We start from the raw sequence: 72,089 nt of genomic DNA, 5'->3' as shown, positions 1-72,089 counted from the left end.
TTAAAATGATGGTTTTACCAAGAATCAATTACTTATTTTCTATGATCCCAAACAAGCCATCATCTGATTGGTTTAGATCCCTGGACTCCTCCATCACTAAATTCCTTTGGAAGGATAAACCTCCACGAATTAGCTTAAAAACACTACAGAAGACCAAAGATAGAGGAGGGTTGGATCTACCCAACTTCTATCATTATTTCTTAACCAACAGGCTCCAATATATACCAAGATGGTTGCAACATAACCCGCTGGATGAGTCCTGGTTAGATGTAGAACAGACACTTTGCAATACTATAGAGCTTTGGACCTACCGTTTATTAGCTCAAAAATAAGAAAGCATGAAAGCTTTAAAAGTATTAATATCAGTACCTCACTGACAGCATGGTGGGAATATCTAAAAATGACGGAGTCTTCACTAATTCCATGCAGACGCACACCCATCTGGAATAATCCTGACATATTGCAAAACAATAAAATGATGAACCTCCCATACTGGAAAAGTAAAGGAATTCTATACATGGAACACATAGTTGAAGGATTGGATTTCATTCCATTTAACAGAATAGTCTCCCAATTTGGGATAGACAAGAATAGATTTTAGAATATCTCCAAATTAAATCAGTAGTTAAAGAAAAATTTAAGCTTAAAGTAGAATTACAAACACCATCAAGGGTATTAGACTTCTGTAATCTCAAACACCCCAAATTACTGTCTAAAGTATATAAAACATTGACCAAAATAGATGATACAATAGCAATTCCTATAGGCAAATGGGAGGAGGATCTATTAGTTAGCTTTGATCAGACTTTCTGGTCCCAAACCTGTTTAAAAACTTTTAAAACGATCAGAAACCCCAATTTACAACTAATTCAATACAAAATTCTACACAGAGTACACTATACAGGTCATCGGATGTTCAGGATGGGATTTGTGCCATCTGACACCTGCACACACTGCACAGACAACATTCCTGACAGTTATATCCACGCACTGTGGTCATGTCCACCTGTTCAGGATTCTGGTATAGAGTATGTGAAGACCTGTCAAAGTGTCTGAAATGTGATATCCCAACTTCCCCCTCATTTTGCTTGCTGGGGAACCTAGAGGATGTCCCGATTGAAACAAATTTGGTTCACGTGGTTCTCACTGCCATATGCATCGCTAAGAAAACTATCCTCATAAACTGGAAAAACAAAGATAATCTTTGCATTAACCAGTATAGAAATCTTTTATTGGATCATATTACACTTGAGACAGCCTCTGCCTCCACTTCAAATCAATCTCTCTGGGCTCCTTTGATCGGTTCCATCACATAGCGATGATGGAGGGTCATTGATATGGTCCTGCGGGATGCTGTGGTTGATGTGGTGGAGAGTCTGAGCTTGGAGTATCTGGAGGATCCCTGGGGTGGGTTCACTAGGGGGTCTTGGGCTGGGGGCTGCTGCCCGACTCTGGTGGTGCTTGGGTTACCTCCGGGGGTGGGCTTCTGGTGGTTGTGTGTAGGGCCTTAGGGGGGTCTTGACGGTGGCTGCGGGTCGCTGCCTAGTGGCGCAATGCCCCTGGGTTGGTCTGGGTGTGGCCTGGTGGCTTAGGGTTTGGGGCGGCCGTCCCGGATGGGGATATGGGTGGGGCCTTGGGGATTGGGTCCTGGCATGTACGCTGCGGGAAGAGGGCGGAACGTGCGGCAGTTCCACCATGGGGAGGGGATGTCCGGGAGGGAGGATCCAGCTTTATCCTGGGTGTCTTATGTCTTACTTAATCTGAATGTTGAGTAAATGTGGGGATGGGAGTAAATATTCTGCTGGGGTGGTGTGGGTTGGTGGCCTCAGACTCCGTGGGGCTCTGTGATGCTGCTGCTTCGGGCCATGGCTAGATAGGCTGGGGCCTCCGTGCCCGGGTGGATTTTGGGAACGGAGGTGCCTATTGGGGCCAGTAGGGGAGCTGGCTCCCTGGAGGGCTCAGGCCCCTCAGCCGTTCCTCCCCATCCTCAGACATTTCCCTCCTCCTGCTCCTTCACATCATCACACAAACATGCACATAGGGCCTTGGGGTGTGGGTAAGTCAGGGGTGCGGTATGGATCCCGTTTCCGCAGTCCTGTGGCAGCCTACACCCCAATTTTATTTGCACATTAAACACTTCCACAAAAAACATTCCACACAAATGCACACTTAGGGCCTTGGGAGTGGGCACACTCAACGGCATCCGGTGGGGGGAAATTTCAGCCTCACTCCGAGTGCGGTGTCCACTTCCAATTTTAAACTGCACCTAGTCACGGAGAGTTTTGGGGGAGGTGGGGCTGTGTGTTGGCATCAGCTGGTGTAGGCCACATGGTGCCGGCACTGCCTGCGCCCCAACCACAAAATGCACCTTATCAGCACACACCAACACTACATTAGAGCAGGCGGAGGGAGACTAGAGGTCTTATCACACTCTGTTCTCAGTTAGCTGCCGGGGCTGGAGGCTAGGAGTGGGAGCTGGCCGTCTGCCTGTGGTCTGGAGTGGTGGGTTGCTTTGCTCTACGTTGGATGGGGTGCCTGCTCACTATTACCCCTGCGGAACGGGCTAACTCTGACGTCCAGGAATGGCTGTACCTCAGGTACGGCAGCACCGGGACCAGAGTTAGGTAGGGTGTGTGGGGAGTGTGAATGGGTGTCTGGCGTACATCCTTGTAAGTCTTGGGTTGTATGTGTATGTGAGAGCATGAGGGAGGGAGTGTATGACTGTGTTTGTGTGTGACTGTATATGTCAGGTGGGGTTTTGGACTCCTCCCCTCTCCTGGGACATCTGGCAATACTACAACATCTTTGCCTACCCTCCCCTGCCTTAAGCATCTGTCTGGTCGCTCCCGGTGGCTGCCTGGTGGGATCTGGTTCCCTGGGCTCTGTTGGATCCTCGGCGGGTGGGTCGCCTCGGGTCCCGGGCTGCTGGGTTCCGGGCCCGGCCGACTCGGGAGAGCGGCTGCGGCGGCCTGAGGGCTTGCCGTTGATATCTCCGGGACTCTGCCGGCTGCTGGTTGTGACCCCGGGTGATCCTCTGCGCCTCTCGGTGGGGGTTGGGGCTTCTCTGGTGACGGCCTCCCTGGGGTCTCCGCTCTGGGGTGACCTCTGGATCTCTGGGCTTGGAACTCCCTCCATCTTCCGCACGTTTTTGGGGGCAGGTCTGTGGCCCTTCACACTCACTATTGGATGCTCCTATAGAGAAACCTTACACATACAAGCGCGCGTACACACACAGGTGCTCACATGGTGATTTCATAAGTATGACTTGGACATCTTCAGCACATGATCTAAGGTTGTGGTTGCCTTAAATGCCTCAGTAATAATTACTGTATGATTGTCAGCAAACATTTTTACTTTTATATATCTTCATGTAGCTGATGCAGCAATGTTTTTGTCTTGTGGTTTTTTGTTCCCCCTCTTTCTGCAGGTCTAGAAGCGGATTCTGGTTCATTTATTGTTTATTCTATACGAAACCCCCCCTCCCCTTTACCTCCATCTCTTCCTTCTCTCTCTTCTTTTTCTTTCACTTTTGTCTCCGTGTCCGGTTCGAATCTTAAAAACATCTAAAAATATTTTTTAATAAAGTTTTGGTATCAGGCGTGACGTCAGCAGAAGCTGTAACGCTCCACCTGAGAGAAAAACTGTAAGGCTAGTCGCCAGCATTCAGACATCAATTCTGATTGCTTCACAGCCGAACAGGACACGGTAAAAAAAAATATTTTGTCATTAAAGTAGAACATCGTAAACTTCATCTTAAAATCGTTTAATTAACTAGTTTCTCAAATCACATTGTAAGTAAAGTAGCACGTTAAATGCTTTGTTTTGTATTTCATCTTCAATGCGCTCTATGTGTGTGAATCACTACGTGCTTCCATTCTTTCTCTTTCTCCAACAGGACACAGAATCCATTACATTTGTAATATTACAGCTCTCCGAATAATTAAAATACAGAGATGTATACGTGATATCATTTTCATGATGATTGGAATGAAAGCATGTTATTAAACATGAGAACACGGTGGCGCAGTGATTGTTCATGTCTCACACAAGATGTTGCTGCGCCATGCGCAACCTTCGATGAAATAATTTATTGCAGAAGTACTGCCTCTTTCAAACGTACTAACCTTCAATTCCTGTTCTTCCTTTTCTTTCTCCATGTAACCAATCGCCACACAATCAGCTCTGTAATAGACGTTAAGCCATCTGTAAGCTTACAATGACGATTCTTCAAAAATTTTAAGGAACATTGAAATATCTTCATAGTGCGTGTTTAATTATTCTATCCATCTATCCTTCCATGTTTATTTATTAACAATACAGATTATTTAAATGAAGTTAAAATTTTATCTGTATAATATAATCAACATATTTTGCTGCATTTCATCTTAAAAATGATATTGTTATCATATGTAAATACAAACTTTATAAAGTGGCACAGGTTGTGCAATATTATAACTGTAGTGCAAGTTTACAGTGGGGTAATTGTACTTATAAGTACAAACAGTTCTACAAGGAGCAATTGATTGAGTGGGTTTATAGTTCTTGGGATGAAACTGTTTCTGAACCACGAGGTCCATACAGGAAAGGCTTTAAAACGTTTTGCCGTGGCTGAGGTAGTGTGTCCTTGAAGCTGTATACCGATAATTCTCTTTCCGATCAGCTGCTGCTGTGATTCACACTCAGATACAGTGATATAAATACTCCGAGTGGTGCAGTGAGAGTAATATGGAAAAAAATGATCCGCTGTGGCAACTCCTAATGGGAGCAGCTGAAAGAAGAAGAAGGTGCAGTGAGAGTAACAACGCTAAAGCAGTTATGGTATTTGGAATACTATGGCTATTCCCTGGACCATTATATTGTTACATGTTAATTACAATCAGATGCATTACACTAATAAACAATATGCGATTAATTTCAGTATATATATATATATAAATAATATATATATATATTATAAAGCCGCATCAGAAAAAGAAAGGATAACCACACAGGAACAGTAGCACTGCTTTGATGTTGGGTGCCGCCAGTCTGCAAAACCGAGCAGAGAGCTTGCGTACGACAAGGTATGAGGTACCGTGAAAATGTGCGTGGCTTTACACCAAGTGTAGGTTTTATACATCGCGATTTGAATGTGGAAACGTTCTTACATAATATTTGTGTGCATACGCACCGTTTATACATGAGGCCCCAGGACACAATCAAAAAATCTGTGTTTTTTTCATTGGTACATCGAATTTCAAAATATGTCTTATTTTTTTTTAAGTTTTGTTTAGTAAAAGATGCCTTCCTTTAGTTTTTCAAATAAAAATTACATGACCATTAAGATGGTGTTTTTTTTTCCTTTTTTACATCACCACAAGCACCATAAAGTGTCAGGTTAGCCAATAAATTTCAATAGTGTATGTTGCCAACTCTATTAGGGTGAGATAACCAGTTTATATAAATACTTTAATATAAATAAATACTGTATATTTCTCATTGCTCAGAAAGACAAAAGAAAACTTTATTTGCATTTTCGTTATTAACACTTAAAGATTTTTCTTTTTGTTCTTTATTTCGCCTTATACAATTTCTCGCATTAGGAATTTGTTAGTTTTCACATACCCCTTGGGGTCAGAGCGCAGGGTCAGCCATTGCACAGCGCCCCTGGAGCAATTGAAGGTTAAGGGCCTTGCTCAAGTGCCCAGCAGAGTAGGATCTCTTTTGGCAGTGACGGGGATTCAAACTGGCAACCTTCGGGATACCAGCGCAGATCCTTAGCCTCAGAGCCACCACTCTGCCCTAATATTGAGAGCATATCTCAACACCTCACTTGCTTTCTTATACTGCACAATTTTTCTTTACATCATTAACATATCCATGTATCACAACTTTACATTGAAAAACATCAATCTCATAAACTATCTCACCTTAAATTTTGTTGCAGATTTAGTCATAACATTTGTTACCATCTTATCTGTTGGAAAATACTCAAGAACTATTTTACCTTAATTGACGACAGATCGAATGAAGTGATATCTGATATCAACATGTTTACATTTTTGATGGCAAACTGGATTAGCTTGGAGACAGCTATTGCTCATTGATTGTCCACAAAGATTTTTATTGATTCAAATTCACATTCATTGTCCATCACTTTCAGTAACTGCACAAGGTATAGACACTCTGATGTTGTCGCAGCCAGTGCCATGTATTCAGCTTCATATTTTTAGAGATTATACAATGTTGCCATTTGCATTATAATGTGTATTGATGTAATGTTTACAGTTGGAGAAAAAGTTTCCTTGTAATCAGCCTCCTTCACCTGACTGCAACCATTAGCAACATATATGGTTTTGTACATTTCTGACCCATCAACACTGTTTTTTTTTTGCGCAGACCCATCAACCCCCCCACTGAAGTTTTACCTTCTGGTAATGTGGTCAAAGTAAATGTGTCATTTTCTCTTGATGAATCCATTTCATCTTTCATAGTATTCAACCAATTCTGTGACAGGGGTGAGCTTACTGCCTCTATAAAAGTTTAGGGTACATCATACAGTATGTCCTCTAACAATAATCAATGTTTGTTAGTATTTGATCACCATACTCAAAATCTGAAATGTAGTCCTCCAAATAGTGAGGAATTTTCTTTTCTCTTTTGGGGTAACATGGAATATGGCTATTCCCTCTCTAACCATTGTTCCCACCCTCTAGAATTTCTACTTCAGGAATCTGAACATTCTTTGGACACTCATTTACAGTCTGCTAGGTTTTTGGTATAGGGGTGCACACCCCTCCCTATGCAAATCCTCATCATCATTTAACAGATCAGTCTGAGATTGTTTTTCAACAACACTTTTATTAACAAACTTCACAAGCCTGTGTTTAAGGACTGAGTAAAACACCAAGATGGGATATTCTTGTCATATCCAACAAAAATCCCTCTTTCACATTTCGAGTCTAGTTTCTTCTGGTCATATTTGTATGCAAAATATTCTGACCCAAAAACTCTCATCTTAGAAAGATTGGGTTTTCTACCTGTCATTATGTAGTATGGAGTCTGTGCTAAATGATTGTTAAAGCATTTGTTTCAGATCTGAACAGCATTCATTACTGCATATGTCTCTTTTGGTAACTTTCGATCAACCTGAACTGTGCCATTTCATATAGTGTTCTCCAATTTCTCTCATTCTGATGAGGTGGGAAAGGTGTTGAGGTCTCATATCTAATGCCTTCTTAATAAACAATGACTGAAAATTCTTTGTCATAAAGTCAGCACCATTGTTAGATCTTGTACACTTTACATCTCCGTAAGGGGCTGTGTCTGCAATAAACCTTTCAGGTGCTGGACACCGCATCACTTTTATTTTTTAGAAAATACACAAATGCTGCACCAGAGTAATCATCAGTGAATGCCATGGCATATCTGAAACCTTCTTTGGCTTCTGCTTCTAAAGAACCTGCTAAATCTATGTGTACCAGCTCTATTTAGCCATGGCTTGGACAATTACACTGAATACAAACTTCACAGTTTAGGTTAGATTTGTCAACCTTTCTCTGTACTTTTCATCCCGTCTACTACCTCTTGTAGTTTTGAACTATTATCATCATTACAGTGTCCCAGGATTTCATGCCAAGTTTGAATATCATAACACAACTGTCATCATTCTCAGCCAAAGTGTTTAGTTATTGCATTTGTTAATAATGAACTTGTTACCGTTCTTATGAGTGAGTTCATTCTTGCTGTGTTAGAAGTTAATTAGTGTTCAATTGTTTATTGCCACTTTCACAGAGATGTCCAAAAGGTATGAAGGTATGTACAGCGTATTCCTCAGTGTCATCATCACTGTTCTTCAGCACCACGTCGCTCGTCTTTTTTCCATCCATAGGCTCCATAAAATATTTCTCTAGCTTGAATGCATCAGCAAAACTCCTGGGGTGTCACGTATAATGCCATGCGTAGAATTCACACTAAAACATTGTGTACGGACAAAAATGTAAATGTGCGTACGCACAAAAATAAAAATCCAGTTGCATAAATCTGTACGTATGCCAGGTTCCATGCAGTTCCCCTTAACAAAGACTCTTCATTCTTACTTTTGTCTTCGTCTTCATCTGTGTCGTCCGACTGCTCAGACAATGTTTTTTTTTTTTAAATTGATTAACTGCAGATGTCCCAAGAATTTCATCTCCCAAAGTTTGTGTTTCTTTTCACCTCCGTCAAAGCAAAGCCGGGATAATCAGTTTATATAAATACTTTAATATAAATGTAATGGTAGAGAAAAAACAACACATACATGCAGTACTTTTCTTGTTGGTCGAAGAGACAAAAAAATGGTATTTACATTTTCGTTATCAATACTTAAAGATAATGCATCACCATGAGAGCATAGAGTTTTGTTCTTTATTATCAAACAATTTCAACCAATATCTCCACAGTGTACCTATGTTTAGGCTAATCAGATATCACCGGCAATTTAACTTGCAAATCTCTCTTGTGAAAGACATGTTAATAAAGGCTGTCGCAATATAATTTACCTCTCTGCTGTGTACTTTCATATCACAATTTATTCTGTACATTGCAATGGATGACCCAGTGTGACTGATTTACTAGTGATTTGACTATAAGATATTAAAGTTGGATCAGGGAAATGTCAGCTCATTTTAAAAAAAAGGTATGTCTCTTATCACAAAACGAGGATAATTAGTGACCGATGCGATTTCACTCTTCACAGTAACTGCATGTTAAATGCCACAGTCCATTGGTGTAGATCAGGGGTTCTCAAACTCGGTTCTGGGGACCTAATGTGGCTACAGGGTTTTGTTTTGTTCCAGATATTACTGATCTCATTTAATTAGCTGTTATTTTTTTCTCTTATTCTACATTCACAATAGCACAGCAGCATGATTTTTACATTATAAGATACTAGCAAAATACCTGTGCTTCGCAGCGGCGAAGTACTGCATTAAAATTTTTATTAAGAACAAAATTAAACCTTTTTAAACTGAGGGAAAATATTCCAATAATTATTTGTTAAGGATCTCTTTGTATACCATGTTGTCAGTTCGGCCCTCCGGTTGTAACATGACCAAGCTGTGCACTGAGCTTACTCTTAAGGATGCAACGTACAGTTGGCCAGGTAAACAGTAATCTTGTTTCACATCTCACAGCTTGGATTGCTACTGTCATAATCAGTTTGAGTTTCATGGTTTGTTTCAATTACGACAGTATTTGCAGGATTTGTTGTGTTGAAGTGACATTCGGCATCTGTCAAGCGTTGTAAGCACACAACTGGTTTCATCGATAAAATCACATCCAGCGTTTGAGAGCTTAAACATTCATAAACATCCAAGTGTTCACTACTGAAATTGTCACCTGTGAATCTAAGATGTTTAAGAGGCATTGGCAGTTGTCAAAAAGTGTAAAATATTTGGCCATTTCAGTACACTTGAAAGCAACAACCGAACAATTCAGTGGCAGTCATCAACTCACATGCAGAACCATAGGTGAAGGGCTTAAGCATTTCACTCTTATAGTGCTCCTGTGTAGTATAATTATCTCCTGTACCGTCATCAGTCCACACCTTGAACCTGTTCCAATCATTCAATACATAAGACACAATGTTCCTCCGGATATCAAGAGTGAGCCTGATATGGCCGTGCAATATGATCATCTCGATAGACATGGTAATGGGGGTTGGAATGATAAAGGAAATGGGTACCTGAGCAATGTAAAATACCTACACAATAACTATAATTGTAATAAACAAACAATAAAACAGCGGAGAAGCCGTGGATTAAACAAAAAGGCTGTAGTTATCAGTAGGGAGACGTGAATCCTGTGGCGAAGCAAGGAAAAGAATGTAGAGACCGGAGCGACTGACGGTCTTATATAGGCAGGCAACCAACAACGTGGGAGGCGTTGGGATGGGGGACCCAACGCCGCCTCACATGGCAGCTGCAGGCTATGGATGTATATATGTACGTAAGTAAGATTCAGTTAGCGTTGGGAACCCGTGTACCAAATTTCTTGAAGATGGGCCCATAAGAAACAAAGACTGTTGAAAAGTTCAATATGGCGGCCCACAGTGGCATCATACCACCGAAATAAGAACGTACATTGGTTTCGGTTAGCTCAGGGAATCCATCTACCAAATTTGTGAAGATGGGGCCATGAATAAGAAAGTTCAACATTGCTCGATGGCCGTGGGAGGCGGAGTTGCGTCTCATATCATCACACCTCCCACGTAATTGAGTGCCTGCCCATATAAGGTAAAGTAAACACTTTTAATTTATTTCCTCCTTTCCCTGAGCTATAGCCTAGACAACTGCAAACATGAGATCCCATTTCTAGACCGCGGCAAACTAATATTAAGGTGCTTCGCACTTTCTTTTGCACGTATACGATTATGAGGTTGCGGAAGACACGCACAGGAGTGCACGTATACGATTATGAGATCATCAGGTCGGATTATGAAGACACGCACAGGAGTGGAGGACCGACAGTGTCATCCCGGCCAGTTAATAGCAGGGCAGTCTCTCCAGTCTACATGAGACCCGCCGCGACGCTTCCCAAAAGGCACTCATATCGTCAGCAAAGACGTCTCTCTACACTGTATAAAAGAAAAAGGCAAGTTTCTTTTCTTTACACCTTTTTTCCTTTTATCCCAAACCAAAGCCTTTCTCTCTTAACACTGCAGAGGACACAAAACTAATTTTCTTTAATTGCTGGTAATGCCGGTAAGGCACATTACCAGAGGCAGAAATTTGGACATTCACATACAAAATGTAATTTCTATACCACAGCCGTCGTGTGGTGCCTTTCAAAAGGGATCTACTACTGAGAGATGATCCATATACGTTTTAGCTGCTGTTAGTACTACTTACCTGTTGTGTTACACCATCTTTAAAATGTAGTTTACCCGAAACCACTCCAGTAGAGCTCAATGTAGCTTTACTTCTTAAAACGTTAATGTTTTACTGTTTAATAACTTATAGACTACATTTTATTCTTTCCCCTTGCACTCAGTGACCAAAGCCCATGGGCAATCAGCTATATATATACATATACATATATACACACACATATAGACACATACATATATATACACACCTATCTACATTATACATATACATACATACATACACACACACACACATATATATTTGTGTCTGTGTGTATGTATGTGTGTGTATATACAGTATAATGTAGACATGTATATATATATATATATATATATATAATGTAGATAGGTGTGTATATATATGTAGATATGTATGTATATATATATGTATATATATATATATATATATATATATATATATATATATATATATATATAGACTCAAACCGATTATGACAGCAGCAATCCAAGCTGTGAGAAAACACTAAAAAGGAGGTGTGTCAGACGTCGCGGTACATTTTCTGATGCAGCTAGACGAAAACAACTTTGTGATGCTGCCGCCAAATACTCGCAGAAAAATCCACAAGTTAATAGACACACTGTCGCTAAATAGTTGCAGGCAAATCCACAACTTAATGGAGACGCTGCCGCTAAATACAAACATAGCGATTTGGGTAGTGAACACTTCGATGAATAACACCTGTTATCTTTACAACGGTTGACAAACACGGAATGTAACTTGAACACAACATGTCCTCCAAATACGAACTTGATTGAAAGAAATAATGATAATCAAATCCTTGATGACAGCAACACTCATAACAGTGACAAAACAATTACTTTGACAATCATGTTACGTTATTTTTAAAATGTTTCCTTTTCTTTTTCATAACTTCTTTAACACACGACTTCTCCGCTGCGAAGCGCGGGTATTTTGCTAGTCTTCTTATATAATACGTTACCGTGGCTGTTTGTTTGTCTGTCCAGGATTTTAAATCACCTGTAGCTCGCAAACCGTTTCACCTGTTGGCTTGAAATTTGGTACACATATACTACGTGACGTCTACTATCCGCTTTCGGGGTGATGATTTTTATTACTCGTTTTATTTTTGTTTTATTGTAGAATCAACTCTCGGCAGCGCGCAGCAGGGTAGCCGTGCAGAGCATGCGTATGGGCGCCGTTCTCATTCCCTACCACCTTCGCTAATCATTCTTGAGTCAGATTGAAGACTTAAGTGCCAGTTTATGTGAAAAATTAAAGAAAACGTACTAAGTAATTGCAACGCAAAAACTAACTTAATCAGTTTTAACACGAAAAGATGCAGACGAAAGAAGAGAAGGACCGGGCCACTAGGGTGGAGAAAAGAAGAGCTGCTCAGGAAGTGGCAAGCGCATTAAGCTCTAAGCAAACAAAGCAAAACAGAGTCAGAGAAAGAGGAGGAAAAGTAGAAATGCTCAAGTCAAGTATATTCAAGATTACGTGCAGTATGCCGTTACTGGTTATATATAATACGCTACCGTGGCTGTTCGTTTGTCTGTCCGGGACGTTAAATCACCTGTAGCTCACAAATCATTTGACCTATAGACCTGAAATTTGGTACACGTATACTACGTGACATCTATTATCCGCTTCCGGGGTGATGATTGACCTCCAAGGTTATTCCTCTTTTTATTTTTATTTTATTGTAGAATTAACTCTCGGCAGCGGACGGCAGTGCGGCGCATGCATACGGGCGCCGTTCTCATTCTCGACCACCTTCGACATCACCCTACCTCTTCATATCTGAAATAATTCTTGAGGCAGATTTAAGACTTAAGTTCCAGCTTAAGTGAAAACTTAAGAAAAACGTACTAAGTAATTGTAGCACAAACACTGACTTAATCAGTTTTAACATGAAAAGATGCAGACGAAAAAAGAGAAGAAGCGGGTGGAGAAGAGAAGAGCTGCTCAGGAAGCAGCAAGCGCATCAACCTCGGAGCAAACGAATGGTGAACGTACAGAGAAAGAGGATCAAAACTATGAGTCAAGTGTATGTGAATTTCCCTTTGGGATTAATAAAGTATCTATCTATCTATCTATCTATCTATCTATCTATCTATCTATCTATCTATCTATCTATCTATCTATCTATCTATCTATCTATCTATCTATCTATTCACTTGCTGTTACTGGTATATATAAAATAGAAGCTGGTTGAAGCAAAAACCTGCAGCCAAAGTGGATCCCCAGGACCGAATTTGGGAAGCACAGGTGTAGATAAATGAGTGTGCCAAGTTTACCAGATAATTTAGTGTACTGTACTTGCATTAACTTGACAAGGCTTACATGCAATCAAAATGTGTAATATGAATAGCTCTCGTAATTTCTCTGAACAGGAATATGACAGCAAGATAGTAAGTAATTGCTAATAGTTAACCAATTTAATTACCCTTTATTATACAGAAGAGGATCCAAAGACCTGGGTTTGAATGTATATACAGTACTTGTCAGTGTCTATTTTTGTAAAGTGTAACTGTGGCAGTATCTTCTGATAACAGAAAATGATGTATGGGTGCATGCAATATTATTTGGTGCTCTTCTGAAGGTATGTGAAGTGCATGTAACATTATCTGGTGCGACCTTAAGTATCTGGAGTATCACTTTTAAAACCTGAGGACACAAAAAGAAAACTTGAAATCTGCGTTCGCAAACGTTGGGACTTAAAAAAGAAAACTTTAATGGCGGATCGTGCGTATATCTACTGCAACTCTGACCCACGCATATGCAACATTTCGGACAAACTGGGAATGACGAAACTCTCTGTCAAGTAAGGAAGTGCAGCCAAAGCAGTTAAATGACGATTCACATATATAGTTATTCCTATCATTATAATTAATGTGACAGACATATTGCACCTCAAAAATAATTAATGTGATGCAGACTGCATTTCACTTTCCTTTTAAGAGGACCAATGTTACGTACTGTATTTGCACTGATGAACGTCTTTAGTTTTTCGTCAGTTTATATCGACTACCTGTTGTCACTTCTCAGGGAACAGACCGACGGGTCACAAATATCTCAGCCAAGCTTCACTTCGCTATGTCCGCAGTGCTGAAAGCCGTTAATTGAACATGACGGACGCTGTTTTCGGTTTTCGTATAGCGCTTATGAAAATACACAAAACATTTTTTTGTCAACATGAAAGCCTGTTGCAGCAGGGTCTGGTTCTTCTAACGTAATCGAACAATTTACTGCATTCATACTGCAAATAGGGCACCTAGCGAGAATGAAGTTGCTTTTGTTAATCATTAGGAGTTATATTATATTCATCCAAAATGTGACTGTCAAACATTGTGTCTCAGTCGCCTGGGTCAAACCGTGATTCATTCATTTTGAGGCAAAGTAGCTTTGATAGATGTAATGGTGCTGTGCGTTTTGGCTTGTTGGTAATGTAACTGTCTGAACCCTCAGTGTTTCATATGTCTGTACAAATTAATTGAAACAGCAATCGCATCATTAAATGTGTCAGGTGATGGTGTCTTGCACCTTTCTCAGACCCCCAGAACGCAGAGTAGAGGAGCTATTACACCGCGCACGATCTTACATTCTCAGTGCATCAGTTCTTGTGCAGCATCGTGATTGTATATGCATAAGGTCGATTAGCATGTTCCATATATGGATGTTTGAGGGCAGCGCAGGAAGCACACTCATTTACGGATATTTACAATGGACTTGTGATTTATAAACGGTAAATTGCATAGAAACAGGGCCGGATTAAGATTAAATTGGGCCTGATGCTGCAGTGCAAAAAAGGCCTATTTTTTCTCGGTATTGGTTCACGTGCATTCAACACTCACCGTACATGCGCAATCAGACCAACCATGGAGCCTTAATTGCTTGTAACACAACCAGCCAGCCTTTATAGAACATGAATAATAATAACGACGTAGTATAGTAACAACTCGAGATTAACATCAAACTATGTAACATCAACATTCAAAAGCAATTGTCTGAAAAGTGCACTTAATGCAGAAAACCTAACAATGAAATACACAAAATTTCGTAATTTTCATACGAAACAGAGTAAGAAAAAATTAATTTGCAGAGACATTGGGTCAATGTGACTCAGTTCAGGCTCTTGAGGGTAAAAATTTGTCCACGATTTAAATTTCATAATAGACCAGAATCCTGTCGAGGATTTAAAAAATTCTAAACATTAGTTTTACCTTTACAAATAACCATTTAAATAGCCATCGATTTTTACTGTACAGCTAACTTTCAAGGTGAAAAATTTACTACGTGGCACTTACTGAACAATAATAAAGTGTCAAGAATCCCCAAGATATTGCAAAAAACGCAGCTAAATTACTAAGTAAACTGTTTAATGTAAAATTGATAGCATTAACTTGAAATCTTCGGTTAACAATAAACACAACGATGTTATAGTTAAATCACAGCGCAAAGAACAATAGTAACTGTATAATAAGTAACGCTGTGTCTAGGCGTCCGAAAGTCGGACTCCAAATTTCATTCTAAGCATTATTTTGAGGTTAATATAGCAAAGGAAAACTGTTCAGCTTCCGGAAAATTCTCATCTGTTTTCATCTGGGCCTATTTCAGGAATGGGCCTAATGCTGCAGCATCAATAGCACCCAACTTAATCCGGCCCTGCAAGAAATGTTCGTAGTCCACGTTTTTATAAATCTAATTTTTTTGTTGCGTACACATGTTCCTGTTTTTTATGGTGTGCATTTTTTTCATGATCGAATCCACAACCCCACTGGGTGAGGGAGAGGGGGGTTGGAGAAATCTCACTATTAGTTTTGCTTACTAAAAGTTCATTACTCAACATCAAAAATGAAACTACATTTCCATTCCTGAAGGGAATAGGCCAAGAAAAAGGATGAGAACCCTCTGGCTGAGATATTAAACTTGCACCAGCAGTTTGCTGTAGTTAAGCATTTACTTTGATTGGTTTCAAATGATCCAAAATTACGCTGCGTGACTACAGTGAGCAGTGATCAATATCTAAGATCGCGTTCTGCTTCACAGCATTAGGTTTACATTAGAGGTGGGCCTTGACCAGGTGGTACAACATTCTGGGCGGGGGTCCTTAACCTAAAATGGGTTGTGAACCCCCACTCTAATGGATATGCAAAATGAAGATTACAATTGTGTTCTTTCAGTAATCTCCTCTTGGCTTTAAATATTTGATGAATTTAAAGACAATACAGCAAAGACTAATATTTTTATGTTGGCAAAGAAAAATAAAATAATTTTGTATTTTCGTAGTACTTCTTAATTCTGAGTGTTTGGGGGATTGGAGGCTATCTTCGCAGGCCCCTCAGTGTTCATAATAGGCTATCTGTACTATTTGACTTGGGTGAACCATTATTGGTTCTGCCAGCACGATGCCCCCCTGGGCGGTTGCCCATGTCGCTCATGTCTAAATCCAATACTGCCTTGGCTTCATTTCTCATAAGCTAATTTGACAGGAGGGACCTTCTAGAAATAAACTGAACCTAGTGGCCGCATCCTACAAATAATGAAGCAGTGGAACCCTCAGCTTTATTGTGAAATAATAAACCACTGAGCAGGTGAGCAAGACAGCAAGTGGTAAGCAACTGGGATCATCAGGGTCATAACGGCAGATGTCAACTACTGGCCATGTGGGGGTTTATTTTACAACATATTTTAAAAATTCAGAGAAGAGATCGGGTTACTTCAATCTCCAACTGTCTCCATCAAGTCCAGAATATTGTTTTCATAAAACATGTGGAGGGCTTCGTGCTGGACTGTCGTGTTCCTTCTGGCTACTCCACTGCAGTGGGTGAAGGTCAGGCAGTCCAATGGGAAAAAGCCTCCCACCGGAAAGGGGAGCACTTAAAACAAAAGATAACAGGCAAGAGAAAGACAAGAAACAAACAGAATTTGATTGAGAGGGGTTAAAAAAGAATTTGGCAAACAGTGCAGCGAGATTTCACTTCAAGATATTAACAAGTTGACCATCCAGTGATAAGAGTTTCTGGGAACCTTCAAATGAGCGATGAACTGGGCCTGTGCTGACAGACAGACATAGAGACCTTTTATTTTTTTCATTTTGTTATTTTTTCCATGTGCTTTATTGTCTTTTTATTTTCTAATTTATTTTGCGCATACTCTTTTTTGACAGCACGGTACTTAGTGTTGTCTTTGGAATCTAGCAGCCAGTTACTGTCTGTGTAATGCAGGCCTGTTCTCTTTGTGTCTGTGTAGGAGACTCCATTTATCCGGCTACACGCCTGATAATTTAATATTTTATTATTATTAATTATTTTTAATTAATATTATTAATATTAATAATTAGATAGTTAACTGGCTACTCTAAACTGGGTGTAATAAAGGATGAGGGGTCCTTGAGACAAACATACCCCAAACCTATTGCAACCCAGTAAGCATTTGGTTCCAAATGTTTGTTGCAATCACCTATGTTTGTGATTTCCTCCCATATTATAAGTTTATGTATACAGTACAAGTGGAACATCTGTGGAGACCTAAAAGTAGTGGCACTGCTACTAAAGACGCAGCTCAGATATATCAAGTGCTGCGAATGAGACAGCTGAAGGGTTTCATTGTATTAAACACAACTGGCCACTTCATAGGCATTTGGTTCAAGAACAAAATGTAGCAAGTAAACCACTCGTAGATCCAACGATGATATCTTTGCTCCTCTTCATATATAACTTAGACTGAACAAAACCTTCATGAAAATGATGAATAAGGAAGACTTTGATATTTGAGACAGATGTTTCCACAAATAACTGATGCCAAAAATAAGGAAGACCTTCCTGCTGGTCCACAAATCAGACACATCATCAGCGACTACTGGATCGAAGATCTGCTGGTGAGGTTCGAGGAAATCCCATGGAAGACATTTAAGGATGTTTTTGACAATTTTCTTGGTAACTTCAGAGCACCAGCCCATGTGCAGCCAGCTCACATGTTTAGAGCATACAAAACCATAAAGTGCAACATGTCACTAAATATTCATTTTGAATTCATCAGAATTCTTCCCTGTTAATCTCATTACAGTTAGTAATAAATGAGGCAAAGGTTTCACCAATAATGCAAAGATGGAAAAGTGGAGTGAAATCCATCAATCCTGGCTCACTATAGACACTGAAATGAGAAGCATCAGATGCAGGGTAGAAGCGAAAATCAGCAGCAAAATATTTTTAGGTCAGTTGAACTAATGCAATGTATCAGCATCATTAAACAATTACACATGCTAATTTCAATCAAAGATAATTTCAGGTTTCTTAACAAGACAATCTGAAATGATGTTGTGGTGCACTTGTGTTCAGCTTGAAACGGTCTGTTAGTAGCCATGCCACCTGCACTTCACAACTGGAAGGTCTAATTGGGCCTGGCCAGCACTTGGTTGAGAGACCCACCAGGAAGGCTTTGGATGTTGCAGGAGGAGGTATTGGTGAGGCCTGCAGAAAGAACTTGCCCCGAGATCTCACTGTCACTGTGATGAAAAAATGGTGCTGTCCTTCGAATGACATATAATACCGAGGTCCTGACTCTCGGTGGTCATAAAAGATCTTTCAAATAGAGCAGGGTCTACCCAGCTGTCTTAACTGCATATACAACTGCCCACCAAGGCCTTGCCCATCCTGGCCCCCTAATCATCACCTGCCTCTCTAACCACTTTACCACTGAATAGCTAACTTTGTATATTACTGTATGATAACTTTAAATATAAATGTTCATAATCTGCGCCCTGTGGTGGGCTGGCGTCCTGCCCAAGGTTTGTCTTGCCTTGTGCCCTGTGTTGGCTGGGATTGGCTCCAGCAGACCCCCGTGACCCTGTAGTTAGGATATAGCAGGTTGGATAATGGATGGGTGGATGGATGTTCATAATCTTTAAAATGCATTTTTTAAAATAAGTTCTACAAAAAGTACCAGCCTGTAGCGTGAGATCTTAATAAGTTTCAGTATGAAGTCTTACTAGTTCTACTGCCTTGCTCTATTGTCTCTTTTTGTCCTTTCATTTACTTTTTGCTTTGTGAAGTCACACTTTGAAGTTGGTTAAGTAAACACTTGTATATTACCATGACCAATTTTTTATTTTGTATTGCAATACTGGTGAAAATTCACAGGTTTATGGATCCATTTCACAAAGCATTATGCCACCTGCAGCTTTATAGACTGCAGTGTTCAGTTGTGCTAATGACCCATTGCCCGGTTGGAGAGCCAGTAACTAGGCTTGACCCCCACTTTCAATTTTCATCAAAAATGTCTACATTTTCATTTTCAATTGAATATACAGTATACTCAGTTGTATTTCCCTTGGGCTATCCATTACATTACTATGCAGATGATATGCATTTAGCACAGTTAATCCAATTAGTTTGCTTTTTGCAAGTCTAAACTGCTTGTGGGGGTGCTCATCACACATCACATCTTCCATCTCTTGGTGCTGACTTTGTACCCCCTCACAGTAAAACAACAACGAAAGGCTATTTGTGTCATCCTGCACAGGGGAACAGCACTGGGCCTGGGGTGAAGACAGCTCTGCTGCCAGGGGAATTGGAAGGAAGTGGAGAATAGCGAGGCCATTATCGTAATGCACTGATGTACTGCATTTGAGTACGCAGCTGCTTGGGACTTTTATAGTAAAGGTGAAGCGTTAAGGGCAGGGTCATGGGAAATACAGAGAGCACCATGACACCAGTGGCTTTGGGAGTAACGGGGCACTTTACAGTGATCATCTGCAGGTTATGGGCACTTGCGGCACCATTTGTAAAACAGTTCATTCTGTTTTGTTATGTTCTAACAGTGAAAAGAATTGGAATACAATAATACTCAGCTGTATTGCATATGTCAACTTCAGATAACAAAAGTTAAACAAAACAAATATAAAGTTTATAGGGTATATGTCATATTACTGTAATATGTCAAATATCCATCTTAAATGGCAAATGGCAAGCTTAAACAATTATCATAAACTTGTGTTGAAAATCAGTAACTAAAATGTGTCATTCATGTAAGTATTCAGACTCTTAATACAGAACTTTGTAGAAGTCATTCTGACAGCAGTTACAGCTTTAAGTCTTCTTGGGTGAGTCTATACAAGCTTTTCACACCTGCATTTAGGCAGTTTATCTCACTCTTTCTGGCAGATCCTCTCAAGCTCAGTTAGACTGGATAGGAAGTGTCTGTAAACTGCCATCTTCAGGCCTCTTGTGAGTTTTTCTATGAGGTTTAAGTTTGAGCTTTGGCTGGGCCCCTCAAGGCCAGTCTGAAACTTGTCCTATATCCACTCCAGTGTTGTCTTGGCTTTATGCCTTTGGTCATTGTCATGCTGAAAAGTGAACCATCACCCCAGTCTGAGGAGCAGGTTTTCTTTAAGGACCTCTCTGTATTTGGCAGCATTCATCCTTCCCATAAGTCTGGCCAGTCTCCTTGGCCCTAAGAGGCACCCCCATAGTATGATACTGCCACCACACTTAGAGATGGAACTAGGCAGGTGATGATCAGACCCTGGTCTTCATCAGACAATGTGTTTGGATTTCTGACCAAAGAGTTCAATTTTTGTTTCACCAGACCAGACAATCTTTTTCCTCATATGCTTTTCACTGAAGTGTGTCTTCTGTCTAGTCACTCTACCATAAACATCTGATTGATGGACTACTGCTGAGATGGTTGTCCTTCCAACAGGTTCACCCATCTCAACAGAGGACATTAGAAGCTCTTTTAGAGTGACCCTTGGGTTCTTGGTCACCTTGATGTCCTGGGTCCTCTATGTCTGGATGTTTTTCTGGATGGCTAATTATAGGAAGAGTCCTGAGGCCTCATGTATAAATGGTGCATACGCACAAAAATGTTGCATAAGAACGTTTCTACGTTCAAATTGCAATGTATAAAACCTAAACTTGGCGTAAAGCCATGCCCATTTCCATGGTAGCTCATACCCTAGCATACGCAAGTTCTGCGCTTGGTTTTGCAGACTGGCAGCACCCAGTGTCAAAGCAGTGCTACTGTTCCTGTGTGGTTTTCCTTTCTTTTTTAGATCCACATCCCTGACGCGGCTTTATAAATACACTGAAATTAACCACATATTGTTTATTTGTTTAATGCATCGGATTGTAATTAACCTGTAACAATAATGGTCCACAGTATGGTCAAACTATTCCAAATACCATAGCTGATTTAGCATTGTTACTCTCACTGCACCTTCTTCTTCTTTCAGCTGCTCCCATTAGGGGTTGCCACATTGGATCATCTTTTTCCATATTACTCTCACTGCACCACTCGGTGTATTTATATGACCGTATCTGAGTGGGGAATCACAGCTGTACAGCAGCTGATCGGAAAGAGAATTATCGCTATACAGCATCAAGCACATGCTGCCCCAGCTATGCTGTATATTGAACTGCTCTCATACGGCAAACGCTTCAGAGCCTTTCCTCGCGGTTCAGAAACAGTTTTGGCCCAAGAACTCTAAACACAATCAATCAGTCCATCAAGTGCTCCTTGTAGAACTGTCTGTTCTTATAAGTACAATTACCTCACTATAAACTTGCACTACAGTTATAATATTGCACAACCTGAGCCACTTTATAAAGCACGTATTTACATATGATGATGACATCATTTTTAAAATGAAATGCAGCAAAAAATGTTTATTATATTACACAGATAAAACTTTAACTTCATTTAAATAATCTATATTGTTAATAATTAAACATGGGAGGGCACGGTGCCACAGCGTTAGCGAGCCGCTAGCACTCCGTTCACAGGTTGTTCCTGCCTCACGCTGTATTCTTGCTGGTGCTGACGCAACACTAGAAGGATAGATGGATAGAATAATTAAACATGTACTACGAAGATATTTCAATGTTCCTTAAAAATTTTGAAGAATCTGCGTTCTGAGCTTACAGATGGCTTAACATCCATTAGAGAGCTGATTGTATGGCAATTGGGTATTTGGAGAAAGAAAAGGAAGGACAGGAATTGGAGGTTAGTACGTTTGAAAGAGACAGTACTGCTTTAATAAATTATTTAATCGAAGGTCGTGCATGGTGCAGAAAGCATCTTGCGTGAGACATGAACGATCACTGCGCCACCGTGTTCCCATGTTTAATAACATGCTTTAACTCCTATCATCATGAAAATGATATCACGTATACTTCTCAGTATTTTAATTATTCGGAGAGCTGTAATATCACGAATGTCATGGATTCTGTGTCCTGTCGGAGGAAGAGAAAGCCTGGAAGCACGTAGTGATTCACACACATAGAGCACATAGAAGATCAAATACAAAACAAAACATTTTAACGTGCTACTTTAGTTACAATGGGATTTGAGAAACTAGTAAATTAAACAATTTTAAGATGAAGTCTATGATGTTCTACTTTAATGACAAAATAAACTGTGTGATTAAAGTGGAGATTTAGAGATTAAAGCTGACATTTCATGCTTTTTCCCCACTGTGTGCCTTTTTTTACTCTGTACCCTATTAAGCTTTCATAGGACACTCAGATGGTGGGCTATGACTCACCTTTTCACTGCGACTTTGACAACTTCTTTTTTGTTTCGGACACTGTGTGACTTTGTGAACTTAAGCTTTCCAGTTTCTCAGACACGCTATATCACTCGATCAACTTCCTTTTGTTGTTTATACCACTGTTTAAACCAACAAATAGTAAGCTTTTTCTTTTCTCCACTTGGTATTTGCTGAAATTCTATTTTCCCTCATGCTTATGCCATTGCCTTTTCAATGAAAACTGAGCTTAAGTGCAATTTATATTGATTTGTATATTCAAAGAGGCATAATTCTGGGAGGAGTTGGGGTAGGGCAGCAGGTGCATGCACGTGCGTTAGTTTTCACGCTGACTGGGATTTATGGAGCGGAAGAACGTGGAAGTTGGTGAACGCACAGATTTATGCATCTGGATTTTTTTGTGCGTAAGCACATTTCCGCTTTTGTGCTTACGTCATGTTATAGTGCGAATTCTACACACGCCGCTATGTATGAGGCTCCTGGTGGTTCCAATTTCCTTTCATTTCACAATTATTAAGGCCACTGTTTCTCTGGGAACACTTAAAGCTTTGAAAATGGTTTTACACCCTTTTTCTGATCTATACCTCACCAAAATTTATCATGGAGGTCTACAGAGAGTTGCTTGGATTTTGCCCTGACACACATTATGACTTGTGGGGTCTTATATGCACAGGTGTGTGCCTTTCTAAGTAATGGCCAGTCCATTTAACACAGCTGGACTCTGACCAAGCTCTAGACACATCTCAAGGCTAGTTAAAGTACACAGGATTATCCTTTCCACATTCTAGAGTTCCACAGCAAAGGGTCTGAATACTTATGAATAAGAGATTTCAGTTTTCGATTTTTAACAAATTTTCAAACTTTTCCAAAAACATCTTCACTTTGTCATTATGGGTTACTGAGTGGGGACTGAGGAGTATAATGGCAAATTTGTTCATTTAAAAACAAATCGACAATAGAATAAAGTGTGCAGAAAGTGAAGGGGTCTGAATACTTTCTGAATTCACTGTACAAGGCAAATGTCAAACTAATATGGAAAATATTCTCAGTCTCACTAACATCCACCTTCAATGGTCAATATTAGGTTCACCTGGCATATGTCTGATGGCAAATATCAGGCGTAAATATGAAAAGTGATTTCTATAATAATTTGTAGAAGTTAAAATTCAGGTCTGATTGTTAAAAGGACAATACAGGCAACTAAAGGCACACATAAACAAGGCATGAAAATTAAAAGTCTGAGCTGAACATGATGAGCTCATGCACATTTGCTGCACTCTCGTTCTTCAGCACCATTATTTGGCTTGCAGAAGGCGTTCCTTGGAGAAGGGGGCTCAAGGCACCATGTGGTTCTCAGCTTCCTTATTTACATGGAGAATGTGTGTGCCGTGAGTGGGGTAAGAGACATTCTTGAATTCAAAATGATGCCTGCTGTCAGGGTGGCCTAAATTAGGACAGACTGCATGAATATTCAGATAACTGACTGTAATTATCCATTTACTGTAATTAAGTGAAGTTCACTTGGGGGTTTCATTGATTTTTAGAGCCTACTATTGTATTTGTTACATTATTAGTTTGTTTGAGTTTTAACGGCTACTGACTTTTTTTAAACCTGACAACAAGAGCAAAACACTATTTACATTTATTACAGCTCCCTGACACTCAATGAGGGGGATACACAGGTGGGCACCACTGCAGTTTACAAATAGCAAACCACAACAGGACCACTTACCTGACATTTAAACAGGGCAGGATTCTGTACCAGTCTTTATTTGAGTAATATTGTGAATACCTTATGGATTAAATTACCTTGGGCTCAAATCAGTGTAGAGTATCTCCTCTAGTGTCTGCCCACAGATATTCCTGCAACACTTCAAACACACCAGGTACTGGCAAGATTTATAGAAAGCCATCATGGCTTTCTACCTGGACCTTATGATAACCTTTTAAAGGGAAGTTAAACTCTATTATTTGACATTTAAAATTTTTGTTATCTTTGTTTATGATGCACAACTACGATAAAACATTTTGAGCAAAACTGTACTTTTCCAGTTCTATAAAAATGTAAATAGCTTTAATTGTGAAATAAGTTATTCACAATAGAAAAGTACTGTACATTATATATGTATAAAACTCACTATGCACTAACAATATACACAATAAAATAAAATAAAATAAAATAAAAAAACACCCTATCCAATTCCATCTACAGCTCAACGTTATTATTACAATTCTTTGGGGGTAACAACTACTCAAGTAGACAATGACGATGATTTCCTAAAGATGTGGTTACCACATGCAAACAAACTGTGAAAACAATAATTACTAGGCTTCATTCATGCATAATCATTTACTGAAAGCCACACACCACCTATCAGGCACAGAATAAACCTATACTCATTTTGCATGAATAATAAATGCATTAAAGTGATTCTTGTCTAATATTAACTGTCAAAATTAACATTTTAAGCTATTTATGACATGCAAAACACATTTTCCAAAAACTTCACTGTAGCAAAGAAAATAGTTTATAAAAAATCATCAAAAACACCTAAGAATATTAGAAATGGGACCAATTAAATCTATAATAAATACCAATAAAAGTGTACTTTGCATCTGTCAGACTCCGGAGAGCCAAGTTCATTTAATGGTCATAAATCAATTCTGCTAAGCATTACGTTCTCATGAAAATGGATCAGAATTAGTATGTGATGCTGGAAGTAGTTTAATGGGTCAGCCTGTGCCCATCATACTGTTTACTTCCAGCACACATTGTTCCAGGGCTACTGTGACCTTGACTTGTAGCTGCACTGTATATCGTCTTCTGTATTTGATGACCAGCTGGTAACAATTAAGGCAGCTTCTTAAGCTGTTCTGATGCACAAACAACACAGCATGGAAACAGATTTGCCAAAATGAAATGGGAGCTCTTCAGAGGCAACAGAAATATTTGCAGAAGAATTTAATAATACAAGCCATGTAATCAAATACTGGCTAATGTTGGGTTGAAAACAGGAAACTACTTGTATCTGTAAATTATCTGACAGGGGGGTGCAACCGTTTACAAAAACATTTTCCGCCATCCTTTCAACTCAATTCAGTGCCACAGGAACGAGAGCCTATCCAGGTACAACAGCACTGTGCACAAGAACCAGTCCTGGAATTAGAGCAAACTCTTGACTTAGTTTTGCACACTTTCAACTCTCCCTCAATCACAGAAACCCAGTTAAACAAAAAACCAATGCACACTTGGGGAAATCCACAAAGACATGAGCAGAATGTGTAAAATCTGCACATACAGTTACTTGGCCAAGGTGTGTAATCTAGCTTCCTGAAGCTGGGAGGCACTGGAGTACACCACTATGCCACAGTACACATTTATGTTAATATCTTCTTACATTTAATTTAGTCATATAACAAGGTCAGACAGGATGCTAAAAAATGAACTGATTTTTTTTTAATTGTATATGATTAAAAAAAAATACCACACATCACTTACAAAACAAAATTTACATAAAAAATACCCAGAGTTTTTAAGACTTTGGTGTATTTGATCTGTGAAGCCTCTTTGCTCCTCTCTGCCTGTATGTATTCATGTTAATTATTTTTTACTTTTTGTGATAATGTGACAAGCATAATTTTTTTCAACAAGCAAAAGAAGACAAACACAAGTGCTATTCCTTCTTAAATGTCCAAAATCTTAATGAATCTTCTTAAGTGCATTTACTGCACAATTTAATTGCATAATATTACTCTTACATGTCTTAAGAAAATACTGTTAATTTATTTAACACTGCTAGAGATTTTTGGTCCGGAAAGCCTTACGATTTCTTCTTATCAATAAAATTACCATTTAAAGAACAACATATTGACAGATAATATTTATAACGAAGTACAAAATTTTACTAAGATAAAAACCAGGTTAATACTATATACAGTAGTGATACAAAAAAGGTAATAAATATCAATTACAGTGTGGCAACTATGCCATGGCATCTTACAAATGTACTTTTTGAGTGTCTAAATGTGATAGCTGGGTATTGTGTACACAAAATGAAAACAGGCTGACAAGTGAAAACCTTTATTTACCAAAACACAATGGCAAATAAAATATCAGTGAGTTAAGAGAGGAGCAGGAAATAAAAACAGACTTGATTGAGTTTTCAATGTAACCGTTTCTTAAGAAACATTAAGTAACCCAAAACTTAACAATGTAGGCCCATGACAGTTGTTTCTTCAATAATAAGAAACATAAGGAAAATATTACAAAAATTGTTTCCCTGTACAAAAGCCACCAAGAAAATAAATTAAAAGGTCCGTATATATCTGTGTAAATCATGAGAAAGGCATAATTAAAGTTGACAATGTATTGGACCAAAAATAGGGGGGAAAAAATGACCAGGAATTTGGGAGGACCAAAACGACTAATCCAGGAAAAAAAAAAAAATCAAAAAATAAGCCACTGAAACAATTTCAAAAATGTACAGAAGATTTGATTTTTTCAATTAAAGTCTGAAAAAGATTTTTTTTCTTCATAGAGAATGACAGTCAAATAATATATGTACATGAAAGAAAAAGACTGATTCTGGTTGACTAAAACAATAAAAAAGCAATTTATTTACATCACATTTCTGTTTCTGGTAGTCAGTGCTTGCTCTTCTTTGATTTTTTGTGTGAGCGGGAAGGAGACCGTGATCTTGATCTCCATATTCTGTTGCAAGGAGACGGGGATCGTGACCTTTTAGAGGACTTTAATCTAACAAAAAAAAATAAACCACAATATTAAAAATTACCCTAAACAGACTAAGTATTAAAATTTGTTTATCTGTCTTTTGCTTATTTAAATTTATTTGCTATTATCAGTCATAAAAAGCAAATAAACATTTGTATACCAGTATTTTTAATAAAACCTCTAAGAGATGGTAACCAGTTGTACTGGGCAATGACTTCTTATATTTACTATAAAATTATTTAAAATATCTCTAATTTACTGCCAAGAGAAAAAAAATCACTTCAACAAAACATATTTTCTCCTGAGATTTCAATAGCAATTCTGTATGATGAAGCTTGTGCTTCCTTACCTTACAGGTGATGCACAGTTGCCTCCATGGTGCCTGCGATCCCTGCTTTTTTCATCTTCTTTGTCTCTGCTCCTGCCCCTATTCTTGTCTTGGTTTTGATTCAATTCCTTACTTCTTCTTTTATCCTTTTCTTTGATTTTCAGCTTCTCTTCTTGCCGGTCTTTATCCTTCTTTTCTTCTTTTTTGCTTCTCTCTTTGAACTTCAGAGAAGTCTTTTCCCTGCGTTCTAAGTCATCCTTTTCATACTCCTGAAAGAAGAAAATATTTGCAACCTATCAAAATTCAACAGTAAGCAACCATGAATGAAGTTCAATCGACACTTGATACAGCACTGTGATCTCTGTATTTAAAAAGTTTTGCACTCACATACACAACCTGCTAATAAATATTTTTTTTATCAGTATTATACATTTCATGTCTATTTTTATTGTTTTTCACAGCTTGTCTTCCTAATTATTATGCATTCTTGCCTTTTTATTATTATCCTATATCAGTCTGTGAGAATATATACATGCCAAGTATAAAATCATCATTTGTGTCATGCTGTAGTTAAACTATTGCAGCTTTCCAGATGTACTATAAATGAAATAATCTTTCAGCTGTGTATTTCCCAGCACTAAGCCTGCTCTATTTGCGAAGCCAATGCTCCTTGCAGTGTACACAGTCTCACTTTTTTAAAAAGTAAACTTACAAATCACTTTAAACCATACAAAAAAATGATTCATGGTTGGTCTTGCAACACCCATCAACATATTATTAAGAACTCTCCACTAACTGATACAGTTCTTGATATGCCAAATGTGGCAGCTGGCAGACCATTACTGAAAGAAAAAGAAATATCCGATGCAGACCCAAATATGCTTAATTACAGACCAACTTTATTTTCCATTTAGTTTTTAAACCAACCAGCAGTAGCCCTACAGGTTCATATTCATTAGAACTTTCTTGAAAAGCTGGAGTCTTGCTGGCCACAGAGCTAAAGCAGCATTAACCCATTTTGTCAGCCATTCTGTGAAAAAATACATTAGATGTGGATTTGTTTGTGCGTATGCACATTTCCACTTTTCCATACGCCATGTTTTAGTGTGAATTCTACGTACGGCATTATGCATGAGGCCCCAGGTCCTGATGGATACCCTGCTTAATTTTATAAAAATTTTTCAATAAAGTTAGTTCCCATATTATTAGCAACATTTACAAAAGCCAGAGACTTTGAATGAATTCTACCTCAAACTTTCCACCAAACATTAATTACCATTTTTCTTAAAAAAAAAAAAAAATATTATAAAGACTTATTACAACGTGCATCATACAGACCAATCTCTGAATAATGATGTTAAGATACTCTCCAAAGTTCTAGCTAGAATTACTGGGAAAGTGCTCCCTTTGGTAATATCAGAAGACCAAACTGGAATTATTAAAGGTAGACACTTAGCTTCCAATCTTTACCTATTTAGTGTAATATATTCACCCATAAAGTCTGACACTCCAGAGATATTATCATCTTTGGATACAGAAAAAGCCTTTGCTATAGTTGAATGGGACTACCTATTCACCACAATGCATAGGTTTGGGTTTGTACATATATGCATGGACCAAACTACTGTATACAGTCCAGAAATTTCAGTTTGTATTAACATTATTTCAGACTACTTCACACTAGAACACGGTACTAGACAAGGCTATTTGCAATCACCATTGCCTGTTCACTTTCGAAAGGCATCAGAGATAAAGGGGATTTTCAGAGAAAGACTTAAACAGAAAATATCATTATGATGATATGTTAAAGTATACTACTATATCAGACCCAAAAAATTCTGTGCCTGCAGCCCTAACTTAACTAGCAGAATTTCAAAATACATCTGGACACAAAATTAATTTGAACAAAAGTGTGCTTTTCCATTGAATTCTCTAACAAACAACATTAGTGTAGACACCTTCCCTTTAACCATTACAGATCAGTTTAAATACCAAGAGGTGGTAAACATCCAAGTAAATATAAAGTTCTTTTTCAACAAATTATGATTTCTACTTGGAAAAACTTAAACAAGACGTGTACAGACGGTCTACCCTCCATCTTAATTTAGCTGGGAGAATTAAAACTATCAAGGGAATATCCTCCCTAAGCTTCTGTTTCTATTTCAAAATATCCCCATACACATTAACAAATAATTTAAGAAATTTGATTCAATAATAATTTAATTTATTTAGAATTTGAAATATCCATACATCCAAAGGTCAGTCATACAACGACCTAAACCAGAAGGTGGCATGGCTCTACCTAATTTTCATTTTTATTACAGGGTGGCAAATATACTTTACAAGCTATAAAAAAAAACCTAGACATTGACACAAATTGATGAAGACACACTAATTTAGTCTGCAATAGAAATTAAATCCTACAGTACTTTTTTATATTCCTTGCTTTATACACCAGTAAATACAAGGTATCATCAATACATTAACAACCCAATTGTCCTTCATTCACTCAGAATATGGATGCAATGTACAAAGCTCTTCAAGAATATTTTATCTGTGGCACCTCAACATTATAACACTGTTCCACCCTCTCATACTTACACAGTTTTAATGTTTGGAAAATATATGGGATTACATCATTTAGAGATTTCTATATAAATAATGTCTTTGCATCCTACTAACAATTACACTCCAAATTTAGCTTCCCATCAACACAATTTTTTCACTCTCCGAATTAGAAACTTTGCTAAACAAAATCTTCCTAATTTTCCTCACTTCCCACCTATTTCTATTCTAGAGGAGATATAGATCAGTCTTGAAGACTCAAGATAACATTTCCACAATATATAAAACCATTTTAACAACTTTTCCTTTTAAAAATCCCAGAGTACAGTGCGAAAAGAATCTCTTACTCAACATTTCAGAAAAGGAGTGGAAGGTTGCCATGCACAGAACTCACTCTAACTCCATATGCGGAAAGCATACAATTATTTAACTTAAAATGTTTTATTGACCACATCTATTTTGTTTAAAATTGTCCAAAATGTTTCCAGGGCAAGATCCAACCTGTGAACATTGCAATCGAGCTCCAGCCTCACGAGGCCACATGTTTTGGGCCTGCACCAAATTAACATAATTCTGGACAAAAATCTTTAAGTGCCTATCAGACAGCCTTGTTGTCACAATCACTCCTAATCAATTAACAGCTGTGTTTGGTGTATTCCCAGATGGGCTTAAAGTGGAGAAGGACAAACAAACTGCAATCACCTTTACTTCACTAATAAGCACATTGATTTAACTTGTTCAACTGGAAGAATCCTAGCCCACATCTTTTAAGTCATTGGTTAACTGATGTTATATACTATATAAAATTGGAAAAAATCTAATTCTGACTTAAAGGATCCGTTCAAAAATGTTTTAAAAACTGGCATGATCTAAATCAATAAAAGTTTAGAATAAGCTTTTATATTGGGGAAAAAGATTCTCTTCCCTCTTTTCTACTTGGCCTGTTGGCCTTCCTCTCTTTCCCTTGGGTGGGGTTTTAACTGAATTTAGTTTTGTTAGGATTTACCCGTTTGTATGGAATGTTACTTGCTTATAATAAATTCAGTAGAAAAAAAGAAAAAGAAGATATAGTCATTTTGATAGTTCAGTTTTACTTTGACACATGTGTTTTTTATATACTATGTCAATTTGAGAATTAGCACAAGATTTTTTTTTGTTATTTTGGTAGGCGTTTATAATACTTTAAAACTTTGTTTTTTTATTGCCTTCTTTTCAACTTGCCTTTATCAAGGCATTCAGATTCAGGTTGTACTTGCTTACATAATATTTTGTTAAGAGTTCAAGTTTAACATCAATGTTGCTATGCCATTAATTTTTTATTCTATACTAATAAAAGGCAAAGCCCTCACTGACTGACTCACTGACTCATCACTAATTCTTGAAATTTCCTGTGTAGGTAGAAGGCTGAAATTTGGCAGGCCTATTCCTTTCAGGTTACTTACAAAAGTTAAGCAGGTTTCATTTCGAAATTCTACATGTAACGGTCATAACTGAATCCTACTTACGTACATATATACGTCCATAGCCTGCAGCTCGGTCGCCGTGCGAGGCAGCGTTGCGTCCCTCATCACCACACCTCCCACGTAGTTGGCTTACTGCCTATATTGCGTCCCCCATCCCCACGCCTCCCATGTAATTGACTGCCTGCCCATATAAGGCCGTCCGTCGCTCCGGTCTCTTCATTCCCTTCTTTGCTTCGCCATGGTATTCAAGCCTCCCTGCTGATAACTGCAGCCTTTTTATTTAATTCACGGCTTCTCCGCTGTTTTATTGTTTGTTTATTACAATTATAGTTATTGTGTAGGTATTTTAGACTTAGTTTACTGTTCAGGTACCCATTTTCTTTATCATTCCAAACGTACCCCTATTAACATGTCTATCGAGGTGATCACCATCGATCAAAGAACTGTCACTTACCAAGTGGTTTCCATGCCCGGAGATGCCACCTGCCTTTTCCATCCTCTTTGTTACATATTGCACGGCCATATCAGGCTCAATCTTGATATCCAGAGGAACATTGTGTCTTATGTATTGAGTGACTGGGACAGATTCAAGGTGTGGACTGATGATGGTACAGGAGGTAATTATACCACACAGGGGCACTATAAGAGTGAAATGCTTAACACTAGAATTACCAGAGCCTACGAAAAAACTCGTAATTCTGTCCCACCTTAAATCGCTTCTTAAAAACGTTCACAGCTCTCCACCAGCGTCTTTTGTCATCTAAATGTGCTGATAAAAATCAGGCTGCAAGCAGCCGGCTATTCCATCCCCCCCACCAACTTAGAACGGGCACAAACTTCTCCCAGCTCATGCCTTGATTGATTATCTGGGAGTGAAGTGGAGTTTTAGACTGGAAATAATAGATCATTATTTGGAATACATGCATTTCACGTGTGTTCCGTTTCTACAGTAATCCGTGTGAACGCATTTTTAAAACAGAAACGTTTTTCATATTGTAGTAGTAAATGACAAAATGTAAGCATAAACTATATAATGTATGAAGCCTGAAGTCCAAATATCAAACATTTTCACAAAAGGTACACATATAACAGAACAAGTATGCTTTTATTCAAAAATATAACTGCAGAAAAAAGCCACCTTAGCATGCCATATTGACACGTATGTACTACAGCTGCCACGGTAGCATAATGGTATTAGCAGCTGACTAGTAGCCAAAAGGTCATGAGTTCGATCCCACATGGTTCAGTTTTGAGAAGTAAACTGCTCTTATTCTTACTATTTTAGAATAAAAACATGCATTTGATTTCAGTGTGTAACAGCCAATGTAATTTATGATACTTGTAAAGGTTAGGTTTTTTTTTTATTCACTTTTCATTCTCAGTCTCAGTCGTGTTCAGGATCCTTCCCTACCCCCCATCTGAGAATGCTGTTTTCACATAAAGATGCGCTGTAGCTCTGCAGCGTACTTGTGACTGCATTCTCGTACCAATGCTTGCGAACTGAAGTGCCTGCGTGCACTTTTCGTGGCATTACGTCTATTTTTGAGCATGCCCGTCGCTCAAACACCGGAACATATGTTGGTGTACAAGAATAAAAAACAAGTGCACTTTTATTCTAGACTTTAAGTGAAGAAAAAATAAAGCAAGTTACAGTAGGCGGTTGATACGACAGCTTGCGTGGTGCAATGCTAAGAACTGCTGATTTCCAATCCGTGCTATATAAAATCATCACATTCAAATATTAACAATTTCCACACACCCTTCCTACATTCACGACATGTGTACTTGTTGCAGTGTACACATCTCTCTGTGCTATGGTTCCTATTACACTGAATGAGCACCTGACATTGTACTTTCTTCCCTATATAAATCACATTCGAGTATAGCGCATCTCCAAATAAATCACATTTGAGTTATAGCGCGTCTTTATGTGAAAACAGCATTGTCAGATTGGGGGTTTTGGATGACAAAAGACGCTGGTGGAGAGCTGTGAACGATTTTAAGAAGCGATTTAAGGTGGGACGGAATTACGAGTTTTTTCGTAGGCTCTGGTAATTCTAGTGTTAAGCCCTTCACCTATGCTTCTGCATGTGAGTTGATAACTGCCGCTGAATTGTTCGGTTGTCGCTTTCAAGTGTACTGAAATGGCCAAATATTACACATTTGGAGAACCGCCAATGCATCTTAAACATCTTAGATTCACAGGTGACGATTTGAGTAGTGGACACTTTGATGTTTATGAATGTTTTAACTCTCAAAAGCTGGATGCGAAGTTATCGATGAACCCGAATGTATGCTTACAACGCTTGACAGATGCCGAATGTCACTTCAACACAAGTCCTGCAAATACTAACGTAATTGAAACAAACCATGGAACTCAAACCGATTATGACAGCAGCAATCCAAGCTGTGAGAAAACAGTAAAAAGGAGGCGTGTCAGACGTTGTGGTACATTTTCTGATTCAGCTAGACGAAAACAACTTTGTGACAAATACTCGCAGAAAAATCCACAAGTTAATAGACACACTGTCGCTAACTAATCGCAGGCAAATCCACATGCTCACAGAGACGCTGTCGCTAAATACTCGAAGAAAAATCCACAAGTTAATAGACATGCTGTCGCTAAATACTCGCAAGCAAATCCACACCTTAATAGAAACGCTGCCGCTAAATACTCGCATAGCGATTTGGGTAGTGAACACTTCGATGAATGAAACCTGTTATCTTTACAATGGTTGACAAACACGGAATGTAACTTGAACACAACACGTATTTCAAATACAAACCCGATTGTAAGAAATAATAATAATCAAATCCTTGATGACAGCAACACTCACAACAGTGACAAACCAATTACATTGACAATCCTGTTGCGTTATTTTTAAAATGTTTCCTTTTCTTTTTCATAACTTCTTTAACACACTACTTCTCCGCTGCGAAGGACGGGTATTTTGCTAGTATATTAATATAACTAACATTATATACTATTTTAAATGGGAAAAAATCTAATTCCCACTTAAAGGATCTGTTCAAAACTTTAAAACCTGGCAAGATATAATCAATAACATTTTAGAATAAGCATTTATATTTATAAGTCTTTGACTGGAGGCTATGGTCCTTTAGATATGAGTCATAGGTGCCGCCGTGAGTGGCAGCCTTCCAGCAGCTCCGTGTACAACTTTTTACTTCTACTTTTTTCTCTCTCTCTCTGATCACTCCTATCACTTTCTTTTATGTGGATTCGTTTCCTGGACACTTTTTACTACTTAGTCATGGATTTTTACACTCCGAGACTCATCTATTCAGGTAGTCAACTTCTAGCGCTGAGAACAAAAGCCCACGTTGGTGTGGTTCCCTATTTACCCGACGAGGTAAGAAGGCGGTATCGTGTTTGCAGAGCCGACGCTAAGCTAAAGGCTAAGCGGCTAGCGAGGAAGTGGCAATACAAACCTTCAGTGCCTTCTGTGATACTGGGAAATGTGAACTCACTACCAAATAAGATCGACGAACTGGCTGCGCTGGTGAAAAATGACAGGACCTATAGAGAATGCAGTTTGTTGTGTTTTTGTGAAATGTGACTAACAACTAGCATCCCAGATGCTAACGTGGAGCTACCCGTGGACAGAGACACAAATTCCTGTGGGAAGCGGAAAGGAGGAGGACTCGCTCTCTATGTGAAAACAAGGTAGTGCAACCCTGGATATGTAAACGTCAAAATCTCCATTTACTGCAGGGACATCAAACTGTTGGCCATAAGTCTGTGTCCCTACTACTTGCCCAGAGAGTTTGGACACGTCACTGTTGTTATTGTTTACATCCCTCCTCGGGCGGACGTGGAGATAGAGGGTGACATCATCTACGCCGCTGTTGCTTAACGACAAAAACAGCACCCCGAGGCGCTTGTGCTAATCTTTGGAGACTTTAACCATGTGAGGCTGGACAAAACATTACCTGCCTTCTCCCAGTATGTGGATTGTAACACCCAGGAAATAGGACTACTAAACGTTAAAGACGCATACAGTACCACCCCACTGCCTGCGCTTGGGAAAGCAGATCATAACCAGACTTCCTTCAGCCTCACTACAAACCAAGAGTGAGGGAGCTACCTAGAACCACACGCTCATTCAGGAAGTGGTCCCCTGAGACAGAGCAGGCTCTGAGAGACTGCTTTGGAACTACAGACTGGGATATCCTGCAGGGATCATATAGTGAGAACATTGAGGAGGTTGTTGACTGCAATACTGATTAAATCAATTTCTGTATGGACATATTAGTTCCAGTAAGAACAGTACACTGCTATGCCAACAACAAGTGACATTAAGGGCCTTTTGAACCAGAAGAAAAGGGCTTTTAGAGGGGGTGATCAGCATGAGCTCAAGCGTGATCACTTCATCTATCATGCCATGCAGAACTTTGCAATGCTCCTGGGTCTGAAAATATAATAGGAATTTATATATTTACAGTTCACAGAATCTCAGCATCAGGTTTTGAGAAGGTCCGCATCAGTGTTTGCATGCTATTTTCAATTGAAAGACTGAAGGTCTGAAACAATAATGCAGCGAAGGCCCAATCACATGAAAACAAACAAGAGAAAGGGATGCCTACACTGTTTTTAGAGTCGCCAGATAGGATTTGACTGATGTTTCCTTCCATCCCACACAAATTTTGAGGTTCAAGGCCAACAAATAAACTTTAAGTGTGCTGTTTGTCTTATGACATACCACTGTAGCATGAGTAGCAAGAGAAAACTGTATTTTTTTAATGTTGTTTTGCTTATCTCTTAGAACTTTGACCTCCGCCTCTGATCACTATAATCAGAGTTATAATTAAGTTAATAATTTTGAGTACAGATTCAATTATTGTATATAACTCCACAAGCATTGTTCAGTGTCAATCCACTGTGGTCAAACCTTAAATTTACTAAAACTATAATGCAGTAAAGGCAGCAAATACTAATTTTTTTAGTAGCATTCTTAATACTGTGAATAATGATCTGATGCTTAAAGGGAGTGTTTTAAGTCTTCCATGTCACACTATTTGTTCAATAAATTTATTAGTAACATGCAGAAGTCTGTCACTGACAACAACAATAATTCCTCCTACTGCTAAACATACAGCTTCTAAAGTGAGTAACCTTGGTGTTCAGTTATTCTCTATTTAATATGGGGTTGGATGCACATTCTTTATAGAACAACCACCATGAGGAACATACAGTGCTATACATTCATTTAAATCAGTTTCACACTCTCCAAATGAAAGACATAAAATCTTAATTTGAATTATCCATGCGAAACTTGCAGATAGAGCATGGCCTAAAACTGGTACATGAAGCATATCACTTGATAAGATTGTTTTAATAAATTGTCAATGGAACAGGGACCATAAAAATCCCGTTCAGTTTATACATTTTATATACTTATCGATACAATCCACTGTTTCCTATTTCTGCAATATTCCCTATAAATAAGTTTTTGTCAAACTGTTTCCTTCTGTTATGTACATCTTTTAACCTAATTAACCTAATAAAAATTAAATCTGAATGTGTGATTTCCATAGTGGAAGCTTTATCTAGGAGAAAAAATCCTGTTGGCCTGCTCTCTACCAAACACACAGTTTTAGGTTTTGATTAACAACAACAAAATATTCTAATTTATCACAACTTCTGAGATGTGGCCAAAAATATTTAAAACAATATAATAAGATTTCTGTTAACAGGATGAAGATCTTAAAAAAGTTGACGCATAATTTCAAAATTCAATGTACTGCTAATAGCACAGTAAATAAATTTCATATCTAATTCAAACAGTTAGTATCAGTAAATTGGTTTATGGTAAAATACAAATCCAGGTAAAGGAAGAAAAAATGAACTGGGCTTTGGGTACAAACCCAGGTAAATCCTATACTGAGACAATGTGCCTCAAACAAGAGAATACTTTGTTGTACTTTACTCCATAGTTGAAAATTTGCTCTTAGTTTAACAACCTAATCTAGCTTTCTAGGAAAACAACTAGTTTAAAACCTTTATTCAATAATGGAATTGAAAAATTGCAAACCTTGTGTAAAAGCTTGTTTCTGTAGTGTTCAATCTGTTGCTGTACAGACATTCCTGCCTTTTTCGGTCGTTTTCCAGAATCAATTTCATCTTGAAATTTCATAACCCTTAACTTAAAAAAGAAAGAGAATCTTGTAACCTATTTTCTGTACATACTTTTAACTGAGAAAAAAAATCAAAATATGGACTAACTTCAAGTTCACGCAGCTTAGCTCGTTTTCCTTCAGAAACATCTGAAAAGAGCTGAAGAGGCTTTCCTGCTAATAGGTCTTCTTTATCATACGATGAATCTGAATCGCTACTGTCAGCTTCAGATTCTTCACTTTCAGCTTTTATATCTTCTCTAATGGAAAATATACAGATATGCATTATGTATTGCACATTATCATTTGTTTATTAACAAGATGTCAATTAGTCAATACTAAAGAAAACAAACATTCTTCATTTACAATAATGTGGTTGAGCACTGGCTTTAATTAAAGAAGTAGCAATCAAGATATTTTAAACAGTAAAAACAGAACCATGGTGTCTTGCAGTTTTAGAACAGTAAAAAGTCTATTCTTTTTAATCTCACCTGTTCCTACTCAATATACAATGTTTGCATTTTAAAAACTATCTTGGAAGTAATGAACAAAACAGTAACAAAAGAGTCACAGCAGTGATTGGGTAAATGTAGCAATACTGACTGTGTCATGGGCAAAATAGGTCTGTCAATTTAGCTGCATAGTAAAAACAATATTTACTGGAAATTGTTTATTTTTTTAACCATAGAATCTTCAATAAATATAATTAATATTTGACAAGAAACTTACGGTAACATTTTATATTTTTATAAACTTGACAGGACAGGATTATGTTCCTATTAATTACACCACAGAATTTAACTTCTGAGCAGGCAGTATAAATCTGAACCTCTTGATCCATGAGCTAATCTATAGACTGTATGGTACGAAACAAATCCCTCATCTGATCAAGTGCAGAAAGATGCATTAGGCATTTGTGATCTGTCATTTTGGATAAATCAACAATACATTAATTTGTGTAAAATGTTATTTACCACTTACTTCATTCTTGTTATTTCTTCTTCTGAATCTTGCTCTTCAAGTACATCCCACTTTGATTCAACATTTGCTATTTTAAAATAAAAAAAACATCCTTTAGTTTTATTCATATTGTATCATAATTTTTGCTGAATACACACAAATGTATCTGCCATAGCTCAAGACCACAAAACCATAATTATATAGGTATGTACTGTATGCCAGTGTGATTTCCAGTTGTAAGTTATAATAAGAAAAATAAAATATTTAAATATAGTGCAATTTTAAAAGCATTAAGTCTCCAACACAGTTTATATACTATACATGTCTGAATTCAATGTATGAACGATGACTGGCATTTTATAATTTTTTTAACTAGATCTGCTTTAATCTGTTTATTACAATGAGTTATTATTCTATATCTAATTAAAGCGAGCAAACAGTGAAATAATGATGTACATGAAATGGTCTTGATATGTTCAATTGTTTAAAAATGTAATATAAAATTATCAAATGAAACAAAAAATAAATTTAGAGCAATGCAGAATAGCTGCAGCTACAGATGTTTATACCAATTCTCCCACAAACCAAAGTATTAATGTTAGAAATGTTTCTTGAAACTAGAGAAAAGGAGTTCCTTTTTAAAATACTGCATCGGGTTTCCTTCTTACACAATACCTAAAGCTTGTGGCCAGTAATACTATGAAGATCAAAATACAATTTCAAGCTACTGCCATTTGGCGTTGGTTAAAACAAGTACAGATAGTAAAGGGTAGGAAAGCTTTCTTCATCATATATTAAGTTGAAAGAATGTTGTTTATGTGTGAGCAATAGTCAACCATAACACATTACTACCATCAGAGTATCAAAACACATTTCACTCATCATATATGCGGTAAAATTGCTATTGGCTAGTAATGTATTCCAATATTTTAAGCAAGTAATGTTGCCAAATAACTCATTACTGAAGTCTGGCAATTCACTTCCAGGTTGGGAAGGGGTAAGGCACATCCATGGTTTAGCTGCTATTAATTTAAACGTATATTAATATTAAGAATAAAGTAGTTAATGCTTTATTTAAAAAGTGTATTGATGATGAATAACAGTAAATCTGTTGGTACAAAGGGTTAAATTAGGAATGTTCTGTATATCTTCACAAACATATTATACTTTACAAACAAATGCACATTAACAGAAAAAAATGTCACCTTCTTCAATTTCATCCAGATCTTCTATAACTTCCCATTTTGAAAGCGGAACTTTTACAATGGGTTTCTCCTTAATGGAAATTGGTGTATCTTCAACTGAACAAAAACAAACAATTATTAAAATCATTTAGTTTAGGTACTGCAAAAATGCATCTATTACTTATTTACTCTTAAGTAACAAGACTTTAACAAAGGATTTGTATTGTGTTAATAATCCAGAGCATCAGTAAAAGTGGTTATCCATCTGTGCAATGTGACCTACTAAAATAAGTTCACTTTGGAATGGTCAGAAGTGGCTTAATTGAAACATATTTCTTTGATATTGCATACTTACCAGCATACCAAAGGGTCTTATTAAGTAGCACAGCACAGATATATGATGTGCAAGCTAAATTGCCTTCCATGGCCTAGTCATTCTGGCCGCCTAATAATCACCTGTCTCTGATTGGTTAGCTATCTCTCTTCACCACCTAACAACTAATGTGAAGTGAGCATACTGCCACAAAAGTAGCTGCCATTGTATCATCCAGGAGGATGCTATACATTAGTGGTTGTTGAAGTGGTTCCTTACTCACTATAGCATTTTGAGTTGTGAGAAAAGTGTAATGAAATCCAAAAAAAGCCTTTGTTAAGGTCTTGGTAATATATTTTTGCAGTACCTAAACTAAAAAGTGTTACCAAAACATTTTTAAATAATAATCTGAAAAATTACAAACTTTTACATAAAAGTTCATATGAGACTAAATTTAATAAGGTTTCTTCATTAGCTGTGACCCCATGTTATGGTAAGCTGCATGTAATTTTCTTCTCCGAGGAGGAAATATTTATAGCTGATAATTACAGGAAAGAAATTTAAACAACAATCTCAATTTTCAGACTCTAGCAAGTAGCTACCTAATACTGTACATACCGTATGCTTAACAAGCAGTCATTGACTTCTTGTCTATTTGTATGTTAAGAAAGCAACGTGTATTGCAGTTTGAGTTCCATATAACTCCTCAAGAGAATTTATTACAGTGCTTTACAAAATCTAAAAGAGAAACCCATATTGGTGATGGACAAAAGTTGGGTCTTCAAGCTTGTTTCATATAAAATATTCTTTCCATATAGCAGACAGCACAACTATACCAACTCAAAATGTTGTGCTTATACAATCATACGTAATTAACATATCTTAAGTAAAACTACTAACCATTACCTATATTCACAGTTTGGGTGCTGAACCCTTATTTAAAATAGGCATTTAAAGAAAGCACCAATTTGTGTGTAATGTTCTATTTTTCAAACAATCCATTTCAAATTTACTGTCATGTGTACATGGTAAAATAAAATTGTTACATGTATTTTATAGACTAATCACTATGGTATAAATTGATACAAGTGAGAATAAAATGTATGTTTTCTCCCCTAAAACTAGGCAGCACGCAAACCAAAACTGATAAGACAATATTAATTAATAATGTATTTTAGTCTTGTAAATAGAAAAAGTACAAAATTCAGCCCCAGGTAAAGTCAAGTATACCAGCAGGCACTATATTCGTAATGAATTATCAGGAGCAGAAGCCGTCACTTGAACTGAATTGCAGATTGGATTTCCCTTATACCTGTCATTCCAATCCACTATTATACTGCTAGTTTATGTGTAATAAAGATGATAAATAGTACTGTACATATCTTTTTGTACTGTGAGTACACCGATTTCACAGCCAACTGTTTTGTATTCTATTTGTTTCCTATTCTAGTTAACTAACAGATAATAAAAATACATACAATATACTTGATTGTTTAAGCAAGACAATGAATAGATAAGACGAAAATAAGAGATGCAGTTAGCATCAGTACTCGACATCTGACAATCAAATTAGCAACAAAAGCACAGTAAATCAAGGAGCTGAAAGGGGCATGACAATCTGTTGATGTGAGTGGTAAAATGCCTACACAGCTTGACGATGATGCATGAAGAGGATGGTGCTTCACAAGGTGCCCAAATTTTAGTCAACTGAGGATGTACTATTTATCTAAGTCATTACCTAAATAAAATGCATCCATCCATCCATTATCCAACCCACTATATCCTAACTACAGGGTCACGGGGGTCTGCTGGAGCCAATCCCAGCCAACACAGGGCACAAGGCAGGAAACAAACCCCAGGCAGGGCGCCAGCCCACTGCAGAATAAAATACATTATTACATAAAGTCAAACTTTCTCCTGAAACAGTGTTTTGTTTTGGCCTAGTTGTATCATAAATTAAAAAGAATTAACTACTAAATAAAAAAATGGGAAAAGGTACAGAAGAGATGCCCATATAGATTAATGTGGTTCATGATAGGTAAATGAGTGTTCAACAAAAAAAAAATTAACCAATACAGAATAAAGTAGTCTTTTCAAATATTGATTCATACAAGGCAAACCATCAATGTCATCAATTGCAGAACACAATGGTACTCCATCAATGTCATCTATAGGGGCACCATCTAAGGGAGTTCCATCCCAAGGTCCATCTTGCATTGGAGAGCCATCTATATTCTCCAGGGGAATACCATCTACATCATCAAGGGGAGCACCATCAAGATCTTGATTCTAGAATTAAGAGCATAAGACTCCAAATTAATATATTGCAAGCTGAATTAATCACTTTCAAAATATGTGAATTAAACAGTCATAAATGATATACTCTCTGAGATGCCTGTGGGGTACCCACAGCTGCCATGTCCCACTTGAACAAAGCTCATCAACAGTCGTATACCAAGGATGAGCCAGTTTAATGAGTACTCAGACCAGCAAAGGTTGGTGTAAATGTGCAGAGTGCTTTTATTCAAATAAAATCATCCAAAGTGCAGTGCAGAAAGGCTTTAATAAACAAATACCCAGTCCATAAAAACAGTAATAAAAGTGGCAATTAAAATGTTAAAGAACGACTAAATCCAAAAGCAGTTAAATATCAGCTTAAAAAGCAGTCAATATTAACCTTCATTAAAACTTACTTTCCTAGTGCGTCCCTCCAATTTTACACCTTTGCAGCTCATCTTTTGAGGTCTGCTCAGCCTCAAGCGATGCCCTCTGGCAAGTGCAGTCAACCTTTTGAGTGGCTTGTGCTCCACAACAATCCCTCGGGATCCATGGCACCTCGATAAGTGGATGGTCACCTCTGCTTCACGTTGATGATCAGCATGGAGCAACCCTACAACTTGAGCATCACTTATCAGCACAGGGCCTCCTCTTTGTTGTACCAGGCTGCTGTGACCTTGACTTTCTTTCACCCATTGTCATTGGGATCAGGATCTCTCTTGCCTTTCTGATTCTTTCCCTCTTCCCCAGATTGCTTTTACACCTTATGGCCACATACATTTTTTTTTTAACTAAAAACACACACTATCACAGAACCCATAATGCACTTCCATTGTACTTTTTTTCCCAAAGAAATGTAACTTGCTTTCTAATACAAACCACGATGCTAGTAAAATACCTTAAACATTCATAATAAAGGAGTTCAAGGTTCTGTGAATATTACTGGAAGCTATTCATGAATATTTTAAACCTAGTTTGACTAGTACAAGGTAATGGAGAGCCCAAGTTTATTCTAGGACAACTGGCTGTGAGACCACAAAGGCCACTAAGGTGAAAGAATATGCACTCGTCTTCTTCGGATGAGTCAAATTATAGGTTTCCAATTTACCTAATACACACGCCTTTGGGATGTGGGAGGAAACATGGATTATCAGAAAAAAACTTACAACAGAAAAGGAACAAACATATCCATTATTGGGCTGAAAACTGAAAACAAAGCCAAAATTATATTAGAGAAAAATCTCAACTGTTTTAGTTTCTAGACACTCAGCTTCATTATAAATCACAATTTTGAAATGACATCAGATACACTGAGCTGTACTTGATGAATTTAATTAGACATTAGGAGTTTGCAGGTTCTTCTTGTGTTTAGATTAGCTTAACTGCCAACTATAAATTGGCCCAGCAAGACCGAGTATGAATAAATGAGTGAAAATACACTGTGATGGAGCAGGGTTCCATGCAGAGATGATGCCCACTTTCTGCAAAGTGAAGCTGGGTCAACGAAAGTAATTAGTACATTATAACCTTACCTTTTGGTTTGAACACAGTACAACATAACTTTTAATGAGATCAATATGTCACACCCTATTAAAAAGGTTGAACCATCCATCCATTATCCAACCCGCTATATTTTTTTATAATTATATTTTGCTACAAAACCAGAAGACAGATTAGGATATTTTCTAAGGAGGCTATCTTATTATCCATAAATACGAAATTTAACTGGTCAAGTGAGATGTAGCTAAGTAGCAAAAAAATAAATAAATAAAATAAAATGTATATACAATTTATTCTAAATATCTAATTTAGAAATTAGGAATTAATGAATTGGAAATGGATGAGCTGTTTACAAATTAAAACATCCATTTAAATCTCCAAACAAAAAACTGAACAAAAGCAGAAACGTTTCTTAAGTTTATTAAAAAGATACATACCACAGATGTTTGTAATACGTCATCTTCTCCTTTGACTAACCCAAGGAAAATATTTTGTAACTGAATAAGGTAAGGCTCAGGATAAATGGCCCAGTCTTCCCAGGCTCTGAAGCAAGACATTACCTTTTGCTTTTCAAAAAAAATAAAAAATAAAATAAAATTATATAATAAAACCATTACACTGAGAAGTAACAAAAGTAAAAATGACACATTTGTATTGTATTAAACTAACCTTAAATTGCTCAGCTTGAAGTCTGGCTCGAATGTTCTTATATGCATCACTTACATCAGTGAAAATTTGAGGAAGTTTAGCTTCAAAGCTGAAAAACACATTAAATTACAGAAGTATGGCTGAGAATTGTGGCAAAGAAACATTTGTTTGTATATAGATTTGATATAAATAAGTAGCTTACAATTTTCTGTAATAAGAGGCGTTGGCAACTTTGGCACATGAGTTGTACAAAATATCAGAAACCAAATACAGTCTTGCAATCTGTAAATAAAATATTTAACAGAGGTCAGATCAAACTAGAATGTATCTGTTTTCATTACATTTTTCAGTTCAACAAGAAATGCTGTAATTTTGTTTCACATGTTAATTTATACAACACAAACAAAACTTAACAGTAATAACACCTTCTTTGGTGTTTAAGAATATATAGGGAATGTTATAACCTTTGAAAATCACTCACCATACCAACTGGGCAAACTGAACAGAAATTACACAAAGAGAATTGTCAGTGTATTATGTGCAACACTAAGACTACACTGCACATTCAGCTTTTAATTTCATCATATCAGACATACATTAGTAATGATAGGTCTTAAACCAAAGGAAGCTTTAATTTAAACTTACGGACTTTGCTTAATAAAGTTGATGCTTTTCTGCTGTACAAAGGCATAGGAAAGGCCACACAAAAAAAAAAAAAAAAAAGATTTCACATAGTATTGTTATTCATTTCACAAGCAGGTCTATTTCCAAGATTGATTTTCTTGATCAATATGCCTTTAACTGCAATCATTTCAACACAGCCGGCTACAAATGCACTTCAACTACCTTGTCTACTGTTTGTGGCCACATTGTAGTAATATGCATAGACTTACTTAAAACATAATTCAGTGTAACTAAAAAGCATATTACAATTATTACAGTACTGTTAAAGAAATATTTGTGAATTACTTAGATATTCAAAATGCACTTAAAAGAAGAATACTCCACCCAAAAATTACATTTATTCTACATGTTGATTACCCCATATAGTTTGCCATTGTCCAGAGTTGGTCACCACTGGGTTCTATTCAATTTCAGTCTTTATGTCCTTTTTTCAAAAAAAACATGAGATTGAACATTTTTCTTGGCCACCACTAGAAACTATACAGGGCAATTAACATATAAAATAAATCTAATTTATATGTGGAATACTCTTTTAAACTCATGTCCTGCATTTCACTGACAATTCAATTGCTAAATATCTCTCCCTACAGCCTTATTTTCAGATGTACTTCAGTTTTTGTAGTTCCAACAACAACCACCAGATGGTGAACCATTTCCTGTGAAAACGCAGTATAAGTGACATGGGCTCAGTGTAAGCAATCTTAGGAATCGTAACACAACTGCTATTTTAAAGAGGCTGTTTTCCCTTCTCTATACTAACAGAAGATTCTTCCCACAACTCGTATTTTTTAAAAATTGTGCTACAATTTTGAATGTTACTCACTACTGTACTACTTCCTTGCAAAGATTTAACACTGAAAAACGTTGTGGCCAATATAGAAATAAAGAACTATACATATAGCATCCTTAAATATTAGATTTAGCAATAGTTGAGAAGGAGGAGAAAATCAACTCTTTGCCCCCCAATTTCATTATTTTAAAAAATGTTGGTTGGCTATAGTTTTAAACCATTGTTAAATGGTTTTGATTCAACTTTATAATAGTACCAAATCATAAGCCCTCTAGTAAGTGATGTAGCACCCTTAGCACTCCATCTTATTCTCCATTTGGTTAACACAGTTGATGTTGTTGCTTTAACAGCTTTTAAAAGGAACGACAGGTTGACAAATGGATAGAATAAGATTGAGTGTCATGACATAAATCACATCAGGGAATAAAAAAAATCCTTACTACATATACAGTAATAATACATAGTGAAGAAGAATATTTCACATACAATGCATTAGAGTTTGTAAATATTATTACAAAGACAAAAAAACTGGTTAACCACTGACATATGGTTCATACATAGGTTGGCATTGCTGCCTCACATTTCCAGAAGCCCAGGTGGAAATCCCATCCTGCTCACTGTGTGTATAATTTTGAAGCTCTCTCCATGGTATTGGGCTTGCATCCTGTGCTTTAGACAATGCTGGCACTTCTATTGTTGATGATTCTTGTCTTGCTTCTAATGCTGCTGGAATAGGCTCCATTCAAAGTGACACTTAACTGGAATGAGCAGTTTTGAGAATCGATATTGTGTGTTAAGATGCTCAACAATTGATAAGAAGAGTATGTGTCATCTCTAAATTATATTTATGAAGTGCCCTTTAATGGGCCACTGTCCTGCAATAATATAAATTCCAAGATGATGCAAAATCCTTCCAGATTTTCTAAACTACAGTTGTGCTTGAAAGTTTGTGAACCCTTTAGAATTTTCTATAGTTCTGCAATAAATATGACCTAAAACATCATCAGATTTTCACTGAAGTCCTAAAAGTAGATAAAAAGAAACCAGTTAAACAAATGAGACAAAAATATTATACTTGTTCATTTATTTATTAAGGAAAATGATCGAATATTACATATTTGTGAGTGGCAAAAGCATGTGAACCTTTCCTTTCAGTATCTGGTGTGACCCCCTTTACAGCAATAACTGCAACTAAACATTTCCGGTAACTTTTGATCATTCCTGCACACCGGCTTGGAGGAATTTTAGCCCATTCCGCCATACAGAACAGCTTCAACTCTGGGATGTTGGTGGGTTTCCTCATATCAACTGCTCGCTTCAGGTACTTCCGCAACATTTCGATTGGATTAAGGTCAGGACTTTGACTTGGCCATTCCAAAACATTAACTTTATTCTTCTTTAACCATTCTTTGGTAGAACGACTTGTGTGCTTAGGGTCGTTGTCTTGCTGCATGACCCACCTTCTCTTGAGATTCAGTTCATGGATAGATGACCTGACATTTTCCTTTAGAATTCTCTGATAGAATTCAGAATTCATTGTTCCATCAATGAAGGCAAGCCGTCTTGGCCCAGATGCAGCAAAACAGGCCAAAAACAAGATACTTCCACCACCTTGTTTCACAGATGAGATAAGGTTCTTATGCTGGAATGCAGTGTTTTCCTTTCTCCAAACAGAACACTTTTCATTTAAACCAAAAAGTTCTATTTTGGTCTCATCCGTCCATAAAACATTCTTCCAATAGCCTTCTGGTTTGTCCAAGTGATCTTTAGCAAACTGCAGAAAAGCAGTAATGTTTTTTTGGAGTGGAGTGGCTTTCTCCTTGAAACCCTGCCAGGCACACCATTGTTGTTCAGTGTTCTGGACTCATGAACATTAGCCAATGTGAGAGAGGCCTTCAGTTGCTTAGAAGTTACTCTGGGGTCCTTTGTGACCTCGCCGATTATTACACGCCTTGCTCTTGGATCTTTGTTGGTCGACCACTCCTGGGGAGGGTAACAATGGTCTTGAATTTCCTCCATTTGTACACAATCTCTCAGAGTGTGGATTGGTGGAGTCCAAACTCTTTGGAGATGGTTTTGTAACCTTTTCCAGCCTGATGAGCATAAACAACTCTTTTTCTGAGGTTCTCAGAAATTTCCTTTGCTCGTGCCATGATGCACTTCCATAAACATGTGTTGTGAAAAGCAGACTTTGATAGATCCCTGTTCTTTAAATAACATAGGGTGCCCACTCACACCTGGTTGTCATCCCATTGATTGAAAACATCTGAATCTAATTTCACCTTCAAACTAACTGCTAATCCTAGAGGTTCACATACTTCTGCCACTCACAAATATGTAAAATTCGATCATTTTCCTCAATAAATAAATGACCAAGTATAATATTTTTGTCTCATTTGTTTAACTGGTTTCTCTTTATCTACTTTTAAGACTTGAGTGAAAATCTGATGATGTTTTAGGTCATATTTATGCAGAAATATAGAAAATTCTAAAGGGTTCACAAACTTTCAAGCACAACTGTAGATAAAGCTTGTTAACTAAAAAGATAAAGAGTATATAACAGAAGAAATGACACACATTTCAGGATTTCTTGTATCACCATGATGTAACATAGAAGCCAGTGCTTCTTTTGGGTCTCCTTGTATTTAGAGAAATGCAGTACAAACCTAAGCTGATATTTGATGTAATCACTGTAAAGTGCCTCATTTAGTGTTGCTTCTTGTAGTGAGAAAAAAACACTTGGTAGCAGGACACAGGCCTTGTACTTGTTACAGAGTTTTTTTTTTTTTTTTGGGCAGCCTAACAGTGCAAATTTACCAAAACAAAAATAACCAAGTTTAACCAGAATACATGGATTAGAAGCTACTATTCAATTTACCAGGATATCAGATAAATGTACAGATTTTGGTTTAATCTGGACATAATTTAAAAATGTTCAAAGATGCCTATTAAGAGAGTACCATGAATTCAATTACTCCAAAAGGACACAACAGCACATTAATCCTATTCTACCTTTTACACAAGATGTAAATGATCATGAGCATCAACACAGTGTAAATTGTGCAGATAAAATATCATTGTTATTTTGAATTTCGTAATTAAAAACAAATGTTAATATTAATTTGTAAAAATCTTCCTGAAAAGTACTTACTAAAGATTTTAACATGTTCCACACTTTTTAATTTTACAAGTAATATAGGTAACGTAGGTTAGGTTACCTTTTTCTGTAGGGGAGTTTGGATAATAGATAAAGACTCTGCAATACATCCTACAATGTCCTCTGCTGCTTCTGCCTTTTCCAAGCAAAAAACCATTGCATCACCTATGTCTTCTTTACGTGGTAACATGCCTCTCAAAATATTTTCAAGCTTATCTCTGTGCCTGCAACAAGCACAGTTTAGTTTAAAAAAGAATATATTGACAGGTAAAAATATAGAAAATACTGTTTGTTATTAAAGTCACACTATTGAAGTTAGCTGCATATCAGGTATTAAAAAAAAGAACAGAAAATAAGAATGTATACATGACATAGATAAGAACATACATTGATTTATCAAAGACAAATGAACTACTTTAAATCACTGATTATCACTTTCTGTATTTAAATGCTATGTGAACACTAAAAACCTTTCAAAAAAGTATTAAAAACAGCATTTATCTTTCTGCACCAAAGAACAATGATAACCTATTCAAAGAATGACGTGACTACACTGCTGACCATTAAAACTGCAACACTGAGAGAAACTAATCCATACTCTTCCAAAAATTGCATGATAGACGGATAGATAGGTCATGGTACAATGAGAAAATGACTGCAAGCAAAGCATATATTTAAATTATGTTTCTGGAGTCCCGTCCCCCCCTCCCCCCAAAAAAAACTTTTCAAAGGTGGATAGAAAAGGGGCCTACAAAGGGAGCCTCATTAACTGATCGTTGGCAGTTAGTTTACTCTTAGGGATGAAAAATGCTTCAGCCAAGTGGACAATAGCCATACATCCAGCTCTTGAATGAGGGAGAACTGTGAGAATGTGGGAAGGCATCCTTCTGGGACACTAGCACTCATGTTGAACAGAATGCAAACACAGTGATGAGTGTATGGCGTCAGTTGGTAGAGGAGGGTTGGAACCACTCAAGTGAGGAGTCTGGGGTACATCAGTGTACAAATGACAAGGGGATTAGTGATAAGCAAACAGAAATGTTTGTGAACTTCGCTAAACTCCACAAAATCCACTGAAATCAACAGAGCAGGAGGAAATTAACTACTTTTGAGTGGATGATAATGGTGCAATGGTCTTTAAAGTGTCTCTGAGGGCTACGGAAAGTTCTACCAACAATGCTGGCCAAATATGTGTTCTGAACTGTGAGGCAGCAGCACTAACCACTGTGCCACCGTACCTCAAGCAACAAAAGTGCAGACAGAATGAATACTACAAACTAGCAATAAGTGATTAAAATGCAGACTACATTGGTCATGTCATGCCTGTTTTGTTTCCAACTTATCTCTGCAGATACTTTCATCAAGAAGAAAGGAACACTATATAAATAGAAATAAATATTTAGTTTTTGTTATTTCATAGCATGTCCTGAGCTTTGTGATGAGGTATAGCAGCTGTGTACATGGTTGATTTGTAGTAATATTGCAGTGCTGCACTGCTAGGGGGATTCATGTTATATTTCAGCTGTTAGTATTCATACCATTCTCATTATGGTCAGCTAATGTACCTCTTAAATGTAAATATTGCAAATGTATTTCATTTTTTTTAATGCATGCAAGATGGAAATGGGTTGGGGATACTAGGCAAAATATGCAGCACTGTCAAAGGTGACAGGGAATTTATTTTGGTGCTTGTGACCTAGCAACGACCATTTCAGCAACAATCTTACAGTAAGTATGCATGAAAGTTATGTGCATGACTTCTACAGCTCAGGGATGTTGCGCCTGCCATGCAAAGCATCATGTGGCGCTTGGGGAAAAAAAAAAACATTAGTCTAAGCTGAATTTCCCTGAATATATTTGCCTAATAAAGTTAGCAGCAAACACAGCATATTCAATGCGAAAAATGCCTTGGCAAATTTCACAAATTAACATTACAGGAGACAGTCACCTCATGCACAAGACAGTGATAGACTAAATAGCAACATTATAGACCCTAGCCAACACTTGGGGGTCGGTCACATAACAGATGTCCTTATGCACTGTTTGAGGTCATTTAGAGCAGTGGGGCCTTTTAGCTTACTGCCAATTGCTTTGGATTCCCTTGACCACATACATTTGTGACTACAATTGTGCCTCAACCACTTCCAATGGCAGGATGACTGGCACTGCATTGTGTCTTCAGAGGAGTACCTGTTCGAATTTACTGTAACACAATAGACGTATCCATGTATGAAGGCATCATGGTGAAAGGCATGCATCCATTCGGGCACAGCACAAGGATAGGGGCCACTGAAGTTGAAATAAATAATTTTTGATATAGTAACTATGACATCATACTATCTGAAATGTGATAACAGTACTTAAATCACTCAATGACTAGTTTCATGTACATCTAATTATGTTTTTTGCAAGTTCTGAAGTTTCTTAAGACTTCAGAGAAGCTGATATAAAGACGGCACATTAAGATGCAACAGACACACTGGCATAACAGAGGGGTGGGAGAGATGGCAAGCTGAAGGAAAGGCCTCTGCAAATGAAACACAACATGTACCCAGGTTTTAGGTGGCCTCTTTTAAATTCATATTCCTGTTGAGAAGGAGATCTTGATGACTCTGCAGCTTCTTCTTCACACTGGAGATAAGGATTTAACAGAGGAGGACGCCATATCGATCCACCTTTAAACAGACGGAAATCTTTCGTTCTCCATGAATTTGGGGGTTCACCCTAATAAACAGCAATAATATATTAGTTTTCTTGAATTATCAACACTAAATGTTGTACGGATTTAACCAAAATAAACATTCATGTCCTAATTATAACACTTATTAAAATCAACATTTTTCACAGTTAAATATATTAATTACTAAACTGCAGCAGTCATGTCTTGGCCAGTTTACATTATTATTAATTAAGACAACACATTAAAATTTGCACAAATAACGTTTTTTGTTTTTGATGTATTAAAGAAAATATCCATCCATTACCCAACCTGCTATATCCTATCTACAGGGTCACGGGGTCTGCTACAGCCAATCCCGGCCAACACAGGGAGCAAGGCAGGAAATAAACTCTGGGCAGGGCGCCAGCCCACCGCAGGGCACGCACACACACACACCAGGGACAATTTAGGATCGCCAATGCACCTAACCTGCATGTCTTTGGACTGTGGGAGGTAACCGGAGTACCTGGAGGAAACCCACGCAGACACGAGGAGAACATGCAAACTCCACGCAGGGAGGACCCAGGAAGCGAACCCAGGTCCACTAATTGCAAGGCAGCAGCGCTACCACTGCGCCACCTAAAATGATCACTCTTAACAAAACAGGATTTGTAGCTGTTGGAAAAATATGGTCTTGAACATCAATACTAATTATGATAAGCTGAAAAATTCAAATAATGAATCACTATTGCAGTTACTACCTGAAGAATTGAGAATAATTTCCAACGGTAATATACATGTTCTTGGCTCTGGTTTTCAAAAAGGAATCTAAAAATATAATAAAATTAATTATTACCTCAACAAATTTAAATTACTTTAAAAAATAAATATGAATGATTGCTATATTTGTTTCTTAAACTAAAAGAAAACTTAGAAATATTAATTAATGACTCAAGCATTGGTGACATACACCTTAAAATTGTAATATTGGAGCATTTTGTTTAATAAAAAAGACATGATTAGGTTTTTCTTAATTAGTAATGTAAAATATATTTGACTATGCACAAGCAACATTATTACGAAATTGGATACACATTTTTACCAAAAGTACTGCATCAAACATCATGTACAGCATTTGTAGCACAGTTGGTATACTGTATACTGCATATGTAACTGGGAAAGTAACTTATTATATTGTGATTACTGTGCAGTATTGCATGCAAAAAAATTGCTGAAACCAACATACTAAAACTTTGTTACCTGAACTTTGGATTATCCTTTTCCTTGTTCATTATCATAGCTTCAAACAAGGGACCTTCACGTACTACAAATTCTATTGTTCTATGTATAAGACTTAAAAGATTCCTACAAAAAAAAAAAGTGCACACACACACATACAGGCAATCACATCAATCATGGAAGTTAATATTACATTTTAAATTTCTGATTCCAGTGCTAAATACAAACTGACAATTATGAAAAGTTTCCATTTTAAAATAACCTGAAGCCTGCCTAAAGTTAGACATTAGCGCAAGTTTTATTTTGTTCCAATTGTTTTTGGTGCAGTAAAAAGCTGCTGGACTCATGCAGTGTTTCCATAACCACTGTCACAAAAATATTTTTATCCCACAAAGGGTGAAACAAATGTAAATCTGAAAAAAATAACTAAAAAACATTACTTACTACTATTAGCTACTACACATTTTCTAAAATCTCAAATATAACAAAGATTAACAATTGCAAATGTATTAGAATTACTATTTACAAATATTAAAAACATCAGTATCATTATGTAGTGTTCAAATATTTTAATACAACTAAAGAAATATTAATTAATTAAATAAAAATTATAGATTCACAACCTCACTGCTTGCGTTATTCTTTTGGTGCTAATTCATCACATTAATCATGAAATTCTATTAAAATGACAGGTGCATGATATAATACAACATTCTGCAACGCAGCAAAAATGTATGTGCATTATGTGTCATAGATACATGTTTATTAAAAAAACAATAAGGCCCAATATTACTGTAACTCAGTTTCCTTCTATGTACCATAAAATTGAGAAGTTTACTGGACCCCAAGTGCTATACCCCCTTATACAATGGCCAAAAGTACTGCACCTGTTGAGTGATCTTGTAGTATGGAAGGTCTTTTATAGAAACTCATATTAATATGACCTAGACTAAAGCATCACATCTCATAAAAGTATACCAGTAGCAATGTAACCTTTCAAAAGCTAAACAAGATACTGCTGTCTAATGCATTAGTGAAAAAGTTTTTGCATTCACATGTGCATTTCTAAATGCAACCAACACACTGAAGCTGGGAAAAAAAAACAAAAACAAAACATGACTAATGGTATGGGTGCCTGAAAAATGGAAAAGAACTTGAAAGCATAACTGGCTTTGGGGAAAACCAAAATGACTGATAACCAAAATAAGAAAAACATGTATCTAGGGTTTGGTGCAAATCTGACTTGAGTTCATTATGTTCACATTAAAGAATGTATATATGTGTAAAGGTTTTTCTTTATTTTTAAAATACATTTTTCCAGTGCAGAAAGCAGAAAGTATACTGTTGGTACAAAAACAAACCTGGTCTATTGCAGTGCATATATTTATTTAGCGGTATGTATTCTTTTTCAAATTGAAAATGTAATATGCTGGGTAAGACTTTATAAACAAATTCAGTTACTTTCCTGAAAACTGTCTGACACATACTAAGCTGCTGCTTGGTGCATACTGATGGCCAGTGTTAAAGAGGTATTAAAACAAACTTTTACTCTACCTTATGATTTTCTTTCAGAGCCAATTGGACCCCCATTATGCAAAAGTCTGATCTATAAATGGCAGAAATCCCCAATTCTCTGAGCAAGTAGTAAGTGTTTCACCCAATACCAAATATGCTGCTATTAATTAAAAAAAAACTGAATGCACTTTATCTAATATGAGGATAATGTAGGTTACACATGAGAAACATCTTTAAAACAAAAAAGCAGTAATCCTTTCTTGGTTCCTTTAGTGCAATCAGTACCTTCCTTATACCTCTTCTATATTTTTTAGGACATTTCTTGAGATTGCTCGAAGGACTGGGGTGCTGCCTTTTTAGAAACATGAACTTGAATAGAGGGCCTTTTTCTTCTAAAGTTTGTGTTCTTCTAAAGTCGTAGTAGCAGTAGTAGTAAGAATGGATTGAAAGTGTACCTTTCTGTTGGGATAACCACTTTGACTACGGCTTCGGACAGAGTCTGTACATGAAGTCAAATCAAATAGTAAAAATATAAAGATGGTAAGTATATGTAGGAGAAACACTGCAGGATATATACAGCACAAAGGCAATGTAAAAGACTAAACACACGTGCACATACACTGCTTTTATCATATGTATAAGAAAAATGTACACAACTTGTAATCTACAATTAAGAGTTAAGAAGCAAATAATATAGTTAAAAGGGAATCTGTGTTGTGTACATAAATAGGTCTGTGAAAGTTATTTAAGCATTGTAAAATTAGACAATAAAATAAATATTCTATACCATAAAAATTGATAAATGAATTTACTTTAAACTATGTTCAACAGATATTAATAACCCGAAAACATTACCTTCTCAAAATCTTCTTTAGATCTAAATGATTTTGGCACATCTTGATTTCTGAACCGCTCTCTAGGTTGGGCATTAAAAGGTAAACCAGACGGAGGGGGTGGAGTGGTCTGTTTCAGAACACTAGGTGGAACATACAATGGGTGAGGAGGGATGCGGACTGCTTTTCCCCAACCTAACTTCATTTCAAAACCCATTACAACTTTTCCTATGAATACAAGAACATTATAATTAGGCAAAAATGCAAATATTTTACTTTCAGAGAAAAAACATAAAAAGAGAATGAGGATATTCAACAAATAAACAACAACAAAACAGAGTAATATTTAAAACCTATATATTAAACATATATTTCAACTAGGAGATTCCTACATAGGTTCACAAAAATATACCATCAAGCGCTTGAAGTGCTCTTTCTGCATCTTTTCGGTTCATGAATGCAACAAAGCCACGGTTTTTTACTCTTGCTCTCTCTTCATCAGTACGAGGCCACATAATTTTAACACTGGCTAATGGTCCAAATTTCCCAAATTCCTTACAAAGCATTTCTTCGTTCATCTGCACAGTAGACAGAAATATGTACTGAGGTATTCATGAATTTGAAATGTTAAAAAGGGCAATTTATAATATATCTTCATCATATTGAGAGTTTAACATAAAACAATTTTGCCATAAAAAAGTGAAAGACATTTTGAATAATGAATTAAACAAAAAGTATAAACTATTTATAATGTATTAAATATTTAAATTACCTTTGGATTGATGCTCCCAATGTATAAATTTGTTGTATGAGGGTCTCCTAATTCATCATCCAACACTAAAAAAAACATAATCACAGTCTTCACATTAAAAGAAAAAATAATCAAGGGTAATTTATTGATTTTTCATAACTTTTTCATATTATTCAGATATTAAAATTATTTTAAAAAGTTTAGGTAATGACAAATGTAACAAAGGATCAATTTTCAATGTGCAAATATATAAAAAAAATAAAATGTTAATATAAAATAATATAAGGAACATAAGCAAATAAAGAAATGACAGATTTCCACAAAATAAATATGATCTATGCATACAAAGTATGACCTGTTTATTAGTTACACAGCACTTTTGGCTTGTTGATTCCTCTTCGCTCTCAGAACAGGCTGAAATCAAGCATATTAATTATAACTTTAACATGTCTTAAAACTAATATAATTAGCTGGTAGTGAAATCTGAGCCTGAATAGCTAATTGGTCATTACTTATAACAGGACTGGGTGGTGGTTCATTCTTACTACACCAATAACAGTTTTGATCATGAAAACAGAAGCATGGCTGCTGCTGCTCCAGATACATTAATGCAAGCACAACGTATCACACTGTGTTTAAAAGTGGCTAAATCTTTAATCTTTTTCATTCTCCCTCTCAACTGCATAGAGAAATACAGAATCTATTAGTATTAACTTATTGCTGTATGTAGTACTGTTTGCATATACTGTATATCACCACAGGAGCAGTCAGAGGGGTGAGAATTACTAGGGATTCTATGTTGGTACACTACTTCGTGATTGAGTCACAGCACCTATTTTTTTTAGCTTTTGTGATATATTAAGTATGGTGATTTGAATCTATAATATATCATAATTTATTCCCTTCTTATCGACTTAAAATTTTTAATCACACTAGAATATATAAAATAGATCAGCACTTGACTCAAATATACTGACTTAGATTTTCTTTCCTTTTTAATCAAAAATGGAAATGGATTTCTGGTGTTTCCAAATTATCTGTACTAAGACCTGGAATACTCGTCTACAGTACATAACATACACACAGGTACATAATGTGATCTTTCCACTGAGAGAATCTTTGCAAGATGAGCTTTTATGTTTGTGATAGGGCTGTCAAAAATGACTAATATTAGAATATTAAATATTTATAATTTGCTTGAACATACAGTATACTGTGTGTCTAAAATCCTTTGGAGGGTTGCATACATGTACTATGCTATAAGGTAATGTATGTGTATTTTGTTAATTCTTTTTTTTTCAGCAAATGATTACTAACAAAAGTAAGACTTATGGATCATTACTTAATTCTCAAATACTGATAAAAGTTCCATGCTAGATAATCTTAGAGAAAAAAAAAAAAACACAAATCCAGTGGTGCTTCACATCCACTGTTTCTTTGTTACATCTCATGCAGAGAAGAACTTTAATCAATCAGGACATGACAAAAAAACATCTGTAGAAGCTTATGAAACATGTAATTGTGTGGATTGGTTTCAGCCGACTTTTCTTGCTTTTCTGCTTTACTTTTGATCACATAAATTTGTGAATTCTCTATCCGTTTGAACCAGACTTCAAGCACTCCTGTCAGCTGGCTTTGACGATACTTGTTTGTACCTTGCTGGAATACTTGATTTTAAAGATGATTGCAAAGTGCCTGTTTAATATTAAGCTCTTTCTTCACTGCACATACATGATAAGAACATAAAATGAAACAAAAATCCTAATTCTTGTTTTCTGTGCAACTATGATATATTCTTAAAAAAATTATTAGTAGGTGTTGTATCTAGAATTGTAGATATTCAATAGAGAATTACCATAGCCTTTAATAGTTTTGTGATTGTATCATTGTGTTAATGAATAAATATCAGGAACAATTCTGAAAATAACAATATAGGTATTAATAAAATAAAAGGAAAAAAAAGAAAAGAAAAAATGCTTGCACATTCAGTGACCAATGCCACAGGGTCTAGGATTGGCTGTGGCTCGCATCAGACATGAAAATGATTTAAGAAGATAGTTATACCAATGTTTCAAGACAGTTCAATTTAACTATGTTCCACAATTTCTAAAATCTATTTTCTTTTTTTAAGAACCAGTTTTTCTGGGTAGGTAGGTCTGTATGTATGTCTAGCAATACCAAATGAATATCACACTACATACTTTGGGTGTGGTCTATAGTGGACACTGAAGTCAAATACTGTGAAGAAAGAAAGAAAGAAAGAAAGTTCTGTTCCTATGGGAGACAGCTGAGTTGGTAAATATGTATGTCCAGTATCCCTGAATCAACCACATGCTACATGTGTTGTAAGTACCAGTTTGGTGTGCATCATCAGTATGCATCTTGCCTAGGACCCTATGATTTCCACGATGCAGAGAGCACAGACAAAATCACGGAATTAACACATAAAAACAGATTTTAGATTTAAAAACAGAAATGTGGAATTTCGAGACTGAAGGGGTGACTGTTACAAAACTTTCAAATTTATTAAATGTCTAAGTAATCTATAGTTATATCATCCAGATACTAGTTTCTAGTTTGTTGTTTTTCCAAGTGATGCCTGTTTGTGTGCATTGCAGTATGTTTTCTCATTAAAGGCACATGAGTTAGTGAGCTGCATCAGACATGTGGAAATGTTGAAGTGAGCAGTATCAGATACCCAAACTATGTCCTAAAAACAAAGAAACACAATCTTACCTGCAAAATTGAGGACATAACAATATCCTGGTGAGTTTTACAAATCTGGACAACAACTTTTCTGCAAGTTTTGCCTGCATACTATAGACTGGACACAAAAAGAAACTTGCAATGACCACGTCAAATCTAAAACCCATCTCAAGAACAAGGAGAAATTAAGATCAATGAGTGTTCCCCTTCAGGTAACATTAGGGGAAACATGAAAATCATCAGATGCAAGACATCCTACGTGGAGGACTTTTGTGGCCATGTGTAAGGAGTCAGACATACCACTCGATAAAATGACGAAAATGCGTCCTTTCTATATGAAGCATTGTAAACAGGAGAAATGAAAGCAAATTTCATCAAACTAATTTGCCCAGAGACTTTGAACAGCATATGGATGCCATTCTTCAAAAGATTCGTGGCTACAAAAAATACGTTGCAGTTGAAGAAGCCACTGATATCAGAGACCATCGCGTTCTCAGCATTGTGAAAGGAAAGTAAACTTTTGGCTGTATGGTAATTCTTTTATGTAGGCAGCTCTAATTGTATGGGACATATTTACTGTAAGTAATTAATCTGATTAAATTATAACTACATGTATTAAACAGTCTTTCCCATATAAAAAGTGATATTAATGAATGGCACTAGTTGTTAAACATTTTGCCTCACAATGACAAGGCACGAAAAGTCCACATTTGACTCTTCTGTTATAAACTCAGCACCAACAAACACAGGCAGAAGAGCAGGCTTTTCCTCAGATGCAGTGAGCCCTTAAAAGCGGGTTTCTTTTTCTTGTATTGTCTTCTAGATGAGTCAGTTTTGCTTTGTAATGAATTAATTTATGATATGCAGTAGACAAAGCTACAGATGTATAGCTTTTTAAGCATTTTCATACTGTACACATTTAAGAATCATTATAAGTAATTTACACAGTTACAATTACAGGTACTGAAGAGAGGGAGCACAGTGGCGCAGTGGTAGCACTGCTGCCTCACAGTAAGGAGACCTGGATTCGCTTCCTGGGTCCTACCTGCGTGGAGTTTGCATGTTCTCCCTGTGTCTGCGTGGGTTTCTTCCAGGTGTTCTGGTCTCCTCCCACAGTCCAAAGACATGCAGGTTAGGTGCATTGGTGATCCTAAATTAGCCCTACTTGGTGTGTGTGTGTGTGCGTGTGATCTGAGGTGGGTTGGCGCCCTGCCCGGGATTTGTTCCTGCCTTGTGCCCTGTGTTGGCTTGGATTGCCTCCAGCAGACCCCCGTGACCCTGTGTTAGGATATAGCGGGTTGGATGATGGATGGTATTGAAGACCAGCACTTTCTGGAAGATGTTATCTTTATGGACAGCTGCAACTTTTCCACCTTTTCACAAGCAATACTGTACTTCATTCCCTTCACAACAACTAGCTGAATCTTAATGACATTTTAGCAGTGGTTACAGACAATGCATCATACTTTCTGAAAGCATACCAAGAAGTTTTAAAAGGGGTTATGCCTAACAGTGTGCATTCAACTTGCTTGTGTCATGTTATTAGTTTGGTGGGAGAGACCTGGCAGCACTATTAATACTTCAATGAGGCTACATCACTAGTGATATGGGTGACGTCTGCCTTCTTCAAGAAGCCTGCCAGGAAAAGGAGATGGGGAACCTTCTTGTCACTGAAAGAGATGGTGCTGACCAAGACCCCCCAAGGCAGGATAAACCCGGTGGAATAGCTGGTTTAAATCAATACGGTAAACTACTGAAAATATTAACCTCTACACAAAGAGTTCTTTCTGGCTGAGAATACATCATCTCAGACTGTGACATATATACTAGAGGCGACTAAAACTGAGGAAAAACTGGAGACCCTAAAAATGAAGTTAACCCTCATCTCAGAGGGATGCATCAAACTGGTCACATTTCTTACAATTCTGGAGGGCACTCACTGTCCTGCTGCAGTCTCAGTATACAACATCATGGAGGAAATGCAAGAGACAGTGCTATTTTAAAAGTAAAACACATACATGTGTGGCCACTTGAGAATTGTTGTTTATTGTTCTTTGTAACAGATTATGTTAAATTAATATTAATTTTGTACTGAAATACCTATTTCAATTATACGAATCAAAAGAGAAATACTTTAAAAACATATCTGCTTCCTTTTCTTTCTCAGGTCATCTTAAGCTACCACCTCTTCATTCATAATTCTTATTTACGAAACAGTCTAAAAAGAGAAATTAATAAATATTCAATAGATGCACTACACACAAAGACAGGACAGGGAGTTTTTTAAAAGGTAAGAAGTGTAATTACAAGGAATTCAAATGAAGATAACCACTACTTCTACACTGATGTTTGCCCATACTGAGAGAATGCATAACAATCAAATCTAACATGTAAATATTTATATATTTTTTTTAAGTAATGGAATTAAAATATGTTAAAATACAAGTATTATCAGCAGAAAACCTATTGTTTTGAGCAGTGAATGTGTTTGGAACAATGTCTACGCAATTCTCGTATAAAGCATTCCACATACATACACAACAAGGCAAGAGAAATTTCAAAATATGTAATGTACTCATCTTACTTTTTTAAACACTGTGTTAAACAAGTTATACTGCTACCAAATGAGGATGTGGTTAAGACTATGATGGAATCTGAAGCAGAGTGTCACATCTCACAAATTCATCAATTCATTTTCAAACCAGCGTAACTGCATTCAAGGCTGAGGATGCCACTGTCTATTCCACTAGCATCAGACACAAGGCTAGAACCAACCTTTGGTGCCAGTGCATCACAGAAATCACTCATTAACCTGGCTGGCATGTCTTTAGGATGAGAATGAGAAACTAGCATATCTTGGAAAAAAAGCTAAGAAAACAGTTATCGGGTGGGCATTTGAATTCAGTTTCCTGGAGGTGTAAGGAAACAGTGCTAACCATGGAGTAACAATGTTACTGGCACTGACTTTTCCAGTGTATTCCTCTTCGATCATTCTTTGGTAATTAGGTACAGGATTAACTGATGGACTGTAATTCCATGCACTGTAAGCCTTAGATGTGTGCAATAGAGAAAAGAAATTATATGTACTAAAGACTCATGTGTTCAGAAGGAGAAATAAATTGCATTATAAACTATAGTCACTAATATCTAAACCATTTTTTGTACTCTCCTGTATTGAAATTTTATTAGAATAATCTTTAGTCTGATTACTGCATTTATTTGAATATGTTTCCTCCCAAAAGGTAAGTTATTAATTAAATATTAGGCTCCATGTGAATGTAACTATAATCTAGTTATCTGGAGTAATAACAAAATTCTCTAACATTGTATATATCATATCAGACAATCCTGTAACTGACTAATAATTTGATCACATTTCTATGCTTCTAGATTAACCTGTATATTAAAGCTTGTTCTGACAGAATTCAACAGTATTCAATCCACACACGTGCAACTGAAATGTTCATGAGGTTTTACAAAAATTATACAATTCTGTTCTACCTTGTTAATGTCAAATGAACTAACAGAATCCCTCTTAAGTGTATTATGGTGAAGCAAAGAAACAACAAACTTAGAGATTGCAGTTGTGAAGATTTGCTTTGTCACTTTGACTTGTACTATTAAAATGGTAAATACTGTGTATGGCTACTGGTATTCTTGCAGTCCAATAAAAATATATTTTCGATAGCTATATGAACCACCACAAAAGTAGAAACCTAATATACAGATTAATAGATTCTACTTAAAAGTAGAAAATTAATATTTTTAAGCAAATTGTTAAAAAATGTTTTGGATCATATAAAGATTCAGTGTAGAAACAGCAGAGAAAGACACAGTATTGCCAAGTCTTTGAATTCATTTACTGGCTGGACAAGTCATAGCCTCTATATAGTTTGTATCTCATAATCTAATGTATACTGGAACAGACATTTTTAAGGCATGATATCCTACCTGACACCAACCTCCATTAATTTCACCATCGTTCTTGTGTGACATGTGGGGTACGTATTTTAACCCTAGGTCACAAGGGTGTTATGGATTATGAAGCAAACAGCACAAGAAGGACAGAATGTTGTAGGTGTGCACTACTATAAAATTATGAAAAGAACATCATAATTGATAGTAATGGGGTTAAGAATACCTGGAGGAAGATCATGGACATGTTAGTGAATAAAGAGAATGAACAAGGTTTGTTGTGAGGAAACAGAAGTATCAAGCTGCAAGTATTTGAAAGAGAAGTTTGCAAATGCAGAGAAAATGATTAAGACAGATAAAGCAGGAGGCCCAAATGGTGTTGGAAATGCTGAAGGCTGAATAAAGTACTGTAACTGAATTGTTGACAGACTCATGCAGTATGGGAGAATTACTGAAAATTGGAAAGTGTGCTCAATCCATACTTTATGATTGATATACGTGATCAATTGTTGTGCGAGTCATATAGAACAATCAAAGTTGTGGAACAGGTAAAGAAGAAGCTCAAGAGAGTGCTAGAATAAAAAAATCAGGGATCAAGTGAAAGTTAGCAAAATTCTAGATCTTTAACTACAGATAATTCCATAATTTTGATAAGAAAAGCAAACAATTTAGTTAGCCTACTGTGTATAAATAAAAATAGAACTTCTAATAAAAATTAAATAAATAAAAATAGAACTTCTAATAAAAATTAAATAAATAAAAATAAGTAAATCTTACTTGACCGGCAAGGTAGCTGCAGTTCAGCATCTGCAACGCTGCCCTGATCTGCACCTAATTTTTTCCGTTTAAATCTCTCTTCACGCTCTTCCTGGATCCTAAAACACATTTTAAGGTTACAGAAGCAGGCTGCCTTATACTGCCTTATATAAAACAAATTATCACTACCACTTACTGTTTCAGTTCCTCTTTAAACAACTCCAAATTGCTCTTTTTTTTCTCCTCAGTTTTCTTTTTATTAACCTGATAAAAAATAGATAATACATTAAAATAAATAAATGGCATGTTAAGATTCCAAAAATATGGACATTGGCAGGTTTATCACTAGCATGCACTCATTCAATTGTCCATATGTGTATTTACCAATTTAGAAATTTTTAAACAAGGTAAAAAATATGTATAGTCCTACTTATTGCATATACAGTACAATATTTAAAATGTATTAAATGGCCGCCATGTTGCCAAGGTGTCAACAAGATTGCAATTACTGAAAAACTGTAAGTACTTACAGCTTTTTTAGACTCAGACGGTGATGATGATGAAACATTCTGCTGAACTGAAGATAATTTTGTACTTGGGCGATAAATCTTATTCTTCTTATTTTCCGTAGCAGTTTCTTCTAAAATATGAAATAGAAATTACTTAACTAACTGAAGCACGATGCATATGAATGGAAAGTTTAAATAATAAATTACTTGCTTAAATAAGTAAAAAAAAAAACAATCATAGTATGTGTGACTCTAAATAATTATTAATTAAAATGATAACTAATTTTAAACTCATGTGTCCTAACTGTTCACATTTATACTGAAGCAGTAATAAACCTTCAAAACAGAAAGTCACAAGATAGAAAAGACCACTCAGCACCCCATGCATTGATGTATACGATGACATAAAATATAGCACATTACCTACATTATCTTTCTTCCATATACAGTCTATTGCCCATTATTTTTTTTATTCCAAACTACATTTGGATTTGTAAGAAAAAAAGTAATTACCCAAGATGCTAATGACTACAATGGCTATGTATACTGTATTTTATTGAAGAAATGAGAAGAAGGTTTGTACAGTGATTAGTGCCGGATCTACAGCCCTGGGATGTGCTGGTGCCTGCTTTCCTTCCTTTACACCCAGGCTAATGTCCTGCTGTCCTAAAAGAATTTTCAGTTAGTCCATCAAAAAGTGATCACACAGTTTTTTGGTTTTTTTCCTTATTGTCATTTTACTTCTTTTCCTTTCATGCTGCACATGTGTTCTAATCTGTCAGCTTAACATTTGTCATTGCCATCATAAGAAACTGCTTGTTGAAAAAGAGTGGAATATTCTACATATGGTTATTAAATTAAAAAAAAAATCAGATTAACTAATTATGGAACAAAGGATGAACATTGTATCCATCTATACATTTCTAACTCATTTATCTAGCTTGGAGACACTGGGCACACACAGAACACATATTCTTGTGCAGAGTAAGACATTCATCAGAAACCAAGACAGGTTAAAAAAAAAAAAAAAATTGTGAAAGAACAGACCAGCTACATTCAGAAATACATACAAGTTCATGAATTCTAAGCAGACTCGGGCTGCTCTGGGAACCACAAATCTGAGAAGAAGTCGACAACTTTACAGTCACTTTAACTATGGTAAAAAACACATTGCATCATAAAGACACAATTTTACTATAGGCGGCACCAAATGTGACTCACTGCTAGAGATGCCAGATGGTGCATGTTTTTAAGTCTTTGTTTGTATATGTCATTTAGGAAAATATCTGGTAAATGAGTTCCAAACTATTAAAGTACTCATTTTGGATATTCCAGCTATTTTGGAATCTCACATTTAAGAATTACAGAATTAGTAAAGCGGTTTTAAATGTTGATGGTTTGGGTGCATTGGAATGAAAGGATGGATTTTGTTGTTCGATTAGATGGCCCACCACAGACTCCAGTGTAGAAAGCTCAGGAGGGAGAAGGCATAGGCAGCAAATTGGCCAAGGTCTCCAGGACTCTGACAAGGTCTGGCGTTTGTCTTTGCCTATTATAATTGACAGTGAAGACCCCAGAGGTTTATTTTCCCCAGGGATGCTGCTGAATGCAGGTTTTGTTTTTCTCTCCTCCATTGACATTTGGCCACAGTTGAACTAAATTAATGGGGAGATATCATTAGTTTGTTACTGCATTTATCTTTGAACTTGTTATTGCACTCTGAGCCTGCACTTATCTTATAGCTCTATAAAAAAAAAAAAAAAACTGAATTGAATGGTTGTTTTTTTCAGACTTTATGCAATTCCATGATTCTTTCAATCTTTTAAGATTTATAGACTATTTTTCATCCTCATTAAGTATAGTAAACAATCTTGTATATAGCTAAAATATATCAAAAGAAAGATAATAGCAAATATTTACCAAATGAATCACATTTGTATCTGAAAGCACTGCGCATATTTATTTATACACTTATCAAAAAGAAACAACACATCAAAAAATCCATTCAACTCCAGCCCTTGTAACAGAGAAACATTAGTCATACTCACATTCAATTACAAAAACCATGCCTTCCTGTCTAAAATAATTAAACTTTCACAACATGATGATGAGTTTGGCTATCCTTTGTAGATTACTGGAATATAAACTTATTTGAAAAGTCTCTAATATTTCCACTTTCACTCCTGTGACATAAACTACAGATGTCAATTTCAATGTTCTCTGACACTGAACAAGGCAGTGCTAGACTTTTATTTTTCCAAATTCTGAAAGAAAAAAAAAAACTCCATTCTGAAAAGCATCTGGCCCCCAAGACTCTGGATAAAATTGGGATCAACTATTTATCAACTTATGTTTATGTTAAATGTATTCACTTTTTAAAAATGTATAATGAGACAAAAGATCTACACTCTAAACAAAGGACATTAAAATATGAAAATAAAAGTTATGTTATATAAGTAACATATAAATGTTTTTCATGTAAAGATCATCAAAGGTTTCTATTTAAGATAATATGCCTTTGTCGTTCCTGAGGTGTCCTTTCACGATGATAAAAAAAAAATAGAAATAATTATTTTATCATGAATTCATGGAACTTTTTTTATTGGGGTAAGAATATATTTCCTTTTTGTTTGTCTGCTCACAGTCTCCAGTGTGGGTGGAGTTATTACACCCAACAAGCCCCCAGAGCCAATCTATATTCTGCTCATAATCCTACTTTTATCTCTGCAATTCTGCTTGTTACAAGTTATGTTCTGCCATGGCTTGTAATAACAGACAGATGTTCGTTCACATTATATCAATGTTTTTTCCTAAATGGAGCTTACTTTTCACCCATTACATTTTGTGTTGTTATTTTAAATAGGCTACAGAGCAAGATTCACACTGACTGGCAACGTAATAAAAGCTTACAAAGTACAAGTAACAAGCAATTTGTTATTACATGGGGAGAACATGCAAAACTCATGTAGACCCTGGTGCTGTGAGGCAGGAAAGACAGCTCTGAGCTACCTTACCTATAGAATAATGGCATAAAAGGAGCTCTGACAGCAATGGCAGCAGTGCCGAGTACAGAGGGATGAAAGTGCAGACCACAGATGCAGCACTTTCTTAATCTATGAACTATCTATCACCTTGTATGAAGGCTCTTTTAGCCTTACCTTGTACAAGAGAATACTAGTACAGTTTGCATGTTTGATAGTAAAAATGTCAACTTTTGATTGTACTCCTGATGCGTAGCTGATGAGGAGGCAGGGGAAAGAGTGGCATATGGTTTGCCTTTTACCCAGGGTGAGAGGAAGAAGGGTAGTCAGTGAAAGAGGCCACTGAAATAATGAAATAAGCTTTCCTATAGTGAAAGAATATAAGTGATTATAAATGTTCCTTTTTCAGTTATTATTGCCTAGTTGTCTGCAGAAAGGAGAGAGCAATTCAGTTCAAGGCATCAACATTCAATGTTAATAGTTGTGTTTGGTGATGACTTTCTGAGGTGAATCTACTCCCCAGGCCCTGAAAAATGCTGCAGAAGAAGCTGACAAGTGAAAGTGAACAGACCTGTCTCCTTTTAAAATGGCTAAAAGTTACAACATTTTGCTCTGCACTTTTTTCACATCTTAAAAAGACATGTATACATAGTTTTAAAATATTTGTACATTCTTATGATGCAAATCAACACTCAATAAAACATTTTGCCTTGAAAAAGGGATGTATTTGGTGTGTTATGTGTCTTTTTCATTCAACTATGGACTTGAGTATCCATTAGCAACATGATAAGCTGCAAAAACACACAAGGATTTTTTTATTAATTCATAAAAAACAAGAACACAATTGTATTTGACAAATTAACATATACTGTACTATGATTGTGAAGAAATAACGTCAACTTGAAAAATACCAAACATATTATTTAGGCTGTCAACTATTTTTCCAAGTACTGTAACTTTGTTTTGTTACTAGCGTGTAATGTAATCTTATGACTACTTAGGGTACAAAGCATTTTGTGTTCTACCAAACTTTGTGTACTGTAAGTTTTAAATGTTCTTGACAACCACTCAAACTATGTTATTTGTGTATTACATTTTGCATGCAGTCTTGGTTGAAGGGCCTGATAAATAACAGAACAGTAATTATATGCGCTTTTGTCATGTTTTTGAGACTTGCACAGCACACTCATAAACCAGGGTTCAACTGTACCTGTCCTCTATGCAACATTTGCAATCAACTTACTTCTGTGGAGGGCAAGTACTTTTCCTCACCCAATTTAGACAGACAGACAGATACTTTATTAATTCTAAGGGGAAATTCACAAACCTTCACCTAAGCATGTGTACATAAACACACAAGAACAATGTGATTCAAACCAAAGAAATAAGTTCACAGTGCTCACAAAAAAGGGAAGGTGAATGTTTTTCAATAACCCGATTACCAATTGTATCGATTTTGACTAGTGCAAAAATGTAAACTTCTGCTCTTTTGCAGAAATTAATAAACTTAATTCTAAAAAAAAAGGATACATTTGCATAAAATAATGACCAGCTTACTGGAATAAAGTAACTTTCTGGAAAAGTGCACGTGCTGCAGCTGATACTGGCTGCTCTTAAATCAAATAGTAATCACTGTGCTAGGAAAAGCGCAAGTCTAAATTTTGTGTAGGAATGAAGGTTTTATCTCATTAACTCTATTGACAACACTGAACAGACAATAAATCTGCTGAGAAAAACATTATGTTTCACATAATAATATTATGTTGAATATACTTACCTAAAAAATTAATCAAAAGAAAATTATAAAGAGACCTCTTAGGAATCAGAAGATTTATTGGTAAAATAAAATTCACTTCACAAAAATTACACACTTCAGACCAGCCATGCTTAATTAAGTGTGAAAACACAATACCTTTAGTTGCATTAACAATTCCACCTCGTACAAAGGTTTTCACAGAGTTTGTCTCATTAACATCAAAGGATGCTACAAACTCTTCAAAAACTTCAGCTGCCTTTTCTTCCTCTTCCTAAAAAGCAAGAGGACTGTCAGCAAGTATTCCTGTCTTTAAAGCAAAGTCTTAATGAAACACAGTTGAACATTTTGTCCTCCTGGAGTATTACAACCCATGCATGAAACTAATGGAGGGACGTACTTTATCCATTTAAAGGTGGTGAGTAGCAAAATAACATCCCTACACCAAAGGATGAAGAACAAGAACCAGTACTGGAGTGGGCACAGTGACCACTCCATCACACATTAAAATCTTTCCAAATTTTATTGTGCACACCCCAAAAGTAAATGAATACTGAAAAAGTCAGTTAGGTAGATCAAGATGATTTTTTGAAAGATAAAACTAATATTTTGATGACCAAAGTTCCTAAAAAAATAAAACAATTTTTATATCGCACATTTCTAAAATGACTCCTATTTCAAGGAACTTTAAATATATACAGACCTGTCTTCCCCCAAAATCTGAAGTGCAACCAAGCAGGATCATAAAATGAGTTAGAGGCAAGAACTGAACAAGAAATGTTAGGTTTAAAATCCTGTAGTTTAACAACTGGACTATACTGCCCACCTGTATAATGTCTTAAGGCATTATTTACCTACCTTTTTCTTTATCTCATCCTGCTCCTTTTTGCTAAGTGGTCTTTTTGTACTCGAGGATTTTGTCTTTTTTTCTGCCATTGCTTTGAATATAAATACATAAGTGAAACATACGAAAAAATATAAATATTAATTGAAACAAAATTTCCATTGTTGAATATTTATTTGCAATCATTTCTAAATGTTCTTTTCAGTACTGCTAAAGGTGTTATAAGGCTCTCTCATATCCAAGTATTTAAGTAACAAAAGTGAAACAGAATAAAAGACACCCAAAGCAAAAGGTAAGGTCATCAGTGATGTACTCACACTACTTGACACTCGACTGTTCACCTATTATTATTATTGTAGGAATAAAGTCGGTGTAAATCTTGTGATTATTTCTTTGAGATTTATCTTTTTTTAATTGTTTTACACTACTAGCGATTTTGTGCATGTCATTTCCTTGTAACTGTATGAAAAATGCTATATACAAGATTAATCCTATAAATCTATAGATTGACTAGTTCTGCACTCAACTACCAAATATCTGGAGACCAATCATATTCTTGTTTTATTCGCTACTTGGGCTGATCTACGTCCACTTTCTTTCTTTGTATTAACCACGTCAATTATAGAGATTTTAGCTTGGAGAGAGTTTTTCTTGCATAAGCGATACTTCACCAAGGATACCCAGTAGCTAAAAAAAGAAGCGGAACAACAACTGTCAAGAGTAATAAATAGCGTTAAAATCATGATCGATAACACTGTACCAATGCTTCGAATCACTGAAAGGACCTCGGTACAAGTAGCGAATCTCACATCATTGTAAAACAATAGGTCACACGTAAAGAAGAAATCGTAAAACAACTTAAAAATGCAGGTTTATACTTGGCAACTAACAGTTCAACAGACATTCACGTTTTCTTCCCTTTACTTGATCAAATTCTGACATGACCCATTACAAATCCGCCCATAAACATTAAAAAAATGAAACATTAACTTTGACCGTGCAATAATAAATCTAGTTCTCATTGTGATGTCTACGCACTCCTCGACCCTTCCCACTTCAATGTAGTATGCCTGCACTAGACTGATTATGCTCTAATCACATTCTACCTTCGCTTATGGACCTTCAACCAAAATAAAATTAGCCACGTTTCTGCAAACTAAATCAGATACAATATTCAAACGGTCCACTGCAAACACTTACTGATTTCTCGCCCAGATATATTCCGAGCAGAAAATACTGCTGCTACTACACCTCCATGTTGAAGCGACGGCATTCACGTACTGACAGCGTACGCAGCGTTAGCGTCTCAGTCCGCCAATCAGCCTCAAAGAGCTGCGGTTGGCAGGCAGGTCGCATCTACGGCAAGCCAACACTGACATATTTGGCAAAGTTAAAGGGATTTTGGCTTCATTTGTTAGTATTTCGCTAAAAGACTTACTGTCTTCACGCTCGTCATCTGTTGCGTGTATCACTTCGGGGTTTCATATTATTTTTATTACAGTCATAAAGCGCCGGCGTCAAATAAGGCTGTCAGCAAAAACATGCGTGTTAATGGTTGACGCTGTGTTGTGGTTGTTTTGTACGGGCAGCGCCTACGGTAGGCCCACCCTCTGCCTACGGTTAAATTAGCTAGAACTGGGTTTTAGACAGGTAAAAGAATGTTAAGGTTTTTACATTAAATGTAGTTTTGTTTACAGAATGAGTGTAGAAATAGTTTATAGGGTCATTATCGTCACATGAACCAGGCACAATGAAATTCTTACACGTGTTAATCAACTCCCAGTAGTCGTCGCTTTCCGGCGCCATCATTAGAGATAGGGTGAGTAATCCGGTTAAGGCAGAAATCGGTTTCTTAAAAATCCGTTTACATAAGCAAGTCAATTTCTGGAGTCCTCCTTTGCCAAAATGCGCCTTGTCGTTGAAGTGCACAAAAACGAGTTAACCGTCTTGATCAGCCGAAGACAAGCGTGAAGCCTCTGGTAATTGTATTGTGTTTTATAAATACATGTAATCGTTCGTTTGCTGTGAACTAAACATCCCTCCCCCGATTTACTTTTCCGACTGCTCCCGATTATTTGAAGTATGGACAATGGCAACTACGTGACCTTATCGCAACGTTATCTGTAGGAAGTAGTTAAATAAAATAAATTAAAAATGACTTAGTATTTGTGCTTCTTGCCTTCCACCTGGTGCTACTATAACAGTGATAACACAGTTATTTTTACTTAAATAAATTTTGCTCAAGGTTACTCTAGCTTAAAAAAAATAATGAACCTTTTAACGCAGGTTACTTTTAATGTGTTCCTGCCCCTGAGATTGTGCTGCAAAATGCAGCACTGTTGCGCAGTTCATCAACATATATTTAGCAATTTTCAAAATATTGAGACAGATTATTTCAACCAGGAACGGGGGTTAATGTGGCAGCCTGAGCATTTGCTTCTGGAAATCTGTCTTTGTGGACACTTCTGCCTGAGGT

At 36.6% G+C, this 72,089-nt stretch overlaps 1 protein-coding gene across 3 annotated transcripts; it reads right to left on the bottom strand.

The window, feature by feature from the left end:
• Nucleotides 1-26,481: 26,481 nt before the first annotated feature.
• Nucleotides 26,482-71,518, bottom strand: zgc:163098 (uncharacterized protein LOC100037380 homolog). 3 transcript variants are annotated; one of them, XM_039766498.1, is made up of 24 exons: nucleotides 71,377-71,518; nucleotides 69,628-69,707; nucleotides 68,929-69,043; nucleotides 64,057-64,166; nucleotides 63,723-63,790; nucleotides 63,548-63,645; nucleotides 56,171-56,235; nucleotides 55,811-55,976; nucleotides 55,421-55,626; nucleotides 55,021-55,064; nucleotides 53,072-53,176; nucleotides 52,573-52,639; nucleotides 51,704-51,876; nucleotides 49,214-49,376; nucleotides 44,724-44,803; nucleotides 44,543-44,630; nucleotides 44,311-44,439; nucleotides 42,208-42,385; nucleotides 39,805-39,900; nucleotides 38,621-38,687; nucleotides 37,749-37,899; nucleotides 37,558-37,668; nucleotides 27,498-27,745; nucleotides 26,482-27,172 (listed from the first exon to the last, which is right to left on the bottom strand). In XM_039766498.1, exons 1-24 carry the CDS (start codon nucleotides 71,420-71,422, stop codon nucleotides 27,061-27,063), a joined length of 2,766 nt encoding a protein of 921 aa, XP_039622432.1. In that variant the 5' UTR covers nucleotides 71,423-71,518; the 3' UTR covers nucleotides 26,482-27,060. The 3 variants fall into 3 exon arrangements, with proteins under 3 accessions (XP_039622432.1, XP_039622431.1, XP_039622430.1); XM_039766497.1 differs by lacking the exon at nucleotides 71,377-71,518 and adding an exon at nucleotides 70,814-70,921; XM_039766496.1 differs by lacking the exon at nucleotides 71,377-71,518 and adding an exon at nucleotides 70,814-70,907 and having other exon boundaries at nucleotides 69,628-69,722.
• Between the last annotated feature and the right edge of the window lie 571 nt (nucleotides 71,519-72,089).

The sequence above is a fragment of the Polypterus senegalus genome, chromosome 10 (genome assembly GCF_016835505.1).
Source record: "Polypterus senegalus isolate Bchr_013 chromosome 10, ASM1683550v1, whole genome shotgun sequence".
Lineage (NCBI taxonomy): Eukaryota > Metazoa > Chordata > Cladistia > Polypteriformes > Polypteridae > Polypterus > Polypterus senegalus.
Note: the sequence above shows the minus strand (reverse complement) of the source record. Positions and strands in the feature narration are given on the sequence as shown.

Coding starts and splice junctions, on each gene's coding strand:
- zgc:163098 (XM_039766496.1), bottom strand. CDS start 70,886: ATGCCGTCGCTTCAACATGGAGGTGTAGTAGCAGCAGTATTTTCTGCT. Junction 49,377..51,703: donor AGAGGCCACCTAAAACCTGG/GTACATGTTGTG, acceptor TGCTTGTTGCAG/GCACAGAGATAAGCTTGAAA. Junction 27,746..37,557: donor GAAACAAGCTTTTACACAAG/GTTTGCAATTTT, acceptor TTCTTCTTTCAG/GAGTATGAAAAGGATGACTT.